This window comes from Musca domestica, unplaced genomic scaffold (genome assembly GCF_030504385.1).
Source record: "Musca domestica strain aabys unplaced genomic scaffold, Musca_domestica.polishedcontigs.V.1.1 16, whole genome shotgun sequence".
NCBI lineage: Eukaryota > Metazoa > Arthropoda > Insecta > Diptera > Muscidae > Musca > Musca domestica.
The window spans coordinates 6,116,340-6,188,428 of NW_026712219.1; the positions used below are offsets into that span (position 1 = coordinate 6,116,340).

The following is a 72,089-nucleotide window of genomic DNA, read 5'->3' on the forward strand; positions in this document are numbered from 1 at the left end:
AGGTGATATTTCGTACAAAAATTGGTTGAAGAGGTAGAATTGGAATCCCCAAATTTGATATTGAGTTCCCCGTTGGTATCTGGGATTAAGATATGGATTTGGTTCGGAAATATATACTATAATTGTATTGTTTTGGAAATGCGACCCTTATTTTTACGAAAAGTAGTAAGTGGTACTTAATTTGTTATTGGGTGAATGTATAGAGTTGGAATCCTGATATTGTATATTTTGGTGTCTGTTGGTAACTGGTATTGCGATCTGGTCTTGATTTTGCAAATGAGTACTGTACAGTAAGTATCAAAATGAAAGTTTTTAAAGACGTTTGGAGCCATTTTCCTATAATTATTTCCGAAAAAAGAAATGCTTAAATAATATCATGGTAGAACTAAGAAGGCAAGGTCATGTAATCATATGCTAACAATTTTTTCAAATTTATACATTTGACAACACCTCATAGTCAAAATCCATATTCAAAGATGGAAACTGTTTTTTATGCATTAAAATTTGACAAGGTAAATTACAGAAAATGCAGAGCTGGGAATGCTTATTTGAAATGAAGTTACCTTTATGTCATTATATCATGAATTATATATAAAATCTTGAAAGTCTGAAAATTGAGTCCGTTGTCAAAAAGGAGCCAAGTTCGGCAGGACCGCACTTTCTATACCCTTCACCATTTGGAAGGAATTTAAAATATTTAGAAAAAATATTTAAATATTTAGAAACAAGTAAGCAAAGGCTACAGTCGAGCGGGGCCGACCGTTGAATACCCTACAACACTATAATAAACAAGTAAGCAAAGGCTACAGTAGAGCGGGGCCGACCGCTGAGACACTCGAAAGAATTCCACAAGATATTGTGACAAATAATAAAAGAAAACCATCAGGTTCCGTTCTCTAATTTTCGAATAATAGCAACTTAAACTAATTTGCTCATTTCCAATTTATTGGTAGATGGTCTTCCTAGATCTGGAACCAATATTTCCCAAAAACCTATAATCTCTCAGAAGTGGCAAAAGATTAACATTTATTATTGGTTTTTGACTGAAACGCATCTATGAAATAGTCAGAAGTGCGTCTTTCCTGTATTTGTGAATTCCCTAAAAACTGGAATGGACATTTTCGTATTTTGTCTACAAAAGTTGGCAAACTATTTCGCACATTGAATATTTTTGGATAGCCATCCAAAACTGCTTGGCTTTTGCAATGACCGGTAACCCCCATTCAAATGTGCGTGAGGATCGGGCGATAATTATGACCTGCTGACAATTTTGCAGTTTTGTAGGTCCATTTCAACCGCTAAATATATGGCGATCGTCTCCAAAAAGAGTGGGCTTCTATTCTGACCCTCATTTTATCCCCATGCAAAATGTTGTAAGGATCGGGCCATAAATGCGATCTGTATGATATCCTGATATTCTAACTACTTAGTTTTGTTAGCTGTAGAAATATTACCAAATGTTTAATTCAAAATGAAAATATGCCAAAAATATGACAAAAATTGAAAAAAATATGAGAAAATTTTACAAAATCAATATTTTCATTTTTAGAGAGATATTTTTATGCGATTTTTTAAGACGTTTTTTCTTTCCTGCCAAGAGGCCATTCTGAATTAATGAGAACTGTCGAAATCAGTTCAGCCGTTCTCGACATATAAGAGACTTTTCAAGCATATCTTCTTTGATAAACATATATATCGCACATATTTTGCTATATATCTGATTTCTTGGATGTTACCATCAATGTAAAGATCAGAAGTAACGTTGTCATGGCTTTGTGATTTCACCGGGATTTAAAATATTTGCGGTTTAATGAAAAATTTTGAATTTTTTCAACACAAAATATATAGTATATTTTACCCGCTAAATATTATCCGATGACCACCCAAAGCTTCTTCCCCGCCCTTAGCTCTAGCTACATGCGAAATTCCGCGTAGATTGGTCTATAATTGCGACCTGTATAGCCACTGCAAAATCCGACATTTTTTCAGTATTTGGTCCATTTCAACCTCTAAATATTGTGCGATCATCTCCAAAAGAAATAGGCTTCTATTCTGAGCTTAACCCCACCTTTATGCAAAATTTCGTAAGGACCTGTAGCGTGATTACAAATTAACATGGACAGACGGACAGACGGACGGACGGACATACATAGCTAGATCGACTCAGCTCGGCGAGCTAGGAAGATCCATATATACTTTCCTATGTGGGAAATCAATATTTCGAGGTGTTACATAGCTGTTGGCCCAATCAAACTTATAATACCCCCAACACATAGTGTTGTAGGGTATAAAAATATTTAAAATATTTAGAAAAAATATTTAAAATATTTAGAAAGAATCGCTTAAATAAAAACGTTTATATGGGGGATATGCTAAGATGTGGTGCTGGATAAGTAATTATATGTCATAGGCTGTAGTACCGATTCCGAACTTCAGAAAACAAAATTTGAAACAATTCCGATAAATAGTGTCACTAATATCATCAAAATAATATGACGGCTGTACGAAGATGTGGTCCTGCATAGACAATTTTCTGTCTTAGGCTGTAGTATCCATCCATCAGATCAGAAAATTGTCTGGCTGGTCCAGGTCTTCACACAGCTCTGATATAACGGTACCTCCCTATATACGATATTTTGACGATTTTCGCCACATTATTCACCGTATATTTCAAGTTATGGAATTTGAATATGGTAATGGCTAATGACAAACAATGCCTTTGTAGGTCCACGTCGTATAGACCCCAATAAAACGGATATATGCGGTATTTTAAAAATTTAAACAGAATTTTTTAAGGATTTTATTTTTTGAAAATTTCCAAATTCATTCCAAATGGTGGAGGGTATTCAAAGTTCGGCCCGGCCGAACTTACTGTTTTTTAACTTTTTTTGTCATAGCCTGTAGTACCCACTAAGATCTCCAAATACGTGACTTGAAACAATTCTGGTTAAAAATGACGCTAAAATCATCAAACTATCGAATATCGGGAGGTACCATTATATTGGAGCCATACGGAAATGTGGACCGACATGGCCCATTAACTTAACCTGGCTACTGGTAAATTCACACACGTGTGCAAATTTTTAGCCTTCTATCTCAATTAGTTCGAAAAATAGCATGATTACAACAAACAGACGGACATCGACAAATCGACTTAACGTTTTTCGTGGATCAAGAATATAGAAACATTATTAGATCTGGCACTAGTATTTCGAAAAGTTACACACGAAATGACAACGTTAGTACACGCAGAATGGTGGTGGATATAAAAGAACCTGTCTCGCAATCAAAACTATAGCAATTAATCCATAAAATAAATAATTGGTTTATAATTAGGTTTTGCACTTGATTTTGAAATAAAAAATATGCGCATAAAAATAAATTTTATAGTGTTGTATCGACAGCTAATGTGAAGATATGGTGAAACGCAAAATATTCGTCATCATTTTTTGTCTGGGGCTGCAGGTGAGGAAAATATCGTCAAAAAAAATATACAAATATTACTTCCCGTTTTTTAGATAACCTCTGGTGCCCGCTATTTGAAAATAAGAAATCTGGAATGTTTTCCCAATGCAAAATTTATCAAGAACCACACATGCTCTATGAAAGCTGTTAATCGTTATAAAACCGTCTGCAATATGGATTTCGTTTTGGAAATGCCTCTACATAACGTCACAGTAATAATGAAGATTTTCATATTTTCCAAAAATGCTTCCCTTTTTTTATTTTTTCTATTTTTTGTTAGGTTAATTTTGCCCAATACAATCGCAACGATGCCGGACGTTTTGTTCCAGATTTGGTAAATGTAACTGCAAACATATGTCAGATGTTCAAGAAGACATCATTTGGTATCTATGCAAATATTTTTAAAAAAATTATCTCCTCCTATACCTCGCTAAATCATTCATGTCCCTATACGGTAAGTATTACATTGGAGGATATTTTTTTCGTTTTGAGTAATAATTCCCATTTATAGGATGCAATAACCGTTAGAAATCTATTTTTTGATCTGAATCTATATCCGGTTCCCCTTTTGCGCCGTTCATATAAATATTTGATAAAAATGTTCGAAGGTCCCCTTAGGGAGGAAATTATTACATTGGCCATTTATAGCGATTACATTGAAACCAGGGAGTGAAGTGCGTGAGGTATTATTCCAACCATTCACTTTTTAGAATCAAGATCTTTTCATTGATTTCAATAAATATAAATATTTCAAAATGTTGAGCTTTTTATTTTTGGAGTTTTATACCTGTCCAATGTATTTATAACACAAGCGATTATATTCTTTTTAATTCGCCCAAGGTGTAGACGCGTTGAAGATATATTGTTCGATAAATGTTCTTAAAAATTGTAATAGTACTATGGATTTTTGGGTTTTTATATATGGCGTTATCTCAAATATGAAAAATCATAAGAAGATTTGGACCGATATATCCCCTCTTCACAGAATATCTTGTGTTAGAAGAAATAATGGAATGTGTGAAATATGAAGACAATCGGACTCTTGCGTTACATTTTATAAGAGTTATAGTTTTCCAAAAGATTGACACTTTGTCCATTTTGATTCATATGTGCCATTGTCTAAGGTTCGATCGTGGCATGTCTGACTCCAATATTTGCATGGTGTTCTCCATAAATGCTGGGTGTCGACGTTGACATCGAACCATGTGTGTCATCTGCACACATGTGTACGTGTGCTTAAGTTGAGAGTGTGTGTGCGTGTTACTTTCGGCGGTGAGTATGTGTTTTTGTGTGTGCTGTAATTTCGAAGTAACAAACACGGAATAAAAATAAAATTGAGAACCAAACCAATAATTAAAACCAGTAAAGAAAGTCTTAAAGTCGGGCGGGGCCGACTTTATGATACCCTACACCACTTTGCTAATTTAGTAGAGCTCCACATAACAATTAAAAGTTTTTATGGGATAATTCAATCATACACGCTATGATTATAATTATAAATTAAAGTTCAAAGGACTAAATATGCCGAAGCATTTGTATCTTTTAAATTCGGAATTGCCCATTTGGTGCACAATTAATTTGAAATCGGATAAAGATATATTGGAGCTATATCCAAACCTGAACCGATCTCGATAAAATTTGGCGAAAATATTTCTGAGCTGTATTTGATATATTTCCCTGAATATCGTTGTTACGGAGTGCATGTTACGGTTGTGGGTAAGAAATATAACAAATCGGATGAATAATATATATGGAAGCTATAGCTATATCTGAACCGATCTTCACCAAATTTGACATACTAGCTTCTAGACTCAATTCGGTCGTAAGTGGCAAATTCCATCCCATTTGGACAAATATTAGACGTTTGGTGCACAATAAATGGTAAATCGGACGAAGTTATATATGGGAGCTATATCCAAATCTGAACCGATCTCGATTAAATTTAGCAAATGTATTTCTGAGCTGTATTTGATATGTTTCCCCAAATATTGTTGTTGCAAAGTGTATATTACGGCGGCGGTGGACAAAAATAACAAATCGGATGAACAATATATATGAGAGCTATAGCTATATCTGAACCGATTTCGATCAAATTTGGCATAATTATATTCAGGCATAATTTAGGTGCATATGCAAAATTCCATACAATTCTGACTGATATTACACGTTTGGTGCACAATAAAAGGCAAATCGGACGAACATATATATGGGAGCTATATCTAAATTTTGACCGATTATCTCCAATTTCAATAGGGTTCGTCCTTGGGCCAAACAAAATTCTGTGCAAAATTTCATCTCGATCGGGCAATAAATGCGACCTGTACCTTGTTTACAAAAATACATGGACAGACGGACGGACGGACATGCATAAATCGACTCAGAATGTGATTCCATGCAGATCACCAAAAGGAACTATGGGTCTATCTCGTTTCCTTTTGCCTGTTACAAACAAATGCACAAAGACATAATACCCTGACCACCTTGTGGTGTAGGGTATAAAAAATGATTCTTATCAATAACAAAATAAGCATAAACATCAAAAAAATAATAGAAACAAGTAAAAAAAAAAACATTAAGTTCAGCCGAGCCAAACTTTTAATACCCTCCACCTTAGGGTAATGGAAACATTAGAAGAAATGTGGCAAAAACCATTAAAATGCCGAATATCGGGAGGTAGCGTTATATGGGGGCTATACCAAATCATGGACTCATACATGCAATGTTTCGCCACCGGAACCACATCCCAATATTCCATTCGGCTCATATTGAAAAATGAGCTCGGTGTAAAGGCATTGAAATTCCAAAAAGTGCAAGAACTTACACCGCAACAGGAAGAAAATAGACTCAAAAGAGTTGCTTCGCTTGGTTCCTCGCTTCATTTCCAGCACACATGGCCGCAAAAATCTCCGGATACCAAAACGTTGGACTAATGTATCTGGAGTATTTTGGAAAGCAAGGTTGGCACCAAAAAAATACCAAGATGTAGATCGCCTCAAGCAAGCGCTTTGCAGAGAATGGTCCAAAATACCACAGAGCAACAGTCGAACAGCGTGTGACGGTTTCATTGGCCGTTTGAAGGTCATAATTCGTGCCAAATGTGACCAATTCGAACAAATCTGAACTTATTCTAAAATTTTATGCTATTTTCCAATTTTTTGTTTTCATTCAATAAAATTTAAAAAAAAATGTAAAATTGATGACGTTTGACTTTGTTTTAGTTTTTTTTTTGTCTCACCCTGTACAACAGATCGTGGGTCAGAAATAATATTTGTGTATGTAAATTTTGAAGAGAACTGGATGCCTTTTTCGCTTTCTTTGAACGTTTAGTTTTTCAAAAATCTTGAACCCTATGCGGGAAGGTACCAGAAGAATTGACCCGATCTCTACCATATTTTTAAAAGATCTTGTGTTGATGGAAATATTTTGAGTTGCCAAGTCTGAATGGAATCGGATGTTAATTTCGCGTTTTATGAGCTTCATGGGTATTCACAATTTTGACTCTTTATAGTTTGGACAAGAGGGAATGAACCGACATATCCCATCATCATAGCAGATTTTGTGTTAGCGGAAATTATGGGATGTATGAAATACAAAGAGAACCGGATGCTTATTTCCGATTTTATAATAATGAGCTTCATGGATATTTAAAATTTTGACCCTTTGTGGTGAAGGTACTGGAAGGAGTGAACCGATATATCCCATTACCCAGTCTCTGGGTTAATGAAAATAGGTTGATGTGTGTGTTAATTTGAAGACAACCGGATGCTTATTTCGGATTTTATGATCGTTTTGGTTATTCAAAACTTCGACCCTTTGTGGGGGAGTTACCAAAAGAAATGAGCCGATGTCTACCATATTTAGAACAGATCTTGTGTTGATGGAAATGTTGTGATGTGCCAAGTCTGAATGGAATCGGATGTTAATTTCGAGTTTCATGGATATTCAAAATGTTGTGGGGAAGGTATCAGAAGCATTCGACCTAAATATTGCATTTTCACACCAGACCTTATGTTAATAAAAATATTGTGATATGTGTTAATTGAAGACAATCGGGCACTTACATTACATTTTATAAGAGTTATAAATATTAACACTTTGACCTTTGTGTGACAGGTACTTCATAGTAGTGGACGGATATTGTTTATTTTCGCACCTGATCTAGCACTGTTGCAAATATTAGGATTCGCAAAGTTGGAGCAAAATCGGATTATCCTTTCTCTTTCTGTGACATTTTGGTGTGCAGGTACCAGAAGGAGTGGACCGATATTGCCCATCTCCGAACTCGATCTAAGTTTTATAATAATATTACGATGTACCAAGTTTGTGTCAAATCGGATAATCCATTCAAGAGTTGTTGTATGCACCAGCTAGACGGACGGACATCGCTGAATCGACTCGAAATGTCCTGAAACGGATTTGGTCCAAAGAGACCTAAAGTCTAAAGCCGTTATTTCAACTAGACACATTTTGGCCGCATCAAGTGATATATATGGCCATATGATTGAGGATATAATAATAATGTAGCAAAGTTATTTGTCGGACCCTTTACATATATGGATGTATGTATTCATCCCGCACCAGCACCACCACCACCACTTGTAACACTTTTAATTCCAAATTGTATCTGTGTCACTTTTTATTATTCTCCATTCGAAGTAGTTGTTGGCTGGTTGCTTGCATTTCTGGGGCGCCAATGCTTGTAAACGCTTGTAAACGATTTAACACACACACACACACGCACACTTACCTGGTGACAATTCCTCGGTAATCCCTTCAATGGTAACTGTAAAAAGTGTCAACATGACAACTGACACGACCAACCATTGATGCTGGAAAAAATGATGCCAACGTTGTTGTTGAGTCCATTGTTGAAGTTTTCGTTTAGTCTGATGACGGTTATGTGGCTCCCCCTGCTTCTGATGTAATACGGAGAGCGCGTCTCTTGTTTGCCCTCGATGAAAATGTTGACGCTCTGTTTGTTGTTGATGCTGCTGCAGGGGCCCGAACATTTCAAATGTTGTTGTTGTAGATTTAAGTTTTTGCAATGTTTTATTTTTGATTTTTGCTTTTGCCGACTGCTGATGTTGCTGCTGCTGACTCGGTACTGTCATGTAAAACAAGTGTTTTAATTTACAATGTATCCAAATTAGTTTCAATCTCTTTTGGATTTGTTTGTTGCCGAATGTGAGTTTTCGAAATAGTTTTCAAGGGCGGCGATTATAGGACGAATTTAACAACAATTGTTGGACCTGTGGAAAAAAGGATTTAATTATTGATGAAATTATTAAAATAGGCTTTGAATATGTAGAGAAAATTAAAATACTTCTCCTGGAGATTTTGTTTGATCTAACTAAATTATGAAGCCTTGTTTAGTCAAAATATTCGCCATTGAAACTTATTTCTGGAAAAATCAATTAAATCAACAGAGAAAGCATTTGCCTGTTCACCGACACATACAGGGTTGCCCATATTCGACGGACCCATCTGGCAACGCCATAACTTTTGACAGAGATGTCACATCGCTTAATGACATACCGCGTTTGAAGAGTCAGTCCAAGCAGATTTTTACCATGAACTAATACACGCCACGCGAGCGCTCTGAAATAGGTGAAATGTACATTCTACAGAAGAAGTCAATTGTGAAAAAAAAAAAAAAAAAAAAAAAATTTTGACTGGTAGGGCTCTTTCTAATCCGAAGAGGCCATATAAAAGTCGACCAAGCTGATCGGCCGAGAATATCGCTGCCGTACGAGCCAGTGTTGAGAGGTCCCCAAGAACATCCCAAAAACTCCGTTCTCAGCAGTTGGGCATGGCTCGGTCCACTTTACAACGGATTATTCGCATTGATTTGCATTTGTTCCCGTACAAAATTCAATTGACGCAAAGACAAGCCTCGTCGATTGGAATGGGCCCAAAGGTCCGTCGAATATGGGCAACCCTGTATATACCAAGACCAAGGGGGACCCTCACACAAAACTTCAAGATTGTAACTTAAGTATATACATAGTGATTGACTGACTGACTCAAACGGCAAAATTTCGGGTGAGGGTCACTCTTGGTCCGAAGGAGTCAGAATAAGGCTGGGTTTATGGAAATTCGTACTAGAACGGTACGAAAATTACAAAAAGGTACTAAATATGGTAGCCTTTGTACCAGTAGAGCTAAATTTGGAATGAACGTCGCTGATGGAGTGTATGATAGATGTACCAAACGGAATTTGCACTATAAGTGTACGAAAATTAGTAAAATGTACTACATTTGGTACTATTTCGTATCATGTTGATGGTTAGAGCTAAAAACGTTATATTTGGAATGGGAATCAAGATTGAAGGTTAGGGCCGATATAAGGAGGTAGTTTTGGAAGTATATGAAAAGTACTAACGGTACTAAAATTGGTTCAATTTGAATTTGGAGGAACGGATTGGGCTGGAATCCTGTAATCTGTTGGGGTGAAGAATAGGGAAATATAGAGGTAATTTCCGAAATTACCTCTATGTTGTACTTATGTGCAAGAACTAAATACTACTAAATTTAGTACAATTACGATTTGGGTGAACGGATAGAGCTGGAATACTCACATTTGAAAATAAGATTACCATAGCAATGTAGTATTGAAATATGGACGTACTTTGGAAATTTGTACTTATATGATTATGTAATGAATTTGGTACAAGTTGTATTTGGGTGAACCGATAGGGCTGTAATCCTGAAATTAGGATAAAAGATTTATATTGGATTGTATGATAGAGGTAGTTTTAGAAATTTGTACTAAATGTGGTATGGATTGGATTTGTTTGAACCGATGGGGTTGGAGTCCTGAAATTCGGAATTAAAACTACTGTTGGAGTATGAGATTGGGTTATGTATCCTATATAGAGGAGTCAACAATGAGTGACTAACCGATTCATCAACGCCCAGGCGAAACGGCAAAAGCTAGAATCTTGAAACTTTGCATGTGGGACAATGGTGGTGAGTAGGGTGAGATAAGACTGGGTTTTCGAAAATTCGGACAGAAGTATACTGAAAGTACTTAATTTCGTAAACTTTGGCATTTGGTGAACTAAAATATTGACATTTAGTATAAACATTATGTTTGGGAAGTAGTGTTGTTATAAGTGTTTCTAAAAATATGTACTAAGCGTAATAACTGTACTAAATAGTACTAAATTCAGTACAATGTTGGTAGCGTACGAAAGGTACTAAATGGTATTTAATTTTGTACTGTGTAAACGAGTACTGCTTGAAATCTGAAATTTGGCATTGGGACCGCTGTTAGTGTATAGGTTTGAGATTTGGAGGTAGTTTTGAAAAAAAGTACTAAAAAGTACTACATTTGGTATTTGGGTTAGGGATTGAGTTAAACGTCTAAAAAATGACATTAGGATCTCTTTTTGTGCTGTTTGTTGATACATGGCGGGGAAGTTAGATTTACGTACTACAAATTAGGAAGAAATAGAGCTGGAAATCTGATATTTGGAACGAGAGTCTTTGATGTTGTAAAATCTTGAAATTTGGTAGAGAATCAGTTCAGGCAAATGGGAAAGGAGGTGTTTTTGGAAAAGTTTACTAAGTGTTGGATGAACGGTAGAAGCTGGAAATTTAAAATTTTGTATTGGGGTCCCTCTTGATGGTTGGTTTGTTATAAGGAGGTTATTATTTTGAAATGTGTATTACAAGCACATATGTACGAAAAGTATTAAAGTGTATCATATTTGGTATAATGCGGTATTCGGTGAACAGGTAATGCTTAAAATGTATATCCTAAACTTATGGAGGTGGTTTCGAAAATGTATACTATATTTTTGTACGAAAAATATTGAATTGTACTATACTTGGAATTAGGTGAAAGGATGTAAATACAATTCTGAAATTTGATATTAAAATTAATGATGGTATCTGTGCTTGAGATTTGGCGGTGGTTTGGAAATGCGTCCTATATTTGTCCGAAAAGTATGGTACTGAATTTGGTATCTGGTGGTGGTTTTGGTATGCGTACTAAATGTTTACACATGGACACGTTGACATAGTTTTGGACAAAAAAATTGGATATTGGATATGAGAGGTCCGTTACGATAAATTCCGAATTTAACTAGAGCCACGAATTTAAGAGAGAAAATAACATAGCTATGTTAGCTTAACAGAGCTACATAAAAATTGTTTTTTCCTTAATATTTTTTATACCCTCCACCAAAAAAGGTATGGAGGGTATATTAACTTTGTCATTCCGTTTGTAACTCATCGAAATAATTATTTTAGACCCAACAAAGTATATATATTCTTGATCAGCGTAAAATTCTAAGACGATTTAGCCCTGTCCGTCCGTCTGTCCGTCTGTTGTAATCACGCTACAGTCTAAACGAATTAAGATAGGAAGCTAAAATATTGCACAGATTTCTCTTTTGTCTGCAGGCAGGTCATGTTCGAAGATGGGCTATATCGGTCCACGATATCGTATAGCCCCCATATAACGGTACCCCCGATATTCGGTATTTTGATGATTTTACCCACATTTTTCAACGGAATTGTCTGAAAATCCACACAAGGAGTTCCTTGTGGGCACTTTATACCTCGGCAGAGAATTATATATATAGGTTCACAATATCGTATAGCCCCCATATAACGGTACCCCCCGATATTCGGTATTTTGATGATTTTACCCAAATTTTTCAACGGAATTGTCTGAAAATCCACACAAGGAGTTCCTTGTGGGTACTTTATACCTTGGCAGAGAATTGTTCATATAGGTCCACGATATCGTATAGCCCCCATGTAACGGTACCCCCGATATTCGGTATTTTGATGATTTTACCCACATTTTTCAACGGAATTGTCTGAAAATCCACAGAAGGAGTTCATTGTGGGTACCTTTTACCTCGGCAGAGGATTATCTATATAGGTCCACAATATCGTATAGCCCCCATATAACGGTACCCCCCGATATTCGGTATTTTGATGATTTTACCCACATTTTTCAACGGAATTGTTTGAAAATCCATAAAAGAGTTCCTTGTGGGTATTTTATACCTCGGCAGAGAATTATCTATATTGGTCAACAATATCGTATAGCCCCCATATAACGGTACCCCCCGATTTTCGATATTTTGATGATTTTACCGACATTTTTCAACGGAATTGTCTGAAAATCCACAATCAAATTATAGGAAGGTCCGGCCAGTTCCGAGGTATATGGTCATTTCTGGAGGTATCCTTGGAACAGGATAACTTCATTTGTCAATATGCCTTCCAGGACAATTCTGCCGGCACAATATGGGTACCTACAGAAAGCTTATGAAGTCTACTATCCATTGGCATTAACAAAATTATAGGAAGGTCCGACCAGTTCCGAGATATATGGTCATTTCTTGAGTTATCCTTGGTCAATATGCCTTCCAGGACAATTCTGCCGGCACAATATGGGTACTTACGGAAAGTTTATGAAGTCTACTATCCATTGGTATTAACAAAATTATAGTTAAATTCGGAATTTATCGTAACGGACCTGGATATGAGCACATTGGGCAATGGTTTTACAAAATGTCAAAATGAAGTGTTTGAAGACTTTTTGGTGTGAAATGAAAACATTTTCTTTCCGAAGAAGGTAAAACTTGAATAATATATAAAAACTTTGATGTCCGAATATTTAGTACAATGCATAGAGTTGTCTTAGAACGACACTAAAATGTGAAGGTGGACTTTCGCGCACGAAGTAACGCACTAGTATATTTATACCTAAAAAAGTTCAAATTTTTGCCCAAGAGAATTCTAGAATTACAAAAAATGTCCAGAAAGTTCTCAAAAAAGAAAATCATTACTACTAGTCCTTGAAAAACAGTATTTTAAAAACCCAGACCTTTTCTAGATGTTGAAAAAAATGATTTAACAAATCTACGCCTCTAGTTATCCGTTCCGTTAAACATATTTTAATAAAATGCACTGCTCTGTTGGTCTTAACATTTAAAAAAAAAATCCATATCTTCCATATCCAAATTCTCCTCCAAGGCCCTACTAATCTTACTATTGTGTTATTTCTGGCAAAAATTACAACAAAAATCCACTACTGTTGTTGACAAAAGTTATTACAAAAATCCAGAAATAGAGTTCTACAAATATTTTAAAAATTATTTAATAACCTATGAGTCGAGTTCCACTAGTCTTACAAAAAAAAACATTTTAAAAAGCCAAGACTCTCGCAATACTAAAAAAAGTATTAAGTAATTCCACGATTCTAGGTCCTCTACTCCTTGAATAAGGGATTTAAAAACCAACCATTACAGCTCTACTAGACCTTTAAAAAAATATTTTAAAAATTTACGATTAGAACTCTGCTAGGCATTGAAAAAATCGACCGCTCGACGGAAGTTGAAAACGTCTCTCACGTCTCTACATATTCAAAAAATCAAAATTATAAGAAAAAAAATTCTTGAAAAATGCAGGATTTTAACTTAATATAACATCGAAGTAATGTTTTATTCCAAGATTTTCTGAAAACACACTTCTCTTCCATAGATTATTTCTTAAAAAAGTATCTTCTTAAATCACCAATAATTTCAAAACATGACATATTTGCCATGAAATACAAACCAAAAAAAAAAAAAAATCTTGTTAAAAATGTATCCTTCGTAGTGTTGCATGTAATTTGTTGTGCCCTGTTCAGGAACATTCATCACTTGTATGTCACAAGTGACAGATGTACTGCATTTTTTCCTGCTTAGGTCGAGGATTTTTAATGGCAAAGCAGTTAGTCCCATTTTTTGCGTTTCTGTATTTCTGTCCTGCCAATCAGTCTGGCCACAATATATGAGACATGTGTTTCGAGCAGCAACCACCTCTACCAATAACAGCAACAACAACCATAACTACGACTACAACAACTGAGCCTTGAAAAGGATCCGCGACATATTTCCAATTATTGACATCAGTCTCGGCATCAGTTCTTATTTTGCAGTCAACGGACGGCAAAGCGTTGAAAATGAAAAACCATTTTTCATTCAATGTTTTTTTTTTTGTTTTTCGCCGCTGCAACAAATAGCCAAGGCCTTGACATTAAGTATTGCCTTACACAAAACTCATAAAAATTCCGAATGATTTTTTCTGGATTTTTTTTTTTTCAGGGACGTGGAAAGTCTGGCTATGTTAAAAATGTTTAGTCATTTTAAAGTCATTAAGATTTGTTGGCCAGCAAAATGAACGTACATACACACATACGTTGTTAGGGTAGATGAATGGTTGGATATCTCGTTGGTTGGTTGGTTGGATGATGGAAAATGTTCCATAAAATCGTTTGAAATATCGTTAACATATTTGTTATTATTAAATAGGTATTTGTAACCCTCCCGTCAGAGCGTAGAATTTCTCTTTTTTTGTTTTAAACTTTGATTTTGTTAACAAAATTTTCATAAGCATCATGTACGGCAGACACATGTGCTTTTGACAAGATTGTTTCATTTTTTTCGAAAATATCGAAAGAGAGTTTTGAGTGATGTACGGCTTATTGGAGGGAAGTCTCCGAAAATAATAATAATAAAAGCAACACATGGAATATGAGTTCTTCTTTTTCTTTCAAAAGATGTTTTGACCTTTTTGTGTGGAAAGTAAAAAAAAAAAAATAATTTTCTATAAACATTCCTTTAAGCATCTATATAAAAATATTTTCTATGCATCGGAGTAAAAATATTTTCTCGATTCAATAAAAGTGAGTTTTTGGACTAAAAACACATTCATGTAGATTTTCGTAAAATATATTTATTGAAGGGCGAAAGAACTGGATTTTGAAAGAAACATTTTTTGCTGGACTAATGAACATGGATTTCGTGCAAATGTGTTCCTAAACACAATAAAAAGTATAAAACTGGATTTTTGAAGGAGTAATGAAGAATATTTTTAAAAGGACTACTGATTTTTGAAAATATTTTTAGAAGGTATATATACAAACAAAAACGTTGGAAGCACCTTTCTACAGGACTATTGAAGATATAAACGTGGACATTTAAAATATATTTTCTTAGGTTTATTGGTTACAAAAAGTAAAAAAAGAATATTTGAATATTTGGAACGAATTTGGAAATTCTCAAAACCAATAAAATCCGTTAAAAGTTCTGTTAAAATTTAAAAAAAAAATTCGACGGACCCATCTGGCAACGCCATAACTTTTGACAGAGATGTCACATCGCTTAATGACATACCGCGTTTAAAGCGTCAGTCCAAGCAGATTTTTACCATGAACCACGCGAGCACTCTTAAATAGTTGAAATTTACAGAAGAAGTCAATTGTGAAAACTCAACGTGCTTTTAAAACATTAAAAAATGAGAGAAGTGCGCCTTCTAAGAACACCATTAAGCGTTTATACGAAAATTTTTTCGACTGGTAAGGCTCTTTCTTATCCGAAGTGGCCATATAAAAGTCGACCAAGGCGATCGTCCGAGAATATCGCTGCCGTACGAGCCAGTGTTGAGAGGTCCCCAAGAACATCCCAAAAACGCCGTTCTCAGCAGTTAGGCATGGCTCGGTCCACTTTACAACGGATTATTCGCATTGATTTGCATTTGTTCCCGCACAAAATTCAATTGACGCAAAGAATGTTGCCTGCGGACAAGCCTAGTCGATTGGAATGGGCCCAAAGGTCCGTCGAATATGGGCAACCCTGTAGCTGTTATATTAGGGTCCATACGACGACATGGACCTGCATAGGTATCTTTCGTCATAAGCAATAACAATATTCAAATGCGAAACCTAAACAAAATCGGCGAATAATGTAGCTAAAATCATCAAAATACCAAATATCGAAAGGTACCGTTATATGGGGGTTATACGAAGACGTGGACCTGCACAGACAAATTTCTGCCATAGGCTGTAGCATACATTACGAACATCAAATACCAAGTTTGAAGGAATTCCGGTGAATATTGTCGCTAAAATCAACAAAGTACTAAATATCGGGATGTATCGTTATTTGGGGGCTATACGAAAACGTGGACCTGCGCAGACAAATTTCTGTATTTGATTGTAGTAACCATTTCGAACTTCAAATACCAAATTTGAAACAATTCCGAATATCGGGAGGTACCGTTATATGGGGGCCATACTAAAACGTGGTCCTACATGACCCATTTTCAATACGAAAAGTCCTACAGACATAATATACATTTGAGTAAAATTTTATCAACCTACTTTATTTTGTTCGGAAGCTAGGGTGATTTCCACAGATGGACGGACATCGCTAAATCGGCATAGAATTTTATGCTGATCGAGAATAAATATACTTTGTGTGCTCTAAAATGTATATTTCGAGGTGTTACAAACGGAATAACAATCTTAATATACCATCCACACTATGGTGGAGTGTATAAAAATACGTGCTCTATCAGAGCATTAGCAATATAAATGTGTTTCTTTGCAAAATTTTTTCAAAAGCATCATTCCTTTGGAGGAATATTTTTGAAGGACTAAGAATCTTATAAACGCTGTTTTCGGTTCAGATATAATAGTGTTTTTTTTTTTAAGAATATTTTCAAAAGATTTATTTAGATACTAGCAAAGGCTCTCTACTTCGTCAGCGAAAAGTCCTCATTTAAATTTTAGATTTGCTCTAGTAGTTCGTGTTAGGCCTTTTCAGTACTCAAAATGCTTCATACAGCGTCCTAAAAATTTAGGAAAATGTTCACTTTTTACACTAAACAGCTTTCAAAATCTTACATTTTGAAGTTAATCGAATATGATTGTATTAAAACCATGCAAAAATTGACCAATCCAATATTTTCCAATTTTTCTGTTCAAATCTATTTCAACGTCTTCATCTGTAAGCACTAGAAATTAAAAGTGACCTCAATATCAAATTTCAACTCTATTCTTTCACCCAACAACCAAGTTTTGTGACATCTAGTCACATATTTCAAACAACAGTGATCCAAAAGTATTACCATTTAGAGCGTGTGGAATAATTATAGTACACATTTCCAAAACCACCTCCATTCTAAATCCCAGATACCACTAGAGACCTAAATACCAAACTTGAGAATTCCAGCCCCATTCCTTCACCCAATGACAAATTTGGAACCATTTGGTACTTTTCGAATATTTACAGTATACATTTCAATACCACCGCTAAATCTCAAAAAACAGATACCATCCGTAATCTATATATCAAATTTCAGAGTTGTACCTTTCCTACAATTAAAATAAAGATTTTCGACACAATCTTCAGAAATTAAGGCTACACATAAACATCGACCCTCATATAAAATTTCAGATTTCAAACACTGTCTTTTGACCCAATACCTATTTGTACCTAAGATAATACTATTTACTACATTTTATGTATTTGTAGTAACAAGTTTCCTAACCCACCCCTTTTTCACAAACATACCATCAACACGGACTCCGATATAGAATTTTAAAATTCCAGCTCCATTCGTTCAACCTAAGACAAACAGTATCAAATTTAGTACTACAGTCGCACTCTTAGTATGCATTTCTTGTACCAAACTTCAAGTTTTTACATCTATCCGTTCATATGATACCAAATGGTACAACTATACCATTTGATATCATATGAACGGAGTTTAATACCAGTTTTGAATTTTTTGTTACCTTAAAGTTCAAAACTCCAAAAACCTTTTGGTACATCTATCCAGCGCCCCAGACTCTCATTTCTTTTGTATAATAGAAGATATTCAATTTTTGGTACATTTTAGTACTCTTTGTACCCTTTTAGTAAAGAAACCCAGCCTCAACAAATGCTTCCGCAACATAAAAATTTCGTGAAAGCCAAATTGACACATACCCATTCCCATTTTTTGCACAAAGTGTATCCCATCCGATTCACAATCTTCAAATCAAATGTGCTAGATCAAATTTCGTTGTAACTCTTTGGACAAAAAAAAATTGAAAACTTCGTATGTACAGTGAAAATATATCATCAATACAGGTGAGATAAAAAAAACTGCAACAAAATCAAACACGATCATTTTTACTTTTTTTAATTTAAAAAATTTCAAAAAATGTCGGAAATATCATCAAATTTTAGAATAACTTTAAATTTGTTCGAATTGGTCACCCTTGGCACAAATTATGGCCTTAAAACGGCCTGAATGTTGCTTTGCGGTATTTTGGGCCATTCCCGGCGAAACGCTTTTTTGAGGCGATCGACATTTTGGTTTTTTATTGCCAACCTTGGTTTTCAAAATACTCGAGACACAATAGTCCAACGGATTGGTATCCGAAGATTTTGGTGGCCTTGTGCGCTGGAAATGAAGCGAGGAACCTCATTTTGTAACCATTCTTCCGTGCCCTCCAGAATATTTCGGCGATACTACTAGGCAATTATTCTGATGCCACGGTCGATTAATACGAGCGGAGAGCGACCATCGGCTGTTATGGTAGCCCACACCATCACTCTTTGGTAAGTAAACACGATCACTTTGTTTGTTTACAAATTGCTGGACAACGAGTGTTTTCTCATCGGAGAAAACCAAATTCGGCAGTTCACCACTTTCGGCCAAGCGGCCAAGCTCTTTTGAGTCTATTTTCTTTCTGTTGCCGTGTAAGTTCTTGCACTTTTTTGGAATTTCAATGGCTTTACGTCGAGCTCATTTTTCAATATTTGCCGAATGGAATATTGCGATATGTTCAGCTCACGAGCTATTTTTCAGCCACTGCGACGCGGGTTTCGAACCATTTCTGCTGATGTTGCTGTATTCTTCACGTCGGGCTACGCTATCAGTATCACGGTAACGAGCGATGGTACAAGACACAAAATATTTATTCACATTAAAATGCTGGAGTGCTCCAACAGTAGCCACTTGTGGTTTTCTAACCAAATATAAAGAAATCACACTATCACGCTTGAATTCCATCACAAATAACTTTTTATACCCTACACCACAAGGTGGTCAGGGTATTATGCATTTGTTTGTAACAGGCAAAAGGAAACGAGATAAACCCATAGTTCCTTTTGATGATCTGCATAGAATCACTTTCTGAGTTGATTTATGCATGTCAGTCCGTCTGTCCGTCCGTCCGTCTGTCCATGTATTTTTGTGAACAAAATGCAGGTCGCATTTGTTATCCGATTGAGATGAAACTTTGCAAACAACATTTGTTTGGCCCAAGGACGAACCCTATTGAAATTGGAGATAATCGGTAAAAATTTAGATATAGCTCCCATATATATCTTCGTCCGATTTGCCTTTTATTGTGCACCAAACGTGTAATATCAGCCCGAATAGTATGAAATTTTGCACATACAACCAAATTAGACCTGAAAATAAGTATGCCAAATTTGATCGAAATCGGTTCAGATATAGCTATAGCTCCCATATATATTGTTCATCCGATTTGTTATTTTTGTCCTCCGCAGCCGTAATATGCCAATATTTGTAACACCAATATTTGGGGAAATATATCAAATGCAGCTCAGAAATACCTTTGCTAAATTTTATCGAGATCGGTTCAGATTTGGATATAGCTCCCATATATAACTTCGTCCGATTTACCTTTTATTGTGGACCAAACGTCTAATATTTGCCCAAATGGGATGGAATTTGGCACATACGACCGAATTTAGTCTAGAAGCTAGTATGCCAAATTTGGTGAAGATCGGTTCAGATATAGCTATAGCTCCCATATATATTGTTCATCCGATTTGTTGTATTTGTTACCCACAGCCGTAATATGCACTCCGTAACAACGATATTCAGGGAAATATATCGAATACGGCTCAAAAATATCTTTGCCAAATTTTATCGAGATCGGTTCAGATTTGGATATAGTTCCCACATATATCTTTATCTGATTTCAAATTAATTTTGCACAAATGGGCAATACAAGTCCGAATTTAAAAGAGACAAATGCTTTGGCATATTTAGTCCTTTGAATTTTAAATTATAATTATAATCATAGTGTGTATGATTGAATTCTCCCATAAAAACTTTTAATTATTAAGTGGAGCTCAACTAAATTAGCAAAGTGGTGTAGGGTATCATAAAATCGGCCCCGCCCGACTTCAGAACTTTCTTTACTGGTTTTTCTTGAAAATGCTCACCAGAGTGCTTTTTTACGCTTGTAAACTATATAATGAGCTGTCACTGGAATAATTTTAACAGCTGTCGGACGAGTGGCTTAGAAATGACAGCAGTCAGTTTCATCTCATCCTGTATTTGTAAATTGTGTTAAAAAATTTGACACATTTTCACAATTTGTTGCAAATATTCTTATTATTTTGGCCGGTTTGAGTTTTGGAATATACGAAATGGACTTGAGTTGAAGGTTCTTGGGCCAAATGTTGTTAAGGTTTGTATATATATTTGGCCATATACAAAAATTGATTAGAAAATATGACCCACCACACTTAAAATATCTAAAATCTGAGGGGTTTTTTTTTGGAATATTTTATAATTATAAATCTTTTGGTTGCACAGGATTTCTTTAACATTTTTTATGTACATGTGCATAGTAAAACATACTCTTCATTATAATCCACTCTCTCTTCTTTTGAATTCTCAAATTAAATTTCCTCTGACATTAATAAGCTTTAGCTTTCTTTAAATTTTTTACAGCCGTGCTAGCAAAAAAATCCCACCAAAAGTATGCAACAGTTGTTGCCGCAATCAATTTATTTTGTTGTACAATATTGTCTGATGTTGATAAATTAGTTTGCAACCCAAGGAATTCTTTTTCATTCCAGTTGGTGAGCTTTTGTGTGTTTGTTTGGCACTTTTCACCCATGGAATTTTCTAAAATGTCAAAATGTCAGTTGATTCAGTTGATTCCTTTGGCAAATATGTGTAAAATTTGATGTCTTTTTTCGCAGAGATTTTCTTAAACAAAAGAATAAACGAATTTCATAGGAAACCAGTAAAGAAAGGTCAAAGTCGAGCGGGACTGACTTTATGATACCCTACACCACTATGCGAAGTTAGGCTGAATTCGGTCGGATGTGCCAAAATGCATGCCATTTGAGCTGATATTAGCCATTTGGTGCACATTTAAGCCGAAATCGGATGAAGATATATATGGGAGCTATAGCTATATCTGAAACGATTTTTACTAAAATTGGTGTACTTGCTTCTAGGCTGAATTCGGCCGGATGTGCCAAAATCCATGCCATTTCGGCTGATATTGGCCATTTGGTGCACAATTAACACGAAATCGGATGAAGATATATATGGGTGCTATATCCAAATCTGAACAGATTTTAAAAAAATTAAAATCAACTATTTTTAGGCTGTATCTGATATCTGGTACCAAATTGCATTGCTGTGGAGTGCATATTACAAATGTGAGGGACTTGAAGACCAAATCGAATGAAACATATATATGGGAGCTATAGCTATATCTGAACCGATTTTTACTAAAATTGGTGTATTTTCTTCTAGGTTGAATTCGGTCGGATGTGCCAAAATTCATGTCATTTGGGCTGATATTGGTCATTTGGTGCACAATTAACCCGAAATCGGATGAAGGGAGGTATATCCAAATCTGAACAGATTTTAATAAAATTAAAATCAACTATTTTTGGCCTTTATCTGATATCTGGTACCAAATATCATTCCTGTGGAGTGCATATTACGAATGTGAGGGGCATAAAGACCAAATCGTATGAGACATTATATAGGAGCTATAGCTACATCTATACCGATTTTTACTAAAATTGCTCTACTTTATTCTAGGCTGAATTCGGTCGGATTTGCCAAATATCATTCCTGTGGAGTGCATATTACGAACGTGAGGGACTAAAACACTAAATCGGATGAAACATATATATGAGAGCTATAGCTGTATCTGAACCGATCTTCTTGAAATTCGATGTGCTTGCTTCCAGACAGAATTTGGTCGGATGTACTAAAATTCAGGTCATTTGGGCTGATATTGGCCATTTAGTGCACAATTAACCCGAAATCGGTTTAACTGTGAACCGATTCTCACCATTTTCAATAGGGTTCGTCCTTGGGCCAAACAAATGTTGTTTGGAAAATTTCATCTCAATTAGATAATAAATGCGACCTGCATTTTGTTCACAAGAATACATGAACAGATGGACGGACGGACGGACAGACGGACAGACGGACTGACATGCATAAATCAACTCAGAAAGTGATTCTATGGAGATCCTCAAAAGTAACTTTGGGTCTATCTTGCTTCCTTCCCCATGTTACAAACAAATGCACAAAGACATAATACCCTTACCACTATGTGGTGTAGGGTATAAAAATTGGAATTGATTTAATTTTTATTAGACAACTCCTTTTATAGATGATATACATTAAATAATATCTCATTCGCTATTAATTTAAATGATCTACTTTTATCATAATTCCCCTCATAGGTAGTAGAACATTGTCTTAGTTGAGTAGAATGGTGTCTCTCATCAAATGCAATGGTTATGATTATGTTAGTTGAGTAAACTTTTTTTAGTCCTAATTATAATCAAACCCAAACCGTTCCCCCAACATAGTTCGTTAGTCTTATTGCGAGCAGGAGACGTGAGACTTAACATGCCAAACACAAACTCTCAAATGAAGGTATAAGCAACCTGGAATTTTTTTTTATTAGTTATAGCTCGTATAGATACCTACAGTCGTATGTAGGTGGTGGTGGTGTGTAGGTGCAGGGGTATATTCACTTTTTCTCTCCTTCTCCCTTCCTCTCCTTGGTTGTTATGCTAATATTATGGGTCATTGGGATTTGTTTAACACTTAAGTAGTTGTTAAACATTTCATTAGTTGCACTACAAGTAGTTTCTATTCCATATATGTATGTACGTACGAGTATGTGTGTATGTGTATATTCTCAGGCGTATAATATGCAGAATGCTAACATGAAATGCAGAGTTAAAGTGGCGCCCAATAGCTACAAGCTCTACTAGTTGCCAGAGTATTAAATATTGAATAATTATGGGTTTCTGGGTTAAAGTTAATGCTGATGTGTAGCAGCTGTGTTACATGCCGACGATGACTATGTATTTTATTATAGTTTGCGGTTAAATTTGAGTAAATATGAAATTTAAAAATTTCATCAGTAGTTTTACAACACAACCGCAATTTATTGTATTGGTTTATGGAATTAAAAACTTTGTTAAGTTTGTAAGGTACTTAGTAAGAAGGTTGTAGAGTTCTAAGGAAAATTTTGTAATTTATGAGCAAATTTTTATTATAGGTACCATTTCTTGTGGAAAGCCTTACCGATTCTTTTTTTCCTAAATATTTATTTTGTGTATTTCCAAAATGTAGTGAATTTCTTAAAGTATTGCTGAAAACTGGTAGATGAAGGACAAAATGTATAACGTTTTGTCTGATGTATGTAACTGGACTGGAATATTTTAAATGTCTAGGGGAGAATTGCAATTGGTGGTGCATTGGGTTAGTAGATCAAAAGACCAAAAAGTTTCTGGGTTTTTGGGTCAAAAACGGTCCCAATATTCGTTAAATTTAAGATGAACTATTAGGACATATTTTATTTCTTTGTTTCCTTTTAATGCCCTCTATCATACAATGGAGGCATATTAAACTTATCACATCTCGAATTATTCATCGAAGACCCCAAAAAGCTTTGACATTTAGCCCAAAGATTTTTATTATATTCAGGAGGATTGGTATGGTCTATATTGAGCCACGGTTAGTTATAGTCCCCGTATAACGGTACCTCCAGATTTTCGGCATTTTAAAGGTTTCTGCCACAATTTCCAACCAATTTAGCTAAAACTTCACTTGGGATTCTTGAAAGGTGTTCGATTAAGATCCACTCATTGGTATATCCCCCATATAACGGACCTTCCCATTTCCTCTATTTTGGAGGTTTGCGCCACAATATCCAACTTAATCAGTTTAAACATGACAATTTGGATTCAACTAGGTCTGTTCTCTTCTTGAAATTCAGGTCTACTAGCCCCCATACAACGGTACCTGCATTTTTTCTAATGGTGGATGTTATTGAAAATTTGGTTCGACCGCACTGTGTGTTTACTTGTAATAAAAAATTCCAATCGATGTCCATGTCCGTCCGTCTGTTGTAATCACGCTACAGTCTAAACGAATTAAGAAGCTAAAATTTTGCACAGATCTCCCTTTTGTCTGCAGGCAGGTTAAGTTTGAAGATGGGCTATACCGGTTCACGATATCATATAGCCCCCATATTACGGTACCCCCCGATATTCGGTATTTTGATGATTTTACTCACATTTTTCAACGGAATTGTCGGAAAATCCACATAAGGAGTTCCTTATGGGTACTTTTTACCTCGAAATAGAATCATCTATATAGGTCGACGATATCGTATAGCCACCATATAACGGTACCCCCCGATATTCGGTATTTTGATGAGTTTACCCACATTTTTCAACTGAATTGTCTGATAATCCACACAAGGAGTTCTTTTGTGAGTACTATACTCCCTGAAAGAGAGTTGTCTATATAGGTTCACGATAGACTTTTCTATATAGGTTAACGATATCGTATAGCCCCCATATAACAGTACCCCCGTTATTCGGTATTTTGATGATTTTAGCTATATATTCCAAAGGTATTCTTTAAAAATCCACACAAGGATTTCTTTGTGAGCGCTTTTACCCCTAAAAAGTTTTTGTCTATACAGATCCACAATATCGTATATCCCCATTATAACGGTACCCCGGTATTCGGGATTTTGGTGATTTTTGCCACATTTCCCAATGGAATTATCTGAAAATCCACACAAGGAGTTCTTTGTGAGTACTTTACCCCAGACATATATTTGTCTATATAGGTCCACAATATATTCCCCCATATAACGGCACCTTCCGATATTAGGTATTTTAAAGATTTTAAAAGAATTTTCAATGGATTTTATTTTTTTGAAGATTCTCTTAATCGTTCCAAGTGGTGGAGGGTATTCAAAGTTCGGCCCGGCCGAACTTACTGCTTTATTACTTGTTAGTGATAAAATTCTATCACTAATTCAATTTAGTGATGTCCGCCCATCTATCCGTCTGTGGAAATCACTCTAGCTTCCGAACGAAATGAAGTAGGTTGATATAATTTTGCCCAAATGTGTATTATGTCTGCAGGACTTTTGGTTTGGAAAATGGACCATATAGGTCCATGTTTTGGAATAGCGCCCCATATAATGGTACCTCCCTATTTTCGGTATTTTCGTGATAATGTCGCTTAACATTATTCAAAGGAAATGTTTCAAATTTGGCATTTGAAGTTCGTAATGGGTACTACAGCCTATGACAGAAAATTGTCTGTGCAGGTCCACATCTATGTATATCCCCATTTAACGGTACCTCCGTTACGACATTATTCACCGGAATTGTTTCACATTTGGTATTTGGAGTTCTTAATATATACTACAGCCTATTACAGAAAATTGTCCTTGTAGGTTCACCTTTTGGTATAGCCCCCATATAATGTTACTCCCTATATTCGGTATTTTGATGGCTACATTATTCACCGATTTTTTCAAGTTTCGCATTTGAATATTGTAATGGCTTTTGATAAAAGTTGCCTATGCAGATCCACGTCATCGTATGTACCTTAATATAACGGCTACATTGGCTATTTTTAAGATTTTAAAAGAATTTTTAACGGATTTTATTTATTTATTTATTTTTTTTTTTTTTGAAAATTGCCAAACTTTCCTTGTCTTTAAAATATATCTGTTAATATTCAATTTTCACAAAAATAACAACAAAATACTTTCCCACAACATCCACTCCTCCCTCTATCATATCGCAAGCGAACAGGTATGTGCACAATTTATATTGGAAAATAAATTACATTAAAATTCTGGACCATTATTTCTTTCACTTAAAATTTTTTGTTAAGTTTTCCATTCACATCCCTGGCATGTTTGAAATATCCTTGGGCTGGTGTGTTTTTAGCACAGAGTTTAACTGTAAAATTGTTGTCGAACAGGAAGAGGAACAACTAACATCGAACGAAAGAACACTTGTATTTACAATGTTTTATTCATTCAATATGTTTAATGTAAAACTCTCTCTCGGATATTGATGCCTTCTTCGATTCGGGCGGGCTAGAATGGAGGATGATGTGGTTGTAAACATGCTATTTATACACATTGGGTGTCTGTGTGTCCGTCTCTGTATTAGCTTGGTATTTAGTATGGATATTGTGTGTTTGTTTCGTGTGGATTTTTGTTAATTCCTAAGCTCTACATTTCTATTTCTCTTCCGAACTGGTAATATTGTAAAATATCCTCCGAGGCAATTAGTTTATTTGTACAATTTCATTTTGTTTAGGCGTTTGGAATTTTAATGGTTTCTGTCAGGGCTCCTATGGCCAATTCATGTGGCTGATGAAATGAAATCTTCTCCTGACGTCGTATGTCATAGCTGGTCTTATTCATTATGCTGGTGTAGGTTGGCTAAAGTTTATTTGGTTTTTGCAGAGTTCATTTCTTCCGTACATTCGAATCGATGTTATTGAATAATGATGGACGAATTAGAGAGGAGGGAGTGAGAGAAAAAAACTGAAACAGAAGTTTTGAGATTATTTGTAAAACATATGCAATATGTTGTCAATTTGTGTCGGAGTTATTTTCTAAAGTTTATAGCCACCTATAACGTCGACTTTTAGGCATCGATTCACAAATAAGCCATTACAGCGTAATGTAAACAAACTTCATTTAATATTACAAATATGCTAAAAAATAATTTTCCTAAATATTAAAAAAATTAGAAATTTGAAACTACAATAAAGTTGGTGGGGTTCACACCAAAACGGGAGGCTATACGGATCATCAGTGGATGCCGTTGTATGGAAACCGTAGACAATATGAACAAGGCTTGAACGACAAATACCAAATTTTGGACGGACACCGCTAAATCGACATAGAACTATATGCTGATCCAGAATACAGGGTGAGATAAAAAACTGGTACCAACTTCAGACTGCTGTCATTACTAAGCCACTCGTCCATCAGCTGTTAAAATTATTCCAGTGACAGCTCATTATATTGTTTACAAGCGTACAAAAGCAATTTGGTGAGAATTTTCCAAAAAAAAAGTTGTTCGTGATGGAATTAAAGCGTGATAGTGTGATTTCTTTATATTTGGTTGGAAAACCACAAGTTGTTATCATTAGAGCACTCCAGCATGTGAATAAATGTGAATAAATCCTTTGTGTCTCGTACCATCGCTCGTTAACGTGATACTGGTAGCATAACCCGACGTCAAGGAAGTAGACGGAAGAAACCAGCAGCATCAGCAGAATTGATTCGAAAAGTAAAGAAGTGACTTGATTGAAACCTGCGTTGCAGTGGCCGAAAAATAGTTTGTGAACTGAATATATCGCAATATTCCATTCGGCAAATATTGAAAAATGAGCTCGGGGTAAAGTCATTGAAATTTCAAGAACAGAACAGAAAGAAAATCGACTCAAAAGAGCTAAAGAGTTGCTTCGCTTGGCCGAAAGTGGTGAACTGCCGAATTTGGTTTTCTCCGATGAGAAAACATTCGTCGTCCAGCAGTTTATAAACAAACAAAATGATGGTGTTACTTGCCAAAGAGGTCAGCTGAAAATATGCACCTTCGATTGGCCAAGCGCCGGCTATGATGATGGCATCAAAATAAATGCCGAATATTATCGCGAAAATATTCTGGAGGGTGTATTAAAGCCTTGGGCACGAAAACATTTTTTCGCAGACCTTGGACATTCCAACACGACGAAGCACCATCGCACTTAGCACGCGCCACCCAAGAATGGTTACAAAATGAGGTTCCTCGCTTCATTTACAGCGCACAATGGCCACCAAAATCTCCGGATACAAATCTGTTGAACTATTGTGTCTGGAGTATTTTGGAAAGCACGGTTGGCAATAAAAAATGCCAAGCAAACGCTTTGCCGGAAAGAGACCAAAATATCGCAGAGCGACATCCTGACAGCATGTGACGGTTTCATTGACCGTTTGAAGGCCATAATTCGTGCCAAAGTTGACCAATTCGAATTAATCTAAAGTTATTCTAAAATTGAATGCTGTTACCGACATTTTTGCTTTCATTCAAGAAAATTAAAAAAAAAAATGTAAAAACCTCAGTGACCAATAATTTTATGGGCCATACAAGGCTTTAAAACAATTTCCTTAAAAACTTTGTACTCCAAAGATGCAAACTCAAAATGTCCATAGGATTGTGAAGACAAGGACCTATAAAACCTAGGTATTCCCTGCCTTACCCCTTGGTAAACATTGCCATCGTTCTGCATCAATAAACACACGTTGTTCTTATAAAAACAACAATAATGGGATTAAGCCTAACTATTTTGAGACAACAAAATATCACGGTATAGCGAACAAACATATATTTGTATAAACATTATGGCCCAAACTAAAATTTTTCAATATTCCATGGAGGCTAACGAGAAGTGCTCTATTACATTGTTTGAGTATCATCGGGAAAAAGTGTTCTGTAAAGTAGTAATGGTCGATAACAAATGCTTCGTAAAATTTTTTCGGACACAAACGATTTGTAAGACATTTTTTTATATACAATATAAAGGCCTTAGTGGTCGTCGAGGTCCTTCGAAAATTTTAATGGTCCAGTGGAAACTATTTCTAAGGATTTGTGTAATATGTGGAGTCCTGGTTTCCTTCTAATTTGGAATGCTATTAATTATTAGTAAAACAATGATGTAGGATTAAGCGGGCATAAAATTATAAGGGTCTCGTTGGGCAAACATTTGCTAAAAAATTTTATAAGGCCCGAAGAAATAAGACATATTTTCTTTACAATTTGTTAAGTCATTGCGGACTTTAGGGTCAAAACAAACATTCCGAAAATTTTTCCTGTAAAATATTACAGACTTCAAATGTAAACATAGATTTTTGGTGTTAACCCTTTACAACAAAAAAGTCATCAAAATCTTTCATTGGGAAGTTTACCAAGGGGGATATTAGCAAAAACCATTGCACAATGGACCCACATTCATTTTTTTTTTGCCCAAAACTATTTCAACGTCTCCCCATATGTAAACCCTAAAAACCGAAAGTGACCCCAACATAAATTTTCAGAATTTCAGTTTTTTTTCAGCGCAATACCAAATTAAGTAACATTTAGTACGAACATCCAAACCAATCTACATCTCTTCATCCTAGTCATAACAGTGATCCACAGGAAGTAATATTTAGTTCTTTTCCTACAATAATGTTACACATTTCCAAAATCATCTCCATATCTCCATTCCAGATACCAAAAGAGAACTTAATATCAAATTTTGGGATTCCAACTCTATCCCAGTCTAGTTTCACTTAGTACTTTTCGAACTATTATAAAAAACATTTCCAATACCACCTCCATATCTTAACCACGGACATCTTTGTTAAATTTGAGGTCTTCAGTTCTACTCCTTCACCAATACAAAAATAAGTACTATTTCCAGATGCTAATATCAAATATTAGTAATCCAGTCCAAAACCAAAATTAGAACCATTTAGTACTTGTCGTACAAACATTGGACGCATTTCCAAACTTTCGCCAAATCGTAAACACAGATCATCAAGCATCAAAACATCAGTAATCAAGTATCAAATTTCGGGACTCCAGCTCCATCCCTTCACAAAGTATCAAATTTCATACTATTCAGTACTTTTCGTACAATTATAGTACATATATCCGAAACCACCTCCATATGTCCAGGCTGCACATAATCAGCGACCCTAATACCAAATTTCAGATTTCAAGCACTATCTGTGCATCCAATACCCAATTGTACTAAATACAGTACAATGTTGTACTTTCAGAGCACTTGTGTACCATATCCGAAACCACCTCCATATGTCCAAGCTACGTCTGAACAACAATCCTAATACCAAACCTCTATCAGTGACACTCATTCCAAGTATCAGAATTCAAGATAATTCAAATTGTTCAATTCAAAGAACTTAATTATACCCTCAGCCATATGGCTACAGTGGTATATATCATTTGATACGGTCAAAACTTGCCTCATCGAAATAACGGTCTTAGATCCTAGATCTCTTTTTACCAGATCCATTTCCGGCCACTTGGAATCGACCTAGCGATGTCCGTCCGTCTGTCTGTCTATATGGCGGGCGGTATCCAATTTGATCCAGACTTCGTACATCGTAATATTATTATCAAACTTAGATCGAGTTCATAGATGGGCAATATCGGTTCACTCCTTCTGGTACATCCACCACAAAAGTTAAAAATTTTGACAGAAAATAATTTACCTCAGAAAACAAGAAAGGGATCATCCGGTTTTGTTTTTACTTTGCAAATCCTAATATATGTATCTGTGCTAGGTTAGTTACGAAAATGGACAATATATACCTTCCTCCTCTTCCTTCTAGTACCCCCCAAAGGTTCAAAAATTTGAATAATTTCACCGCTTATAAAATGTGAAATAAGAGTCCAATTTTCTTAGAATTTCGCATATCCCAATACTTCTAACAGCTCTAGGTATGGTATGTAATTCGGATAGGTCCGACAACTCCTTACAAAATAATTTGGATATTTATATATCTTATGAACACGAAAAAACTATTAAATTCTCTTCAAATTTCACAAATCGGAATATTTTTCTAACACAAGATCTAGTGTGAAGGTGCGGCTCACTCCTTCTGGTGCCTCACTCCTTCTGTTGCCTCCCCGACAAAAGGTAGACATTTGGTTATAAAATGTGAAATATGAGTCCGATGGTCTTCAAATTTCGCACATCTTAATATTTCCACTAACACAGTATCTGGTATAAAGAACCGATATAACAGACAATTACTTCTGGTACCTCTTTTTTCAATAACCATGAAGCTCATAAAACGCGAAAAAGGCACATCGCAAAATTTCTTTCAACGCAAGATTTGATATGGAGTTGGGATACGAGTATATCGGACCATCGGGTCAAAATTTTGAAAAATAATAACTCTCAAATTCTCTTCAAATTTTGCAAATCCTAATATTTTTATGATCTTAAAATCTGGTGTTAAGATAATAGGTTTCGGTTCACCCCTCCTGGTACCTCCCCCACGAAGGGTGGCAATATTCAATTCAATTATTTCTTATAACTAGGGAAACAAGTCTACATGCATACTGCTGTAGGGTACAATGTAGCCTCTTTACTGGTTTCACGTTATATATATTTAAAAGACATTCTTGAAGTTTTGAGTAACCACACTTAAAGAGATTGGAAATTCCCTGTGGCTCTCCAAACTACAGCATCATTCCCTAAATGGATTATATTACCTAGATCTATTTCATTTTTAATATTTGCTATATAATTTTAATATCTAATTCATCCATCAATGAAAGCTGTTCATTTTCATATCTCAATATGTTTCCACATTGTCAGTGTTCCATTTTCATCAGCAAATATACACACATTTTTATACATTTCCACAAAGGGGGCATTGACAACAAAAGGAACAACAAGAAACCCTCCCGCAAAGAGGTCAGCAATTTTATGAAAAAAAAACTTACTTTTGCACAATTATCGTTTTACTAAAATAGCCTCCAAGTTCTTATTCACAAATTATTTTCGAACAATTATTTTCTAAATCACTCCCGCACGATAAATTTTTAAATATAAACAACAAATCACAAAAGGGATTGGCACCAGCACTCTCTGTTCCCCAGGGGAAGTGCTAATACCAAACACCAAACAAGATATAAACACACACGAAAACCGCTTCGAAATCGTACGTTTGTCACCAAATTATGGTGAAAATTTCACTGCAACGCACAACGTATAAGGTTTAGTAAAACATTTTTCAATATTCTCGGATATATTTGCAATATTATTAACAATTTTTTAAGCAAACGATATTTGTTTGTTATAACAAATCGACCACAAACGATGTTGAGATTTTTTTTTTGTTTGACAGCTGCTCCTGTCATTTGTTTCGTTCCCGTGCACAAAAACAGAGAGTAGTGATGGGTTAATTGAGAGCATATTCCATATTTCACTCTCCCTGCCTCTCTTTTAGTGTCTGAATACTTTGTTTATATGTCAAATTTGCAAAAGGGATGTAATCCACGACGAAGAAAGCCACCCTCTTGACAAACCGAGAGTTTGACAGTTGTTCTGGTTTGTTTACTTTTTGAGATTGTAATGCGCATGTTGTATTGTCAATGCTTCGTTTGCCAAACAGTCTGTCGTTCCCATTTCATTCCACAGCGTTTCCCTGTGCAATATTTTGTTTACGAACTAGGGGATGGTACATACAAAAAATATACGATTTGTTATGGATGATACCTGTGACTAACTGCTGTTCGTCTTTTGAGTTTGCATATATGCATGCATGTCCTTTGTGAATTTTGTTTATATTTTCTACCCTTCCACACAGAGTGACACACGCACATGTGTTTTAGCGACAGCCAGACAGTCATTCAACAAAGTCGTGAGACAAATGTACACACACTCCCATTGAAGAAATACAATCACCCATTCATTTTTTTAGCAACAAGGACATGCTGAGCACAGCAAGCGATGAGACAAAATCAGATAACAAACAACAGAGAAAATGGAGGACATGTAAATGTTTATTATACCAAATATGAAAGATAAAAACAAAATCGGGACATGCCGCATTTTTACCAGGGAATAGCGAAAAAGTTTAAAGATAGGTATAGAAAGAATTTAGCTAATGGAGAACATGGAAAATATGTCTATGAAACTAACTGAACCCGATACACTTCACATCTCCTGATAAACGAAGGATTTCAAACAAGTAATAAATCGAATTTATAAATGTTTCTAGTTCGTTCTTTGGTAGTTAGAGAGCGTGAGCAAATGTCAGGTGAATTGGGTAAAAAAACAGGCTAATACCGGGCTACTTATCCATATTTCGATATAAACTATGCTTCAAAGCGTCGGATCAAAAAATCCATATGTCCACAGAATCATCCAATTTTGTGAAATCTTTGCTATTGCTAATATTATTATCAGTCCCAGTTCAGGTGCGAAAATGGGCGTATCGGTCCACACCTTCTGGGTCAAAATTTTTATACCCTCCACCAAAAAAGGTATGGAGGGTATATTAACTTTGTCATTCCGTTTGTAACTCATCGAAATAATCATTTTAGACCCAACAAAGTATATATATTCTTGATCAGCGTAAAATTCTGAGACTATTTAGCCCTGTCCGTCCGTCTATCCGTCTGTTGTAATCACGCTACAGTCTAAACGAATTAAGATAGGAAGCTAAAATTTTGCACAGATCTCTCTTTTGTCTGCAGGCAGGTCAAGTTCGAAGATGGGCTATATCGGTCCACGATATCGTATAGACCCCATATAACGGTACCCCCCGATATTCGGTATTTTGATGATTATACCCACATTTTTCAACGGAATTGTCTGAAAATCCACACAAGGAGTTCCTTGTGGGTACTTTATACCTCGCCAGAGAATTATTTTTATAGGTCCCCAATATCGTATAGCCCCCATATAACGGTACCCCCCGATATTCGGTATTTTGAAGATTTTACCCAAATTTTTAAACGGAATTGTCTGAAAATCCACACAAGGAGTTCCTTGTGGGTACTTTATACCTCGGCAGAGAATTATCTATATAGGTCAACAATATCGTATAGCCCCCATATAACGGTACCCCCCGATATTCGATATTTTGATGATTTTACCCACATTTTTCAACGGAATTTTCTGAAAATCCACACAAGGAGTTCCTTGTGAATACTTTATACCTCGGCAGAGAATTATCTATATAGGTCCACAATATCGTATAGCCCCCATATAACGGTACCCCCGATATTTGGTATTTTGATGATTTTACCCACATTTTTCAACGGAATTTTCTAAAAATCCACAAAAGGAGTCCCTTGTGGGCATTTTACCTCCTCAAAATGAAGTGTATATATAGGTCCACGAGTTTAATCAGATGTGTGTTAGGTTATGTTCGGTTTTTTAGTGATTTGTGTCACGCTTTTTATTAGAAATGTTTCAAATTTGGATTATAAATTTCTTAACTATTGCCTATGTAACTCCCTATATTCGGTATTTTTGTTTGTGATTTTAACTGTAAAGTTGAAAGTTTTATTCATTTATGTATATATATATATATATATATATATATATATATATATATAGATATATATAGATATATATATACATATATACATATATATATATATATATATATATATATATATATATTTTTTTTTTTGAAAATTTGCATTTTCCTTCCGAGTGGTGGAGGTTATTCAAAGATCAGCCGCTTTTTCACATTTTTGTCTATATTGAACAAAAATATTGGAATATGCAAAATTTTGGACATGTACAAGAATAAGTGTGCCCATATTTTGTCAAATTTCACATCTGAATTAAATTTTATACAAATGTATTTTTCCAAAAGAAAATACAACTCGCCAATCGTATATCCTCCATATAACGGCACCTCCCGATATTCGGTATTTTCACGATTTTAGCCATATTTTCAATGGAATTTTCTGAAAAACCCCAAAAGGGAATTGTCTGAAAATCCACACAAGGAGTTCCTTGTGAGCATGTTATTCCCCAGAAGAAAAATTTCCCCCATAAAATGGTACGCCCGATATTCGGTATTTTGATGATTTCAGCCAAAATTTTCAACGGAATTGTCTTAAAATCCACACAAGCGGCTCCTTCTGACTACTTCACCCCATACAAGAGAATTGTCTACATAGGTCTACGTTTTAGTATAGCACTCATATAACGGTACCTCCCAAAATTCAGTATTTTCATGATTTCAAATTTCGTATCGCAGCCGCTACTATAACCTCTGACAAATTTACTTATGCAGGACCATGTCTTCGTATAGCCCCCATAAAACGGTTTTTAGTTGAGCGGTAGTTTTTGGCGGAATTTTTTGAAATTGTTCAAGTTTCTTCTAAATGATGGAGGGTATAAAGGGTTCGGACCGGCCAAACTTAACTGGGTTTTTACATATTGAAGAATAAAATGAGATACATTAGAAAAAACAATTCTGAATTTGGAATCTCCAATCTTTTCACTGGTGCCAATTACGGAGATATAGAAGTGCCGATTGGGGTTTTGGAAAATATTGGTTCCAGATCCATGACGATTATTTGAAAGGGAATAAATACTTTTATGTTTTGAAGCAAAAAATATGATTTGTTTTAATATATTATAGATTGACGATTTTTAAAGCACAAGTACCGACTATGCCTTTCCCTAAAAAATTGACGATTTTTCTTGAAATTTTATTGGCAGCCCTGTCTGTGCTGTTTGTTTACTCCCTTCATTTTCCCACGAAGAGTAAGTAAATATAAAAAGTGAAGTGAAGTCCACCATCATGGGCGGTTCGGTTATAACTGGGTTTTGCCAGTGAGTGGGTCCATATTAAAATTTTTCAAAGAGCTTTTGTTCTCTTAAAGAACCTAAATGATTTAGACCACTTGAGTCATGAATAAAAGTATGTCAATAGTGTAATCCAACAAAAATAAACACATAGAAATATAATGCAACAAAAAATGTTTAAAAATATACATACATTAATTTAAAGAATATTTTCACGACACAATGACATCCGACGGCTTAGCTTCCTCAGACGTTGACCCCTTTTTCTGGGGCTTTTTGTCATAATCCGGATTCGCTGGTCCTACTCTTTGTTCTTCTGGGTTGTGAGGCCAAAATAATGGCCTACCCTGACGTGGTATAAACTCGGCCAAATCTTCACGATCCACAACAAACTGTTCCATAGTCATTTGTTCGTATGGTACCAAATTTTTAATGCGTTTAATTTCAGCTTCATATTTTTTGATGCGATCATTTGATGATTTTACAAATTCGGTGATTTCCTTCTTAACCACCTCCGTTAGTTTATCCAGCTCTTCGTAGTATTTGGCAAAATCATTTATTTCATGTCGTGCACTGAAAGTGCGATCCAGCTCTTCATATTCGCTTTGAAATTCGATAACCATTTTTTCATAATCCTTACGAACATTGTTGCGATAATATTCCCAATCGATGAGCGGCAGCTTTTCAGGGTATTGGTTGACTCTTCTATGGAAGAAGGCAAAATTGATAATGCAAAAATGGTTGGAAATTCGGCATCTTACCTGTGATATTCTAGGGTTTTATCTCGAAACTTTTCAAATTGTTTCATTTGATCTTTGGGAACACGCTTCACCAAGTCTGCCAAAGTTACTGGCGAAAGTTTTTTAACGGCCATAAATATGTTTTAGTCAAATTAGTAAAAAATATATTGCGTATAATTAAAGTTTTGTTTCTAGAATTTTATTTTATTTTTTTTGACGTTGTTTTCGTAAAAAAATTAGCTAGGTAGAGTTTTTCAGCAACAGTGTTTATAATTTAAAGTAAATAAAAAATAATTTGAATAATCTTGAACTCATATAAAGTGAATGGAATCTTATCGAAAATACAATTTTGATTAAATACCGTCAAGATTTTTGAATGCAAAAATATTTATTTTGGAAAGAACGTTATGGGGGAGTAAAACAAATGGTGAGATTTTCGTGAATTTTTTAAGAAATTTTTTAGACCCAAAAATCAAGCATCTATATTAATAAAAGACTCAAGCAATTGACTGACTGAGTTTACGATTTATCAACTCAAAATTATTTATTTGACAACAACTCCTTGTTAGAATGTATATTTATAGATCCATTGTATATACACAAATCAGAGATGGGAACCTGTTTTCTCTTGAGTAAAATTTGGCAAGACAAATCACAGATAATTCAAGGATGGATCTTATTATTTGAAATGAGCTTATCCTCCTAATTTTAACATGTGCTAAAGCTAGAACTTTGAAATTTTGGATAAGGATGACTTTTGGTCCGAAGGTGTCGGATAAGGCTGAATTTTTGGAAATTCGTTCTAGGACGATAAGAAAAGTATTCAAAGTTTCTAAATGTGGCATTAGACGAACCAGTAGCTCAAGAACTCTTAAATTTGAAATGGGTATCACTGATGAAGTGTATGATGGATGTACCAAAGGGTTTTTGAAAATTCGAAAGTACTAAAATGTACTATATTTGGTACCATTTTGTTTCAAATTTGAAATAGGAATCAAGATTGAGGAGTAGGGTCGATGTAGAGAGGTAGTTTTGGAAATGTGTACGAAAAAGTACTAAACGGTACTAAATTTGGTACAATATGAATTTGGAAGATAGGATGAAGCTGGAACCCAGAAATTTGAAATAACAATAATGGCGGAGTGTAGGATTTGGATATGGAAGTAGTTTTCGAAATGTGTACTTTTGTGCACGAAAAGTTCCAAATGGTACTAAGTTTCGTACAATTTCGATTTGGATGAACCGATAGAGCTGGAAAGCTGATATTTGGAAATACGACTACTCTTGCATTGTAGGACTGAGTTTTGGAAATACTTATATGTAATATTATCTTCATTTAAATTTTGGAAGAAGCTCTACCGCTTCGGAATCCTGAAATTTGAAATACAATTACTACAGCATTGTAGGATTGGGGTATGTAGGAAGTTCTGGAAATACCTTTGTGTACTACGTAGATACGGATACAGATAGAATTCGGAATTTTTGTGTTTGGGGTCAGAATTGGTGTGTAGTGTTGAGATATGGGGGATTGGAAATACGTACCGTAGTTGACCGAGAGGTACCAAATGGCTCTAAAATTTAAATTATAATTGTGAACGAAAAGTAGGAAGTGGTACTATAAAAATATATAGGGCGTATTGAAATAACTGACTGAACTATAATCAACGACCAGACGAAACGGTTGAAGTTAGGATCTGGAAATTTTGTATGTCTTAGTGCGTAGGCGTGTGAAAAGACTGGGTTTTCTGAAAATCACATTGAAAGCGTAGGAAAAGTACTAAAAATTAAATTCTTCGTATTGGAGCTTAAATTCTGGGCAAAACAAATGTACAATGGGTTTTTGGAAATTCGAACTTTAAGGTTACCAAAAGTTCTAAAATGATACAATTTGGTATTATGTGAACGAATAGAGCTAAAAAACTTGAAATTTGGTATGGAAATCAAGGTTGGACAGGAAGTTTGATATATAAAGGTGGTTTTGGAAATGTGGATTAACTGAGCGAATTGTACTAAATGGTACTAGACTTTAACTTTTTAGTTTAAGTGAATGGATGAAAATGGAAGTTTTAAAATTTTATATTGGGTCCCTGTTGGTGTCAGGTTTGTGAAAAAGGTAGTTTTGGAAATGTGTACTATAATTGTACGAAATATACTACATAGTACTGTATTTGTTATTGGGTGAACTGATAGTGCTTGGTATCTGAAATTTGGTATTATGGTCGCTGTTCATGTGTAGTCTGGACATATGACGGTGGTTTCGGAAATGTGTACCCTAATTGTAGGAAAAACATTAAATTGTACTACTATTGGATGAAGGGAAAGAGATACAATTCTGAAATTTTAAATTTAGATTACTGATGATACGTTTACTTGAGGTTTGACAGTGGTTTGGAAATGCTCTCTAAATTTGAACGAAAAGTACTAAATTTTGGTATTGAGTGAGGGGATAGACCTGAGATCCTCAAATTTGTTATTTAGGTCTCTGTTGCTATCACAAATTGAGATATAGAGGTGGTGTTTGGAATGTGTAATATAGTGGTACGAAGCTTATTAAATTTTGGATCATTGTTGGTGTCTAGGATGGGGAGTTATATATTGCTTTATATATGCGTACTAAATGTTAGTACATTTGAAAGGGGGTAAATAATGTTGCAATAATGTCGCAAAAATGATGACAATATCGAACATCTGGAGGTACCGTTATATGGGGGCCGACATGGGCCATTTGCGGCCTTAACCTGCCTACTGAGAAAATATGCATGTATGCAAAATGTTAGCCTTCTATCTCAATTCTTTCGAAAGATAGGGTGATTACAACTGACAGATAGATGGACAGAAAGACAGACAGACGGACATCGATAAATCTTCTTAGAATTTTACGCTGATCCAAAGTATATATTCTTTGTAGGGTCTATCATGAATACTTTGAGGAGACAAAGATAATATACCCTCCATAGAATGGTGAAGACTATAACAAGTAAAAAAGCAGTAAGTTCGGCCGAACTGAACTTTTAATATCCTCCACAATTTCGAACGAATTAGGACATATTCAAAAAAAAAAAAAAAACAGTCAAAGTTCTGTTCAAATCATTAAAATACCTAATACGGAAAGGTGCCGATATATGGCACCTTCTGTTAGAACTTCAGAAAATTCCGTTTAAAAATGTGGCTAAAATCATAAAAAATCGAATATTGAGGTGGTACCGTTATATGGGGGCTATAGGATATCGTGGACCTATATAGATGATTGTCTTCCAAGGAAGGTTCTGACAAAGAACTTCTTGTGTAGAATTTCAGACAATTTCATTGAAAAATGTGGCTAAAATCATCAAAATACCGAATATCGGAGGATACCGTTATATGGGGGCTATACGGTATCGTAGACCTATATAGACAATTCTCTTTTAGGGAGTAAAGTGCTCACAGAGAACTCATCCTGTTAATTTTCAGACTATTCCCCATGTGTCCAAAATTATCAAAATACCAGATATCGCGGGCTACCGTTATATAGAGGCTATATGATATCGTGGACCGATATAGCCCATCTTCGAACTGGACCTGCCTGCAGACAAAAGAGGGATCTGTGCAAAATTTTAGCTTTCTATCTTAATTCGTTTTGACCGTAGCGTGATTACAACAGACGGACGGACAGGGCTAAATCGTCTTAAAGTTTTACGCTGATCAAGAATATATATACTTTGTTAGGTCTAAAATGATTATTTCGATGAGTTACAAACGGAATCACGAACTTAATATACCCTCCATACTATGTATGGTGGAGGGTATAAAAAATGACAAAAAATGCAAAACTATTCGATTCTGAAAAAGATCAGTTGCTTTAATATTTGTTGTTATTTCCTCAAAATATTTTTTATTAAAATCTGGCACAACGATTGAATACTTTTTAACGTAAGTTGTTTTTTTTTATTTCACATTATTTTCTGAAGTTTTATTTAAACATTTAAAGTGATTCAAAAGAAGGAAAACTCTCTCCCCTCCTTCTTCTAATTTCCTTCTTTTACGTTCACTTGATATAACAATCTAATTCACACTTTACACCACTAAAGGAGTTAAATGTCCCTAGCCGATGTTATCGCAAATTTCGTCCTATTCATAAAATCATTAAGAGCACTAAAGAAATTTGAATAAGCCTTTGTTACCTAAACAGTATCATTGCCGTTGATAGCTCTCTTACTTCTCTTCCCCCCCTATTTGCGTCGAAATATTCAACAAATTAAAGTCGCATAATTCAACTTTTATGTTTTGCGTTCTATTGTTGGGGGCATACAAAACCAGTCTTCCCCCTCTCTCTCTCATTTGCCATTAAAATCGCTGAACAGAAAAAGGCTTCACACCTGTTTTGTACATCACTCCACGCTGCTAACTGTTGTCATTCAAATAATTTTCTAATGAAATCCTTTCGGTGTAAGCCCTTTTTTAATATCCTTTCGCTTTTTGTGTCTCTGTGTGTGTGTGGCAGGCACAAAAAGCCACTAAGGATACAATAATGGGGAAATGAAATACCATTGAGTAGAGTTTTAAGTGATTTTCATCATCACCATCAATAATGGCGTTGTCAACAATTGTTGTTAAATTCACAACAAAAAAGTGGGACTCAATTGTCGCGATTGAAAAGAGTGGGGTGAAAAGTGTAAACAAAAGAGTCCTTTATCTGTACTAACTATAAAAAGGCTTATCGTTCAATGAAATAAAATTAATTTTATTTTTTGCATTAACAATGTTATTTTTGGATGGTGTGAGATTTTTTCTGGAAGGTCTGCAGTGACAGAAAAAAATCACAATATTAAAAAAATGTTTTATTTGCATTAAAAATGTACTAAAAATCCCAGCCATTCATATAAGAAATATACACTTTTATTCTGGAATTTGTGTGAAGTAGGTATTTGTGGGAATTATATCTTAATCTGAATAGAGTTCCACTAAATTTTTATTGTATGTGATCAGTCTAAACAAATATCATAAAAGGTCTCATCATAGAAGATTGTCCTCTCATAAAAGACAAGAAAGCATTCTCATAGAAGACGGGATGGGATAAACAAATCTTCTTATAAGATACTAGAAAATCTTCTGATGGTAGTTCAGGTGGTCTTCTAATAATAAGACCTCACAGACGTCCCTAAAGATATCTCAAAACCAGTAAGGAAATCTCAAAAGTCGGGCGGGGCCGACTATATGATACCCTACACCACTATGCATATTAAGTAGAGCTCTCGTAAAAGGGTTTATACAGGGCATTTCAGAGCTCTATGAGATATTTGGTACAAAATCAAAATCTATCTAATTCTATCGTGCATTTTACGAACTATAGCTATCTCTGAACCGGGTTTCTCCAAATTTGACGTATTAGCTTCTAGACTGAATTCGGTCTTATGCACGAAAATTCAGGTAATTTGGGCTGATATTGACCATTTAGTGCACATTTAACCCGAAATCGGATGAAGATATATATGGGAGCTATATCCAAATCTGAACCGATTTTTACTAAAATTTCGGTCGGATTTACCAAAATTGATGCTATTACGGCCATTTGGTGGTCAATCACCCGAAATCGGATGAAGATATATATGGGAGCTATATCCAAATCTGAACCGATTTCGATAAAATTTAAAACAGCTATTCCGGTGCTCCATCTAATACCTGGTACCAAATATCACGGTTGTGGAGTGAATATTACGAATGTAAGGGACTAAAACACTAAATCGGATGAAGCATATATATGGTTGCTATATCTATATCTGAACCGATTTTCACTGAATTTGATATACTTGCTTCTAGGCTGAATTTGGTCCGATGTACTAAAATTCAGTCCATTTGGACTTATATCGGCTATTTGGTGCACAATTAACCCGAAATCGGATGAAGATATATATGGGAGCTATATCCAAATCTGAACCGATTTCGATAAAATTACAAACAGCTATTTCTGGGCTGTATCTTATATCTGGTACCAAATATCATTCTTGTGGAGTGCATATTACGAATGTGAGAGGCTTAAACACCAAATCGGATAAAACATATATATGGGAGCTATAGCTGTTTCTGAAAATTTGTTGTATTTGCGTTAAGGCTAATCTCGGTCACATGTGCCAATATTCGGGCCATTTGGGCTGCTATTGACCATTTGGTGGTCAATGAACCCGAAATCGGATGAAGATATATATGGGAGCTATATCCAAATCTGAACCGATTTCGATAAAATTTAAAACAGCTATTTCTGTGCTCCATCTAATACCTGGTACCAAATATCACGGTTGTGGAGTGCATAGTTGGAATGTGAGGGACTTAAAGATCAAATCGGATGAAAGATATATATGGGAGCTATAGCTATATCTGAACCGAGTTTCTCCAAATTTAATATACTTGCTTCTAGGCCGAACTCGGTTGGGTGTGCCAAAATTCAGGTAATTTGGACTGATATTGGACATTTGGTGCACATTTAACCCGAAATCGGATGAAGATATATATGGGAGCTATATCTAAATTTGATCCGATTCTCACCAATTTCAATAGGGTTCGTCCTTGGGCCAAAAAAATATTGTTTGGAAAATTTCATCTCAATCGGATAATGAATGCGACCTGCATTTTGTTCACAAGAATACATGGACAGACGGACGGACGGACGGACAGACGGACTGACATGCATAAATCGACTCAGAAAGTGATTCTATGAAGGTTCTCAAAAGTAAGTATGGGTCTATCTCGTTTCCTTCTCCATGTTACAAACAAATGCACAAAGACATAATACCCTTACCACTATGTGGTGTAGGGTATAAAAAAGGTAACTCATAGAAGACTAAAATTCATGTCATTGTTGACTTGTTGCCTTTTAGCGGAAGACAAGAGCGCCTTTCCATAGAAGACTAAAACTTGTGTTCTCTTAGAAGATTATGAGGTCTTCCCTAAGAAGACCGGTAGGTCCTCTCTTAGGAAACCAGTAGACTTTTTTTTAGAAAATTATTAATCCCTCTCTTAGAAGATAATAGTTTTATCCAAAAAGTCATGTCTTCACCTGGAAGACCAAAGGGTATTCTGTAGAAGATACAATCGTTTTCTCTTAGAACACGAGAACGTCTCCTCTTAGAAACCCAGAATGACTGTTCCTAGAAGACCAGATAAGCTTTTCATAAAAGACTTTAAGGTGTTTACTTAGAAGTTCAAAAGGACGCCTTGTAGAAGACAAGTGGGTCTTCTCCTAGAAGTCTAGAAGACCTTTTCTTCTCTTAGAAGTCTATAAGCCCAGGAAGGCTTTTCATACCATAAGATCTTCTCATATAATACCATAAGATCTTATCTTAGAAGGCCATCAGGTCTACTCTTCGAAGACCTTCCTTCCTTCTCTTAGAAGGCCAGTAGTTTTTCTCTTACTCTAATTGCAATATTGAAGTCCAGGATAATCTCTTGATCTATATATAAAAACATCTGGATCTTCAAAGTCAGATGCCGTGGTCTTTACTATAGGAAACCAGTAAGAAGAAGTAAGCAAAGGCTACAGTCGTGCGGGGCCGACCATGTGATATCCTACAACACTACAATAAGTTAGAAGCCCCCTTATGTCCAAATCCATTTTGGAAGGTTTCGCTTTTGAAATTATGTCACGGAGCACTGCCTAGCTATTGCTCTTAGCATTTTGACCATGGACATTTGCCTAATATTTACGCACTCGGTCATGCTCTCTCCTCAGGCTGAATCCCCAAATTTAGATAGATTGCTTGTCTACGATATTTTGATTTTCGTCAACGAAATCAGCACAAAAAAGATAGAAATATGTCGCATATCTAGTATTAGTATTCGGAATGCTAGTCTTTTTTACACAAAAGTAGTAGTCCATTTTACCCGGTTTCTATTTGTAACCTTTATAACAGCTGCAAAATCAGGATAATTTTTTGTTGGTCAATTTCAAAACCTACATTTAAAAACAATAGGCCTAGCCCTTTTGAGCCTAACCTTACCCTTGTGAAAATTTTCGTGAGGATCGGACGACAATTGCAATCTATATATAATAACCCCAACCTGTGATGTAAGGTGCAAAAATATACATTTCAATATTATAAGTCAAATTGAAAAAATCGCATGCGATAAAAAATATGAAAAAATAAAAAAATGTCACAAAATACTACAAAATCTATATTAGCATCATTATTGACATATTTTTTGCGAATTTTTTAGATTTTCTACTTTTATGCCAAGAGGGCATTTTGAATTGACAAAATTTGTCGAAATCGGTCCAGCCATTCTTGAGATATAAGCATTTTAGCTAACATCCCCTTCCTTCGTACATACACATTGTATATACATCGCTATATATATCCGATATATTTACTATCGGCATCCACATACGGTCAAGATTGACCTGTTCGTATATTTATGATTTCGCCGGGATTAAAAATATTCGCGGTCTAATGGAAAATTTGTCTTTTATTTAACACAAATATTATGACCTATTTCACCCACTAAATATTACCCGATGACCATTAAAATTGAAAGGCTTCTGCCCAGCTCTAAACTCTAGAATCATGCTTACTTCCGCGCCGATAGGTTTATAATTGCGACCTGTAGAGCCGCTGCAAAATGAGGAAATTTTTCAGTTTTTGGCCCCTTTTAACCCCTAGATATTTTGCGATCATCTCCAATAGGGTTCTATTCTGGCCCGGTCCATTATTGCGACCTGTAGAGTGATTACAAATTAACACGAACAGACGGACTCAGCTAGATCGACTCAGCTCGGCGAGATAGGAAGATCCATATATACTTTTCTAGGTGGGAAACCAATATTTCGAGGTATTACATAATTTTTTGCCCAATCAAACTTATAATACCCCCAACAGCTTGCTATAGAGTGCATGATATCACCTGGAGGAGGATTATATTAAAAACTTATATATCGGAGCCGCGTTTCACAAAATGGAAACGTACGTCCCAAAATTCACTTCATTTGGGCTGATATTAGCCCTTATTTGCACAATATACCTGAAATCGGATTAAGAATATATATGGGAGCTATATCTTAATCTGAACCGATCTCGATGAAATTTAACAAAGGTATTTTCGAGTTATAGCTTTATCTGAACCGGTTTTCTCCAAATTTTATGCACTTGCTACTGGACTGAATTCGGTCAGATGTACCAAAATTTAGGACTTTTTGACATATATTGATAATTTTGTACACAATTAACCCGAAATCGGTTGAAGATATATATGGAAACTATATCCAAATCTGAACCGATCTTGATAAAATTTGGCAGAGGTATTTCCGAGCTCTATAAAATATCTGGTACCAAATATCATTGTCGTCGAATGCATATTACGCCTGTGAGGGACTTAAGCACCAAAAAGTATGAAACATATATATATGGGAACTATATCTGAACCGATTTTCACAAAATTTAATGTACTTGCTTCTAGACTAAATTAGATCGGATACGCCAAAAATTCAGGTCATTTGAACTGATATTTGGTGCACAATTAAGCCAAAATCGGCTGAGGATATATATGGGATCTATATCCAAATCTGAACCGATCTTGATAAAATTTGGCAGAGGTATTTCCGAGCTCTATAAAATATCTTGTAGCAAAGATAATTTTTGTAGAATGCATATTACGCTTGTGAGGGACTTAAAACCCCAAATCGGAAAAAACATATATATGGGAGCTGTAGCTATATCAATTTACACAAAATTTCAAGTAATTGCCCAAATTCAGTTCATTTGGACTGATATTAGCCATTTGGCGTACAATAAACCTCATATCGCATAAATGTATATATATGGGAGCTATATCTTAATCTGAATCGATCTCGATTAAATTTGACAGAGGTATTTTAGAACAATATCTAATGTCCGGCACCAAATCTCATTCTTCTGGAGTGCATATTGCGCATGTGAGGGACTTAAAACTCAAAATTGGATGAGACATATATATGGGAGCTATAGCTAAATCTGAGCCAATTTTCTCCAAATTTTCCTTATTTGCTTCTAGACTGAAATCGGTGGCATATACCGAAATACAAGTCATTTTTACTCGTATTAGCCATTTGTTGCACAAAAACCGGTTCAAGATTTATATGGGAGGTATATCTAAAAAAATTAAAATTTAGCAGAACGATTTGTATTTTATCTACGGTTGGTATTGAAAATGAGATATATCGATCCGTTTTGGTATAGTCCCCATACAACGGTATCTCCCGATATTCGGTATATTGAGGATTTTTGACACATTTTTTCACGGATTTGTCTCAAAATTGTTATTTGTAGGTTATAATGGGCCGTAGTTCGTGCGGCAAAATATGTTATGTACAGGTCCACGCTTTGGTATAGTCCCCATATACCGGTACCCCCCGATATTCGGTATTTTGATGATTTTTGCCACATTTATTCGCGCATTTTTCCAAAAATTGGTATTTGTGGGTCCTAATGGGTTATAGCTCCGTTGCCGAAGCATTGTATGTGCAGGTAGGTAGCCCCCGATAGTCGGTGTTTTGATGATTTTTGCCACATATTACATATTTTTAGAATATGTCTAAAAATTGGTATTTGTGGGTCAAATGTTTCCTTTATTCTAAGGTGGAGGGTATTAAAACTTTGGTCCGGCCGAACTTAATGTTTGTTACTTGTTTCTATATAGGGAGACCTCCTGGGCTTCGGTATAGAGGGCCTCTTGGCCTAACATACAATATTCTATGACCTCTTTGTGTTCTGTATAAAGCGACTATTTGTTCTTCGATGTCTTAAGGACCCACAAATCCATGGTCCCGACGATGCGATATTGAAATGTATAAAAACTAATTAATCAACACAAAATCTTTTTGTAGAATTTTCAACGTATATAAAAGTTGATTGCACACTCTCACATACCATTAATCCCCTTGGACTCTATCATTATCACAAGCAAAGAACCAATGAATCGAGAATAAATGTAAATGAAATGTTCAGCTTGGTCTTTTGTTTTTAAATTTGTTTCATATTCCCACAAAATGAAAAAAAAAACGTTTTTTTCGGTGCATGGGAAACTATTTCGTTTTTGATTATTTTATTGGAAAATTTATAGGAACGTTTTTTGTGTGTGGTGCACCAAATACTCACACACATACACACAAGCCCTACTGGCAGCTGCAAACATACTTTTGTGGAACCTTTCAGCTCGAAGGCAACTAATCTGCATATTTTTTCTATATATTTTTTTGGGAGAGGTTGGGGTGGATGGAGAAGAGATAATAATAAAATGAATATGTTTCAATATCTATAGAGTGGATAGAGCACACATATCATATGCATGTGTATGTATATGTGTTAAAAAATGCACATACACATTATCTCAAATACTTTTAAACAAATAAATGGATGTGGGGTTTTTTGGTTCTTTGTTAAGTACTTAAACATGAAACTACAAACACACTCAAGGGTATATGGAGGTGTTTGTGTATATGGGTTAATGTGGTTACATTGTTTATCGTGTGTGTATGTGTGTGCATGTGCATATATGTGTTTTTCTTAACCATTTTAATATAGGTTAACATTTTTCTTGTACTTTGCCGAAGGTTGTTTCTTTTCATTATATATATTGAAGTTTTTCTTTTGCAAAATTGTTTTACTTGACGTTTAATGTTTTATTTTTTTTTTTTCTTAAAACACTTTGATTTAAATATTGAGAATATGTCCGGTGTATATATAAAGTAGAAAAAAATTGAGGCTCTTTGCAATTTAAAACCAGTACGATAAGGTAGTACTATTCACCACTTAGGTGTTTATGCAGTAAGGTCCATATAATATAACTTTTGACAATATAACTTTTGACAGAGATGTTTAAAGCGTCAGTCCAAGCAGATTTTTACCATGAACCAATACACGCCACGCAAGCGCTCTGAAATAGTTGAAATTTACATTCAACAGAATAAGTCAATTGTGAAAACAAAAATGTGAGAAGTGCGCCTTCTAAGAACACCATTAAGCGTTTATACGAAAAATTTTTCGACTGGTAAGGCTCTTTCTAATCCGTAGAGGCCATATAAAAGTCGACCAAGGCGATCGGCCGAGAATATCGCTACCGTACGAGCCAGTGTTGAGAGGTCCCCAAGAACATCCCAAAAACGCCGTTCTCAGCAATTGGGCATGGCTCGGTCCACTTTACAACGGATTATTCGCATTGATTTGCATTTGTTCCCGTACAAAATTCAATTGATGCAAAGAATGTTGCCTGCGGACAAGCCTCGTGGATTGGAATGGGCCCAAAGGTCCGTCGAATATGGGCAACACTGTATTATATTAAATGATATCACAGGTTTCGTACTATGTGAAACACATCTGGAAGGACAAAAGTTAGGCGGGCATATCATATGAGACCCCAAAACACTATACAGGGTGAGATGAAAAATTGGAACTTCAGACTGCTGTCATTTCTAAGCCACTCGTCCGACAGCTCATTATATTGTTAACAAGCGCACAAAAGCATTTTGGTGAGAATTTTCCAGAAAAAAAGTTATTCGTGATGGAATTCGAGCGTGATAGTGTGATTTCTTTATATTTAGCTGAAAAAGCACAAGTGGCTATCGTTAGAGCGCTTCAGCATTTAAACGTGAATAAATTGTTTGTGTCTCGTACCATCGCTCGTTACCATGATACTGGTAGCGAAGCCCGACGTCAAGGAAGTAGACGGAAGATAAGAGCAACACCAGCAGCAATGGAATGAAAAGTAAAGAAGCGACTTGATCAAAACACGCGTCGAAGTGGCAGAAAAATGGCTCGTGAGCTGAACATATCGCAATATTCCATTCGGCAAATATTGAAAACTGAGCTCGGGGTAAGGCCATTGAAATTCCAAAGTGCAAGAACTTACACTGCAACTGAAAGAAAATAGACTCAAAAGAGCTAAAGAGTTGCTTCGCTTGGCCGAAAGTGGTGAACTGCCGAATTTGGTTTTCTCCGGTGAGAAAACATTCGTTGTCCAGCAGTTTGTAAACAAACAAACTGATAGTGTTTACTGTTCAAAGAGGTCAGCTGAAAATGTGTGCCTTCGGTTGGCCACCAGAACTCAAGCGCCGGCCATGGTGATGGAGTGGGCCGCCATTACAGGCGATGACCGCTCTCCGCTAGTATTAATCGACAGTGTTATCAGAATAAATGCCAAATATTATATCAAAAATATTCTGGAGGGTGTATTCAAGCCTTGGTCACGCAAACATTTCGGGCGCAGACCTTTAACATTCCAACAGAACTCAGCATCATCGCACTCAGCATGCGCCATCCAAGAATGGTTGTAAAATGAGGTTCCTCGCTTCATTCCCATCGCACAATGGCCACCAAAATCTCCGGATATCAATCCATTGGGCTATTGTGTCTGGAGTATTTTGAAAAGCAAGGTTGACACTAAAAAATACCAAAGTGTCGATCACCTCAAGCAAGCGCTTCGTCGAGATTGGGCCAAAATACCGCAGAGCAACATTCGTGCAGCGTGTGATGGTTTGAAGACCATAATTCGTGTCAAAGGTGATCAATTTGGACAAATCTAATCTTATTCTAAAATTTGATGCTACATTCGACATTTTTTTGCTTCCATTCAATAAAATTAAATAAAATCTAAAAATTATGACGTTTGACTTTGTTGCGATTTTTTATCTCACCTTCTATAGGCAGCTTTTGTCATAATCCATTACAATATTCGAACAAACAAACAAAACTTAAAAAAACATGTCCGGATAATAATGTAGCTAAAATCATCAAAATACCGAATATAGAGAGGTGCCGTTATGGAAGGCCTGGACCTCCATTGACAATTTTCTGTCACACGCTGTAGTTCCTAGTAGGAACTTTATACACAAAGTTTCAAAAAATTTCGGTAAATATGGTACCTAAACTCGTCTAAATATCGAATATTTGGAGGTACTGATACATGGGGCCTATACGAAAACCTGGAACTGCATGGACAATTTTCTGTCATAGACTGTAGTTCCTAATACGAACTCTTAATACGAAATTTGTGAGTAATGTCTCCTGTGAATAATGTCCCCTCCCTTTTGTGGATTTCAGACAATTTCATTGAACAAAGTGTGGCTAGAATCATTGAAATGCCGAATATCGGGGGTACCGTTACATGGTGGCTATACGATATCGTGGACTTATAAAGCTCATCTTCGAACTTAACCTGCCTGCAGACAAAAGACTGATCTGTGCAAAATTTTAGCTTCCCATCTTTATTCGTTTTGAGTCTAGCGTCATTACAACAGACGGACAGATAGTGCTAAATTGTCTTAGAATTTTACGCTGATCAAGAATATATCTTATTTGTCATGTCTAAAATTATTATTTCCATGAGTTACAAATGGAATGACGAACTTAACATACCCTCCATGCTATGTATGTATGGCGGAGGATTCTAAAAAATGATTATCGGTACTAGCCTGTACTGTATACATCGAAATACGCTTCCTCGTGCGAGTTGAATTATTTTAACTTATTCCAACTCATTTAAGCCATTGTTATACATTTAAAATGCTTCAATAACTTAACTTTCCTACACACAATGAAAAGTGATAGATTTTCTTTTTTCCCCCATTTTTTCTTTGTCTTTTGGATGACATTCAATTATTAGCTTTTAAACAATAACCATAATTTAATGCTAAATGTAACAATTATTAGCTTCATTCGAAACAATTGTTTTCTTCAGACAAGAAAACACTCTGTGGGGATATTCAACATTTTTTTTTCTGCTTCGAAGAAAACTATTGAAATTTATGCAGTTTTATGGTTGGTTGCATTCTGGTACATAAATTTCATAAATGTTTATTATTTCCTTGACATTTTTTATTTTCTTACATTTCGTCGTTGTTGTTGTTGTTTTTTTTTATATTTTCAATGTATTTTGTGTGTGTGTGTGTGTGCGTCTGTGTCATTTTCTTAAGTTTTTGGTTGGCATATCTTTTGGCATTGAAATCAACATTTGCAATATGCCATAGACAATTTACAATGTGTTTTTTTCGTTCGTTCGTCTTCAACTAAATATAATAAACATGTACAGAATACATATGCTTGTATACATATGGGGATATTAGGGCGAGCGGATACTCACAGGATTTATTTTAAAATATTTTTAGATATTGCAGCTGAGATGAGATATTTGGAGATATCAAGAATAACATAATTGGTTCGCTTGCGGACGTTTTTTTCACGGTGTACAAACTTTGGTTTTGCAGCCCAACGGGTGAAAAGGCAAATAAGTGTTTATACCCTACACCACAAGGTGGTCAGGATATTAGCCCATATGGGATGGAATTTGGCACTTACATATTATTTTTAACCTGCTGGTACTCTAAAATATATATTAACATTACTATTTAATAGGTTCCAAGTTTTTGCTCAAAATCTATATATACAGGGTGAAATGAAAAAACTGCAAACAACTTCAGACTGCTGTCTTTTCTTAGCCACTCTTCCGACAGCTGTTAAAATTATTCCAGTAAAAGCTCATTATATTGATTACAAGCGTACAAAATCATTTTGGTGAGAATTATCCAGAAAACCAGTAAAGAAAGTCTTAAAATCGGGCGGGGCCGACTTTATGATACCCTACACCACTTTGGTAATTTAGTTGAGCTCCGCGTAAAAATTAAAGTTTTTATGGGAGCATTCAATCATACACGCTATGATTATAATTATAATTTAAAGTTCAAAGGAATAAATATGCCGAAGCATTTGTATCTTTTAAAATCGGACTTGTATTGCACATTTGGTGCAAAATTAATTTGAAATCGGATAAAGATATATATGGGAGCTATATCCAAATCGGAACCGATCTCGATAAAATTTTGCAAAGATATTTCTGAGCTGTATTTGATATATTTCCCTGAATATCGTTGTTACGGAGTGCATATCACGGCTGTGGGTAACAAATTTAACAAATCGGATGAACAGTATATATGGGAGCTATAGCTATATCTGAACCGATTTCGATCAAATTTGGTATACTACCTTCTAGACTCAATTCGGTCGTATGTGCCTAATTCCATCCCATTTGGGCAAATATTAGACGTTTGGTGCAAAATAAAAGGTAAATCGGACGAAGTTATATATGGGAGCTATATCCAAATCTGAACCGATCTCAATAAAATTTGGTACATGTATTTCTGGGCTGTATTTGATATATTTCTCCAAATATAGTTGTTACAGAATGCATATCACGGCTGCGAAGGCCAAAAATAACAAATCGGATGAACAATATATATGGGAGCTATAGCAATATCTGAACCGATTTCGATCAAATTTGGTATACTTATTTTCAGGTCCAATCTGATCGTACGTGCAAAATTCCATACTATTGGGGCTGATATTACACGTTTGGTGCACAATAAAATGCAAATCGGACCAAAATTTATATGGGAGCTATGTCTAAATTTTGACCGATTATCTCCAATTTCAATAGGGTTCGTCCTTGGGCCAAACAAATGATTTGTGCAAAATTTCATCTGGATAGGGCATTATTTGCGAACCGTACTTTGTTTACAAAAATACATGGACAGACGGACGGACGGACATGCATAAATCGACTCAGAATGTGATTCTATGCAGATTATCAAAAGGAACTATGGGTCTATCTCGTTTCCTTTTGCCTGTTACAAACAAATGCACAAAGACATTATACCTTGACCACCTTGTGGTTAGGGTGTAAAAAGTTATTCATGATGAAATTCAATTGTGATTTCTTTATATTTGTCTGGAAACCACAAGTGGCTATCGTTAGAGTACTCTAGCATTTAAATGTGAATAAATCTTTAGTGTCTCGTACCATAGCTCGTTACCGTGGAACTGGTAGCGTAGCCCAACATCAAGGTAGTGGACTGAAGATAAAAACAACATCAGCGGAAATGGTTCGAAAATAAAGAAGCGACTTGATCGAAACCCTCGTCGCAGTGGCCGAAAAACATATCGCAATATTCCATTCGGAAAAGATTAAAAAATGAGCTCGGGGTAAAGCCCTTGAAATTCCAAAAAGTGCAAGAACTTACACCACATCAGAAAGAAAATTGACTCAAAAGAGCTAAAGAGTTGCTTCGCTTGGCCGAAAGTGGTGAACTGCCGAATTTGGTTTTCTCCGATGAGAAAACATTCGTTGTCCAGCAATTTGTAAACAAACAAAATGATCGTGTTTACTTGCCAAAGAGGTCAGCTGAAAATGTGTACCTTTGTTTGGCCACCAGAACTCAAGCGCCGGCCATGGTGATGGTGTGAGCCGCAATGACAGCCGATGGTCATTCTCCGCTCGTATTAATCGATCGTGGCATCAGAATAAATGCGGAATATTATAGCGAAAATATTCTGGGGGGTGAATTAAAGCCTTGGGCAAGCCTTGGACATTCCAACAGCACTCAGAACCATCGCATTCAGCACGCGCCCCCCAAAATGGTTACAAAATGAGGTTCCTCGCTTCATTTCCAGCGCACAATGGCCACCAAAATCTCCGGATACCAATCCGTTAGACTATTGTGCCTGAGGTATTTTGGAAATCAAGGTTGGCACTAAGAAATACCAAAGTGTCGATCACCTCAAGCAGGAATGGACCAAAATACCGCTAAGAAACATTCGGGCAGAGTGAGACGGCTTTATTGGCCGTTGAAGGCCATAATTCGTGCCATAGATGACCAATTTGAACAAATTTAAACTTTTTCTAAAATTTGATGCTATATCCGACATTTTTTAGTTTCATTCAATAAAATTTAAAAAAAAGTATAAAATTGATGGCGTTTGACTTTGTTGCAGTTTTTTATCTCACCCTGTATTGTAGTCAAAAACTTCGGTGTAAACTGAGAAAGAACATTTAAAATTTTAAAAATTTCGACCCATCCTAGTATGCAAATTTAAGCACTATATGAACTGCTAGCATTTTCAAGAAAAGCAAAAAAAAAAAAAAAACAACACAACACAGCAAGATAAGCAAGTTCAAAGGAATTTGAAAGCCTGAAGGAAAATGTTTAAAAGAAAAACATAAATTTATTCAAATGTCATCTTCTTAGCAGATATGTTGTCACAAAATATTCATATGCAAAATTGATAAACAAGACCAAGTAGTATTAGTTCGAAATTGAACTTGTTAATAAATTTATATGTTCGAACATATACATGATTTATTGGTCTTGAATTCGAATGGAAAATTGGGATTTATTTGCCACATTTCTTAAATGATATATATATATATATAAAATTTTTGAGAAATGTGGAAAAATTTGTGAGATATTTATTGGTTTTCAATTTTGTATTATTCGACAGCATTTGAGGGTTGGAATTGGCAATAAATTCGAATAAAATTTTAAAATATTTAGTCTAAGTACAATATCACAGCATAAAAAAACTTAATTCATTTTCTCAGGATGAAATTGGAAATTAGTTAATTACATTCTTATTTAGATTTTAAATGATTCCAGTATCTTTGTCAAATTTAAACATAAGTTGAAGGTAGATTGAAAATTACATTCAGATAAATTTGGAAAATTGTTGCTTTAAAATGTAAAGCTGTAAGCAAACGTTATAATCGTGCAGGGCCGACCCTTTGATACGCTACACTTTAAAAAACTATTGACTAGAATGAAGATTCCCCTAAGAATCGGCCCTATATCTTCAACAAAATGAAAGCAAATGTCATACCCAACTCATTTCGAATAATCATAGTTCTAGAACCAAATTTTTTTATAAAACCCTACGATCTCTAGAGACACAGCAGAACAAGTACCCAGTTCGTAGAGGATTACATACAAAAAATGTTTTCCATGCTTATTGAATATATTATTTTAATTTCACTCTTGATTTAACAAGTAAGCAAAGGCTATAGTCGTGCGGGGACGACCATGTGATACCCGATGGTCCATTTCAACCCCTAATATATTGTGGACATCTTTGAAAACAATAGACCTAGGCCTTTTGAGCCCAACCCTTCCCTTGTGAAAATTTTCGTGAGGATCGGACGATATTTGCAATCCTTATATAATATCCCTTACCTGTGTTGTAAGATGAAAACATATTAGAAAATATTATAAGTCAAATTGAAACCAGTAAGGAAAGCTCAAAAGTCGGGCGGGGCCGACTATATGATACCCTACACCACTATGCATATTTAGTAGAGCTCTCGTAAAAAGGTTTATACAGGGCATTTCAGAGCTCTGTGAGATATTTGGTACAAAATCAAAATCTATCTAATTCTATCGTGCATTTTACGAACTATAGCTATCTCCGAACCGGGTTTCTCCAAATTTTACGTATTAGCTTCTAGACTGAATTCGGTCTTATATACGAAAATTCAGGTGATTTGGGCTGATATTGACCATTTAGTGCACATTTAACCCGAAATCGGATGAAGATATATATGGGAGCTATATCCAAATCTGAACCGATTTCGATAACATTTAAAACAGCTATTCCTGTGCTCCATCTAATACCTGGTACCAAATATCACGGTTGTGGAGTGAATATTACGAATGTATGGGACTAAAACACTAAATCGGATGAAACATATATATGGTTGCTATATCTATATCTGAACCGATTTTCACTAAATTTGATATACTTGCTTCTAGGCTGAATTTGGTCCGATGTACTAAAATTCAGTCCATTTGGACTTATATCGGCCATTTGGTGCACAATTAACCCGAAATCGGATGAAGATATATATGGGAGCTATATCCAAATCTGAACCGATTTCGATAAAATTACAAACAGCTATTTCTGGGCTGTATCTTATATCTGGTACCAAATATCATTCTTGTGGAGTGCATATTACGAATGTGATAGGCTTAAACACCAAATCGGATAAAACATATATATGGGAGCTATAGCTGGTTCTGAACCGATTTTCTCCAAATTTGTTGTATTTGCTTTAAGGCTAATCTCGGTCACATGTGCCAAAATTCGGGCCATTTGGGCTGATATTGGCCATTTGGTGGTCAATTAACCCGAAATCGGATGAAGATATATATGGGAGCTATATCCAAATCTGAACCGATTTCGATACAATTTAAAACAGCTATTTCTGTGCTCCATCTAATACCTGGTACCAAATATCACGGTTGTGGAGTGCATAGTAGGAATGTGAGGGACTTAAAGATCAAATCGGATGAAAGATATATATGGGAGCTATAGCTATATCTGAACCGATTTTCCCCAAATTTGATATACTTGCTTCTAGGCTGAATTTTGTCCGATGTACTAAAATTCAGTCCATTTGGACTTATATCGGCCATTTGGTGCACATTTCACCCGAAATCGGATGAAGATATATATGGGAGCTATATCTAAATTTGATCCGATTCTCACCAATTTCAATAGGGTTCGACCTTGGGCCAAAAAAATATTGTTTGGAAAATTTCATCTCAATCGGATAATAAATGCGACCTGCATTTTGTTCACAAGAATACATGGACAGACGGACGGACGGACGGACAGACGGACTGACATACATAAATCGACTCAGAAAGTGATTCTATGAGGGTTCTCAAAAGAAACTATGGGTCTATCTCGTTTCCTTCTCCATGTTACAAACAAATGCACAAAGACATAATACCCTTACCACTATGTGGTGTAGGGTATAAAAATCACATGCGATAAAAAATATGAAAAAAATAAAAAAATGTCACAAAATACAACAAAATCTATATTAACATCATTATTGATTATGCGATTTTTTAAGATTTTATACTTTTATGTCAAGAGGGTATTCTGAATTTACAAAATTTGTCAATATAGGTCCAGCCATTCTTGAGATATAAGCATTCTAACTTACATTTCCTTCCTTTGTATATACACATTGTATACATTTCGCTATATATATCCGATATATTTACTATCGGCATCTACGTAACGGTCAGAATTGACCTGTTCGTCTATTTGTGATTTCGCCGGGATTAAAAATATTCGCGGTTTAATGGAAAATTTGACTTTTATTTAACACAAATGATTGGTCTATAATTGCGAAAATCAGGAAATTTTTCAGTTTTTGGTCCATTTCCACCCCTGAATATTATGCGATCATCTCCAAAAGAAATAGGGTTCTATTTTGACCCTAGCTCCACCTCCATTCTAAATTTCGTGAAGATCGGGCCATATAATATAATGCCCCCAACACATAGTGTTGTAGGCTATAATGACACATAGTGACCACGAGGTTGTGCAAATCTTTGTAGCATTTGCCCTCTATTAACGTTCTGTGTCTTGTTAATGGGTATTCAAAACAATATTTGAAAATGTCGATACCTCCACCAATCCAGGGGTCAAAATTAAATTGAAGATTTTTAAATTCTTTTACTTGACCTTAAGTCAAACCTATCCAAGTGTCCTGAAACGTGGATTTTTAAAGTCTCTGATACACTTTAAGTCAAGACTTTTTATCAAGCCTTTTCAAAGGCCTCCAGCAACTTTTTCTTGATCTAACTTTAAGCACAGGACTTGTAAAGTGTTATATGAGACACTTAGTCGATTTTAGTCAAAGGTCTGAAAATACAGATTTTTAAGGCTTTTATGAGACCCTTGCCCAAGGCCTTTAAACTCGAACTTTTAATTTTTTTGGGTTCTTTAGCAAAAGATCTCCAACCACGGATTTTTAAATGCTGTATTGTGATCTACGTGAAGTTTATTCAAAGGCCTTTTAATGTGAATTTTTAATAACCATTCTTGGTACCCTAATTCAATCTTTTACAAAAGTATATGAACCCCTTTTTTAAAGCTTATTGAAAGATCCCTAAAAGCAGATTTACAAGATTTTAATGCAAGGCCGAGATAAGCGCGGCACATTTATGTTATTCCAATTTTTTTACTCTCTGATTACACTGTTTGTGAATGGCTCCAATTGAGAGTGTGAAGTTAGTAAAGGATAAGCCTCTCTGCTTTTGTCTGTTTTTTTTTTTAATGGGACCATTTGCAAAAGTTATTTAAAGGTCTCTAAACGTGGCCTTTTATAGACCACGAGGCCTTTATAGTCTCTTAACATGGATTTATGAGGCTCTAATTAAGCTTATTCAAAGGTCTCTAAAGCGGACTTTTAAAAACCCATAGGAGACTAGTATTAAGCATTTTAAAAGATCTTTAAATGTGAGTTTTTAAAAAAATTATGAGAGGCTTAGGCCTTTACAAAGGTATCGAAATGACAATATTTAAAAGCTTTTATGAGACGCTTAGTAAAACATTGATTTTACAAGCTTTTGTGAGTCTATTACTCAAGATATTTAAAAGTGGTCTTTAAAGGACTTTTTTGAAACCCCTAGTCATAGGACCTTAGCTAAAGTTATTCAAGTAAAACAAGCAATTCACCAAGCTAAAAAATGTATCAAAACGTATCGATCGATGATTTGTAAATGTTGTGGGAATTCCTTTAGAGCGGAGGATTTTTTTCAAATCTTTTGAAAGGCCATACGGTAAGCTCCGAACTTGAGTATTTGAAAGCTTCGAAGAGCCTGGGTTTTGTTTATTCAATTTCTCCAAGTGTATGTTTCTAAGCTATTTGCAGTCCTGAATACGAGATTTCAAGGATTTTTAAAAGGCCATTAATAATGCATATTTTAAGGTTTTCTGAAGGGGTTTACACAAGTTCTGTGCAGGGGTGTTTTAGGGCTTTTGGGGGGAAATTTCGACTAGCTGTGAAGGTAATGATTTAAGGACGTTAGGGGTCCTTTTTGGAAAACTTTCTGGCTAGGTTTCAGTGAAGACTTTTTGCTAGACTTACGGTAGGCATTTAAAAAGCTTTGGTTACGTCTTTTTAAGGGGATCTGAAGGTGAGTTTGAAGCAAAATTAAAATCGTTCAGATCATAGTCCTGCCGACTATTTTTTTAGTTATACCCTACAACACTATGTGTTGGGGGTATTATAAGTTTGATTGGGCCAAAAATTATGTAACATCACGAAATATTGGTTTCCCACATAGGAAAGTATATATGGATCTTCCTATCTCGCCGAGCTGAGTCGACCTAGCTATGTATGTCCGTCCGTCCGTCTGTACGTCTGTCCATATTAATTTGTAATCCTCTACAGGTCGCAATTATGGTCCGATATTCACGAAATTTAGAATGGAGGTGGGATTTGGGCCAGAATAGAACCCTATTTCTTTTTGAGATGATCGCATAATTCCTGATTTTGCAGTTGCTCTATAGGTCACAATTATAGACCAATCGACGCCGAATTTGGTATGGGACTAGAGCTTAGGGCTGAGCATAAGTCTTCCAATTTTGGTGGTTATTGGGTAATATTTAGTAGGTGAAATAGACCACAACATTTGTGTTAAATAAAAGTCAAATTTTCCATTATCCCGGCGAAATCACAAATAGACGAAGAGGTCAATTCTGATTCTATGTAGATGCCGATAGTATATATATATATATATATATATATATATATATATATATATATATATATATATATATATATATCGGTTATATATAGCGAAATATATACAATGTGTAAATACAAAGGAAGGGGATGTTAGTTAGAATGCTTATATCTCATGAACGGCTGGGCCGATTTTGACAATTCAGAATTCAGAATTTGTCAATTCAGAATGCCCTCTTGACATAAAATTATAAATTCTAAAAAAATCGCGGAAAAATTTGCCAATAATGATGTTAATTTAGATTTTGTAGTATTTTGTGACATTTTTTTATATTTTCATATTTTTTATCGCATGCGATTTTTTCACCTTACAACATAAGTTGGGGATATTATATTGTAAATATCGTTCGACCCGCACGAAAATTTTCACAAGGGTAGGGTTGGGCTCAGAAGGGCTAGGCCTAATGTTCAAAGATGTCCGTAATATATAAGGGGTTGAAATGGACCAACAACTAAAAATGTTCCTGATTTTGCAGCCGTTATAAAGGTCACAAATAGAAACCAAAGGACACGAAATCTCGCATAAAGTTAGAGTTTAGGACAGCGGATACAATGGACCACTAATTTTGTGTGAAAAAATACCAGCATTACTTACAGGCGATATCCGAAATACACAAAAGGCGAACTTCCGGCTTTTTTATGCTGATTTCGTTGACGAATTTAGCCAAATATCGTAGACAAGCAATTCATATAGATGAGTCTACATTTGGAGATACGGAGTGGCTTCTTGCTTTTGGAGATGATTGCTAAATATTTAGGGGTTCAAATTTACCAAAAACAGAAATGTTTTTCCGTTCACACAATTGAATCCAATCGACACGCCTGTGAAGAGAGTTAAGGACAGGGAAGAATTCTACCATTGGATTATATTTAGCTGTAAAATGGACCACAACAACTAACAGCCCGACGGAATGTAGAAATATTGGGCAAATGTCCCTAGTCAAAATCCTAATTTCAAAAGACAAATCTTCTAACATATTATAGTGTTTTGTAACATATTATAGTGTTGTAGGGTATAACATAGTCGGCCCCGCACGACTATGGCCTTTGCTTACTTGTTTTTACCATACCATTGTTTGTTTGTAGGTATGTGCTTTTTTCAAATTTTGTTATTTGAACACAAAATCCGCCGGTACGGTTTGAAAGTGAATATTAAAGACTTTTAGACGTGTAAAGATGAGGGATTTCAAGGACTTATGTTAGACCCTTAGACAGTTTCTCGATGTGGAATTTTAGGGCTACTCTTCACTAAAGTTTTTTTCAAAACGTCCACAATTTCTAGAGGCCCATACTCCAGTTTTTCTAAAAGCTTTTTAAAGGACATTTATCAAACTTCTCTGAAGACTCTGTTAGTGTTGCATATACATGCACATTTCTTGAGATACTTCTTTTGATCCAAATTATATTTCAGCTACATGATCTAAAATAGTTTCTTACTCCGATTTAAACCTGCTAATCTAATGCAGTAACCCTATTCAATGATTATCAGTGGAGTTTTGATTTAAACAAGATTAATTAATAAGTTAACCGAACTTAATTACAATTGGATTTTCGCACTCAAGTAGTTTATTTTTAATTAAACACGTAACCGTGATTCGGTACCTCAAACGATGTTGTACAATGTCCAAAAAATTAAATAGTTTTTAATAGTTTTCCTTATACGGGATTTCTTTTGAACGTAATTACCCCCATTTGAATCGAAACCTTCTTAATGAACCAACTTCACAACCTCTGCTTATCATTCCGTCACAATATCCTTACTTCACTATTCTTCGCCATTACGTTCACTTACTTAGCGAACTAATAAAAAGTTCGGCGAGCAATAAGTGCCCACAGGATGATATCCCTGTGATTGTGGGTATGGGTGTGTGCGTATGATGCAATGTTAAAGCATGATTCGTCAGTCACACACATTTACATTACTTATTATGCCTTGGATGTTGTAATTTTATACAATTTTAACGATATCACGTACATTCGTTAACTAATTCCAAACTGAACTTGAGTAGAGCGAGCTGTTCACATCCATTCATTTAGTGGCCATGTACATACCCCACATTGACATTCCTTCGCGAAAGTCCATTCTTATGGTAGTAGCAATTTTACAACCACAACGCCCCATGATTTAAATTCCACTAAATGTGTGTTGAGTTCAGGTATTCGGTTGATTGGTGCCTAAACTTTGGAAGTGGCAAAATTAGGAGAAGGAGAAGAAATATGTGTTGTCTGAAGGTTAAAAATTTCAAACGAGTGATTGCTTTAGATTTACTTATGATTTTTAAAATTCACGATCGTAGCAGAACATAAGTGAGGACATATTGTTAGCGGTTTGTTCCCGTAGGATGTTTTCTTGCAAAACTTTTTTTTATCCTCAGCCATATGGCTATATATCATATATATATCATTTGATACGGTCAAAACGTGCCTAGTCGAAATAACGGTTTTAGACCCTAGGTCTCTTTGTACCAAATCCGTTTCAGAACATTTGAAGTCTATCTAGCGTCTGTCTGTCTGGCTGGCTGGCTGGTGCGCACGATAACTCTCGAAGGAAGTATCCGCTTTGGTCCAAATTTCATACATCGTAATATTTTTGTCAAACTTAGACCGAGTTCGGAGATGGGCAATATTGGTCCACTCCTCCTGGTACATCCCACACAATAGGTCGAAATTTGCAAAAAAATTATTCTTTGCACAGAAAGAGAAATCCTAATATTTGCATCAGTGCTAGGTCAGGTGTGAAAATGGACAATATCGGTCCACTCTATCAAGTACCTCCCCCACAAATGGTCAAAATTTTGAATAATTACAACTCTCATAAAATGTGATTTAAAAGTCCGATTGTCTTCAAATTTTACACATCCCAATATTTATATTAACCCAAGCTTTGGTGTTAAGATGGAATATATCTGTCCACTCCTTCTGGTACCTCCCCCAAAAATGGTCGAATTTTTCAAAAATAAAATATATTTTTTGCACAGGAAGAGAAACTATGATCCGATTTTGCTCCAACTTTGCAAATCCTAATTTTTGCATCAGTGCTAGGTCTGGTCCGAAAATGGACAATATCGGTTAACTCCTTCAAGTAATTCCCTCACAAATGGTCAAAATTTTGAATAATTACAACTCTCATAAAATGTGATTTAAGAGTTCGATAGTCTTCAAATTTCACCCATCCCATTCATTTTATTAGCCAAGGTCTGGTGTTAAGATGGAGTATACCGGTCCACTTCTTCTGGTACCCCCCCCCCCACAAATGGTCGAAATTTTAAAAATATATATTTTCTGCACAGAAAGGGAAGCAATAATCTAATTTTGAAAAACATAACACTCAAAGAAAGCGAAATATGGATCCAACCATCTTCAAATTTCACACATACAATATTTTTTTTCTAACACCAGATCTGTTGTGAAGATGCTATATATCTGCGACCACCTTCTGGTACCTCACCTACAAAGAGACACAATTTTCAATATTTTTATCTATCATAATTTGCGAAGCAACTCAGCAATTCTTTACAAATGCTATTTCCATCTGCTATAATTTATTTTTTTATATATATACTTATTTTTATATATAATAATATTTATATCATATTTATTTAGGTGGGATACAATATTGACCGATTCTTTCAAAACCCACTCCGTAGAGGGTGAAGAGGGCTGATGGTATACATCTGTCGGTAAAACCGACCGATACTTTTTTACTTGTTGTGTTAAAAATCCATAAAACACTAAGATTTTTCTACCAGGAAGTCCTTGCAGACCCCCTATAATGGTGATTACGCAGTCAGACTGAATAGTTTTGAGAAATGTTACAAATTTATTCAGAATTTCGGCCAAGAGGAATTTAAAAAAATCAAATTATTTTATCCACGAAGTCCTCAAACATAATTAAAACCAGTAAGGAAAAGTCAAAAGTCGGGCGGTGCCGAATATATGATAACCTACACCGCTATGCCTATTTAGTAGAGCTCCCGTAACAAAAGAATTTATTTAACGTAGATCATACCACCTATAAACATTTGACTTTAGAGCAGTTATAGCTTGGTTTCAGAGGACAATAATAATAGGGGGAATCTCCAATTCTGAATCGATTTTCAATAATTTTAATCTTTTATACCAAATAACTTCGAGAAGGATTATATTAAAAAACAACTAAGCAAAGGATATAGTCGTGCGGGCCCGACCATGGATACCCTACAACACTACAAAATGTTAGAAGCCCCCTTATGTCCAAATCCATTTTTGAAGATTTCGCTTTTGATATTATGTCACGGAGCACTGCCCGCTGATATTACCCTTAGAATTTTCACCATGGACAATTGCCCAATATAATCCAATGGTCATCCAAAATGATAGAATTCTTCCCTGTCCTTATTCCTCCTTTTAGGCGTGTCGATTGGCTTTAATTATGTGATCAGGTAATATTTTGCGATGTATCTCCAAATTTAGAGTCATTTATATGATTTGCTTGTCTACGATATTTGGCTTTTGTGTACTTTAGAAGTTCGGCTTTTGTGTATTTCGGATATCGATTGTAAGTAATGCTGGTATTTTTTCAGACAAATGTAGTAGTCTATTTTACCCGCTGTCCCAAGCTCTAACTTCATGCGAGATTTTGTGTCCTTTGGCTGTTATGGCGGCCCATACCATTACCATGACCGCCGCTTGAGTTCTGGTGGCCAACCTAAGGTGCACATTTTCAGCTGACTTCTTTGTTTGTTTACAAACTGCTGGACAACGAATGTTTTCTCATCGGAGAAAACCAAATTCGGCACTTCGCCACTTTCGGCCAAACGAGTATCTCTTTAGCTCTTTTGAGTCTATTTTCTTTCTGCTTCGGTGTAAGTTCTTGCACTTTTTGGAATTTCTGTGGCTTTACTCCGCGCTTATTTTTCAATTTTTGCCGAATGGATTATTGCGATATACTCAGCTCACAAGACATTTTTCGGGCACTGTGACGCGGTTTTCGATCAAGTCGCTTATTTACTTTTCGAACCATTTCTGCTGATGTTGCTGTTTTCTACCGTACACTTCCTCAACGTCGGGCTACGTTACCAGAATCACGATAACGAGCGATGGTACTAGACACAAAGGATTTATTCACATCTAAGTGAAGGAGTACTCTAACGATAGCCACTTGAGGTTTTCCAGCCAAATATAAAGAAATCACACTATCACGCTTGAATTCTATCACGAATAACTTTTTTTCTGAAAAATGCTCACCAAAGTGATTTTGTACGCTTGTAAAAAATTTAATGAGCTGTCACTGGAATAATTTTAACAGCTGTCGGACGAGTGGGTTGGAAATGACAGCAGTCTGAAGTTGGTTGCAGTTTTTTCATCTCATCCTGTAAGGTGAAAAATATTATCAAACGTAAAATTCAATATTGTAAGTCAAATATGAAAGAACATCATGCTATAAAAAATCTGTCAAAAAAAAATATATATAAAAGAAAAATGTTCACTTATTATTTTCGCCCGATTTTATACGATTTTATCTTTTTTGGCAAGAAACCATTTGAATTTTGTGTGAATTGTCAAAATCCTTTCAACCATTCTTGAGTTATAAGCGGTCTAACTAACACCACCTTCATTGATATATGAGATTGTATATATTTTGCTATATATGCGATATCTTGGATATGAGCATCAATGTAACGGTCAGAAGTGACATTTTCGTGCATTTGTAATTTTGCCAGGATTAGAAAAAATATAAGTTATGATCTATTTTACCCGCTAAATACTGTCCGATGACCAAACAAAATGGCAAACTTCCAACTAGCCCTAAACTGTAGCCCTATGCTAAACTCCGCGTCGATTGGTCTATAATTGCGACCTGCAGAGTAACTGCAAATTCAGGAAATTGTTCTGTTTTTGGTCCTTTTCAACCCCTAAATGTTGCGCGATCATCTCCAAAAACAATAGGCTTCTATTTTGACCCTAACCCCACCTACATTTCAATGAGAATCGGGCCATAATTGCGACCTGTAGAAGGATTAGAAATTAACAAGGACAGAAGGACAAAACTCCAATAGTTTAGTTACATTCGATTTCAAAGTTCAACCCAAATACGTATTCGTTAACTATCAACGTTTCCTATAGGAACCTTTATTTTTACGTGTGGAACTGCTCAATATGCATAGCGAAGTAGGGTATCATAATGTCGGTCCCAAACCAACTTTTGGCCTTTCCCCATTGACAACATACCCTTTACTCATTTACCGATTATTATCTCTTCATTCGATCTAAGCTAAGCTAAAACTAAAATCTCCTATTCCTCTTGCGGTGTCTGCACCAAAAAATACCTTTACTGCAATTATAAACATTTAATAAGATTTTTTCCTATTACACAATAACTTTTAATCTCACCATATATGCACACACACATACATGTACGTGAATGTACATAAGTAATTTTTCATACGCGTAGCCGATGACAATCACGTCGTCTCTACAAATTGTTGCTTTGTTATTCGGTTGGCTGCACAACTTACTGGAGTAACTGCGATTTGGTCTATCCCCTAATTGGTGCGGTTGGTCGTTGTTCGTTGTGTGGAGAGAGAGAATGTTTGTGAGCAGTCCAAAACAATTTCTAGTTCGTTAAACGCCAGTAATTAAACTGTAAATTTAGCAAATAGGTGTGTTTTGGGCACATATGTGTTGGTATGTTGTTTTGTCGAATTTATGTATGTGTGTACCCACACGGTACACATGTTTTGTGAGAACGAGAGGAGTTGGGAAATTGTTAGGGGAAAACAAATATTGTAAATAAATTCTATAAAAGTTTATTTAAAACAATCTTTATTTTTTTCGGACTTTCTGTATTACTTTTGAACCGGTGACTCGTGTATTATGTTCGCATCATATCGGGTAATTCCTTTCGAGGAAGTCGAAATATACGAAAAGACTGTTAAGGCAAGACTGAATTCAAATGTCCTGCAATTAAATTCATTTAAAGAGACATGGTCTTTGTCTCCATTATATCGATGAGATTCAATTTATAAAATTTCGTCAGCGAAAAGTCCACCTTAAAATTTTAGATACGCTCCAAGAGTTTGTGTCAGACAATTTTAGTACTCAAAATGCAAAATTGGTGAAGTTGGACAACATTTTTTAATAAAAACCTAATAAATCGTACTAAATTTTCAGATTTACAATGTTTTATAAATTATTTAAGTTTTTCCTTCTTCGCAAAGAATTAAAGGATAATGATTACGTTGTACACCAAATAGTCTTCAAAATTTTTCATTTTGAAGCTTATCGAGGAAGATTTATTATATCTATTGCACAATAGATTAACATCCAATGTTTCTATCCAAAACTATTTCAAACTCTCCATATGTAAATCCTAGAAACCAACAGTGCCCACAATTTCATGATTTCAGTTCTATCACTTCAACCAATACCAAGTTTCCAAAACAATCTACATCTCCCCATCCTAGACACCAACAGTGATCCAAAATTTGTAACATTTAAAACTTTTCGAACAATTATAGTACACATTTGCAAAGTCATCTCCATATCTCAATTCCAGAAACCAACAGAGACCTCAATATCAAATTTGAAGATTCGAGCCCTATCGCTTCACCCAATACTAAATTAAGTATCATTTAATTTTTTTCGTACAAATATAGAAATTGCCTAATTTAAGCTCAATCCAAATTACACAGAATTTCGTATTCTACACTCCAAATTTACAAAACTACCTCCATACATCAATAAAACACAGAAACTTATTTCCGAATTCCACCTATACCGATTTACCACAATTCTAATTTGTATCAAATTTAGTAGTATTACGTACAAATTTTCTCAATAACCTCATCCTACAATCCAACAGAAATCTTATTTCCCAATTCCAGGATTCCAGACATACCTGTTTACCTAAATACAAATCGTACCACATTTAGTACACATAAGTACGGGATTCCAAAGCTTCCTATATATCTCAATCCTACACTCCCACAGTAATCCCAATTAAAATATTTGAGGATCGGTTCGTCTAATTAAAAATTGCATCAAATTTAGTACATTTTAGTATTTTAAGTAAAAATTTCCAAAAACTTCCTCCATTCCCAAATCCTACACTCGGACAGTAATTTTATTTCCAAATTTCAGGATGCCAGCTCCATTGGTTCATTCAAATCCCAATTTTACCAACTTTAGTACAATTTAGTACACATAAGTTAAAATTAACATAACTAGCTATTCAAAATTTTTTTTTCAATTTTCAGGATTCCAACTCTACTGGTTCTCCCAAAATTTTAATTGTACCAAATTTAGTACCACGAATTTCCAAAACTACCTACATTTCACAGTCCTACAATGCAATAGTAATCTTATTTCTAAATTTCAAACTTAATGCTTTATTGGTTTACCCTAATCGAAATTGTACCAAATTTAGCACCATTTGGTACTTTTTGTGTGCATAAATACAAAAAATTTCGAAAAATCCTACACTACGCCAGTAATGTTATCCTACACTCCGCCTGTAATGTTATTTTAAAATTTCAGTATTACCGTTCTATCTGTTGCTCTAAATTCAAATTGTACCAAATTTAGTACTGTTTAGAAGTTTTCGTATGTTTGAGAACACACTTCCAAAACTATCTCCTTACCTCGACTCTACTCCTCAACCTCGATTCCCATTCCAAATGTTATGTTTTTTTTTGTTCACATGATAAGAAATGGTACCAAATATAGTATATGTTAGTACTAATAGTGCGAATTTCCAAAAACCATTTGCACATCTATGATACGCTCCATCAGTGACCCTCATTCCAAATTTAAGAGTTCTACCTCTACAGCTTCCTCAAATACAAAGGGAACCAGATTTAGTACCTTTTCATACTTTTTGTATCGTTCTAGTGCGAATTTTTAAAAACCCAGGCTTATCTGGGTAGGTCCACGTTTAGTTATAACCGCCATCTAAATGTACCTTTCTATATTCGGTATTTTTATGATTTTAGCTATATTATTCACCGGATCTGTTTTAAATTTGGTATTTGATGTTCGTAATGGGTACTACAGCCTATAACAGAAACTATCCTATTGGAAAATAGTGTTAATGTATTAGTAACTGACGAGGAGATCCGCTGCGATCAAAAGGATATCTGACTTCACTTCACCCCAAAACGCTTCTTCTATACAGCCCCCATACAAGGGGCTTCATTTTACTACGGATTCTTTTTAAATTTTCAAGTACCTTCCAAATTGTGGTGGATATTAGAAGTTCGGCCCGGCCGAACTGAGCTCTTTTTTATTTATTAATATACATTTTTTGAATCCTCCCTCGTTCCACTCTCAATCCAATTATTTCAATATTGAAAACGTAGAGTTACCCTAATTTAAATTAAAACACTCACGTACATTGACCATTGGAAGAAACCTTGTTACCTCCCACAACTAATAACGTCATCGCATTTAAATGCTCAAATATTTATGTAAGCCATAAAAATACTAATAGACTAAAAAACGCAAATCGTCGAATAAATAAAAGTCATGTAATCCAACTTAAAATAAATTGTAAAGGAGTCCACTTAAATGGCACGCAACATCTAAGCGGCCAATGGGTAATAATGAAGGAAATACATACTTCCTTGTGGACACTCTTGGAATTTGGTTAATCAAAATAGGTTTGTATTTTCAAAAAAAAAAAAAAAGTAAAAATAATAATAAAAAATTTGATAAGGCACTGTAAATGAGTTAAAAAAAAAAACAAACAATATTAAGATGAGGTCTGGGCTTGGTATCAACTAATTTCTAATATGGAGATTTTAACGTTTCGTAGTAAACAGAAATTTCCTGTCTCTTAATACCCCAAAACCACACTTTTTCAATTGCTCAATTTCTTATTTAATTCCAACTATAAATTTACACATGTTTGTAAGTACAGATGATGATTTATTCATAACCAATTGATTATCTACAAACAGGTAATTTACTTATTACCGCACATGACTTGCACACAGACACTGTGCCTACTATTTATAAACGAGTATTGAAATAATATTGTTAATTCGGTTTGGGTTGACGTGTTATGCCTTATAAATGTCATCAGCACGACGAGTGAGTGACTAAGTGAATGAGTGAGTGGGTCAGTACATTAATTAAACATGATAATCAAATGCCATAAATCAGTTAGGCTATAATTTAATGTCGCAGAGGTCCTTAAGGCGCTCACAAACGCTTTTCTGTTTAAATATGTGTGTGTCCAAAATTTTGGAGATTATTCATTCTATTGCTTTCGGGTATGTTGAGAAACTCGAGTGACACATAAAACACCATCGCCGAAGGAGTACAAATAGTTGTATGAAATTCAAGATTTTCCTAATTAAGAATTGGGTTTAGCGGCAACCGCATTAATTGCAATCGCTTTAGGTCAAGCTGTAGTAAATATAGTCAAGATAACTATTTTGTACAAAATAAAATTCTATGAAATCTTTAAATTCTTTAATTGAAAACTTTTGACTAAATTAAAGCTTACATATTATGTTAAATGGAAAAATACGAGGATATTATTTGTTGGAAATGTTGACCATAAATGGGACCTAGAATCTTGGACATAGCACGAAAACAATTTTTGTTTCAGAAATTTGGTACATAGTTGGTTTATAGGCAAAAGATAAGAAGGTTTTTTCAGAATTTGGTACTATACAGGAAAAAGTACTTAATTGTGCTTAGTTTTGTACAATAGTGTTACTCATTTTAAAATATTGCACATGTTTTTATACCCTCTACCATACTATGGAGGGTATATTAATTTTGTCATTCCGTTTGTAACTCCTCGAAATACTCATGTCAGACCCAACAAAGTATATATACTCTTGATCAGCGTAAAATTCTAAGACGATTTAGCCATATAAGTCTGTCTGTCTGTGTGTCTGACTGCTATCTTTCGAACAAAGAAGGCTAAAATAGATAGAAGGCTAAAATTTTGCACACATGTAAATTTTGCCAGTAGGCAGGTTAAGTTCGTACATGGGCCATGTAGGTCCAAGTTATCATATAGCCCCCATATAACGGTACCTCCCGATATTCGGTATTTTGATAATTTTAGCGACATTTTTCACCGGAATTGTTGCAAATTTGGCATTTGAAGTTCGTAATGGATACTACAGCCTAAGACAGAAAATAATCTATGTAGGTCCACATCTTCGTATAGCCCTATATAACGGTACTCCCCGATATTCGGTATTTTGATGATTTTAGCGACATTATTTAACGGAATCGTTCCAAATTCGGTATTTGAAGTTCGTAATACATACTGCAGCATAAAACGGAAATGTGCCATGTAGGTCCACGTATTCGTATAGCCCCCATATACCATACCCCCCGATATTCGGTATTTTGATGATTTTAGCGACATTATTTACCGGAATCATTTCAAAGTTGGCATTTAAAGTTCGTAATAGATGTTGCAGCATAAAACAGAAAATGGGTCATATAGGTTCACGTCTTCGTATAGCCCCCATATAGAACTGCAGTGTGTTACAGAAAATTGTCTATGCAGGTGCAGGTCTTCGCACAGCTCCGATATAACGGTACCTCCCTATATACGATATTTTATTGATTTTAGCTACATTATTCACTGTTTATTTCAAATTTCGAATTTGAATATGGTAATGGCTTATGACAAGCAATGCCCATATATGTTGGGGTCCACGTCGTATAGACCCCAATATAATGGCTATATTCGGTATTTTTAAAATTTTAACAGAATTTTTTTAGGGATTTTATTTTTTAAAAAATTCCAAATTCGTACCAAATGGTGGAGGGCCGAACATCCTGCTTTTTAACTTGTTAAGTATTTTATAGTTTTTAACTTTGTGGCACAAATTTCAAATTTTAGTAAGGAACCTCTTAGTACGAACTTCAAATACACCTTTTGTATCTTTTTTATGCCTTCCACCATTCTATGAAGGACCTAGACCCTACAAAGTATATATAATCTGGATCAGTGATGTCCGTCTGTCTGTTGTAATCACGCTATCTTTCGAACGAATTGAGATAGAAGGCTAAAATTTAAACTACATGCATAGTTTACCAGTAGGCATGTTAAGTTCGCAAACGGACCATGTCGGCCCACGTTTTCGTATAGCTCCCATATAACGGTACCTCCCGATATTCGGTATTTTGACGAGTTTAGGTACAAAACCCACCGAAATTGTTTGAGATGTGGTATTTGAAGTTCGTAATGGGAACTACAGTATGTGACACAAAATTGTCTATGCAGGTCCAGGTTTTCGTATA

The 72,089-nt window shown here is 35.3% G+C and overlaps 1 protein-coding gene across 4 annotated transcripts; it reads right to left on the minus strand.

Annotated features, from left to right (window-relative positions):
* Positions 1–8,480: 8,480 nt before the first annotated feature.
* Positions 8,481–36,706, minus strand: LOC101898703 (ATP synthase subunit d, mitochondrial). Of its 4 annotated transcripts, none has more exons than XM_020034695.2 (3): positions 36,489–36,702; positions 35,921–36,432; positions 8,481–8,714 (listed from the first exon to the last, which is right to left on the minus strand). In XM_020034695.2, the coding sequence occupies exons 1-2, from the start codon at positions 36,599–36,601 to the stop codon at positions 35,940–35,942; spliced, it is 606 nt and encodes a 201-aa protein (XP_019890254.1). In that variant the 5' UTR covers positions 36,602–36,702; the 3' UTR covers positions 8,481–8,714; positions 35,921–35,939. The 4 variants fall into 4 exon arrangements, with proteins under 4 accessions (XP_019890254.1, XP_019890255.1, XP_019890256.1 ...); XM_020034696.2 differs by lacking the exon at positions 8,481–8,714 and adding an exon at positions 26,389–26,473; XM_020034697.2 differs by lacking the exon at positions 8,481–8,714 and having other exon boundaries at positions 35,831–36,429; positions 36,489–36,706.
* Positions 36,707–72,089: the final 35,383 nt, after the last annotated feature.

Excerpts from the sequence above, each read along its gene's own strand:
- LOC101898703 (XM_020034695.2), bottom strand. The coding sequence starts at position 36,601 with ATGGCCGTTAAAAAACTTTCGCCAGTAACTTTGGCAGACTTGGTGAAG. Across the intron at positions 36,433-36,488 it reads AAAACCCTAGAATATCACAG|AAGAGTCAACCAATACCCTG; the intron begins GTAAGATGCCGA and ends CTTCTTCCATAG.